This window comes from Malaclemys terrapin, chromosome 6, assembly GCF_027887155.1.
Source record: "Malaclemys terrapin pileata isolate rMalTer1 chromosome 6, rMalTer1.hap1, whole genome shotgun sequence".
Taxonomy (NCBI): Eukaryota; Metazoa; Chordata; order Testudines; family Emydidae; genus Malaclemys; species Malaclemys terrapin.
Genome location: NC_071510.1, coordinates 71,195,452 through 71,267,540, shown reverse-complemented (window position 1 = coordinate 71,267,540; position 72,089 = coordinate 71,195,452). Strand labels below are relative to the sequence as shown.

Genomic DNA, 72,089 nt, shown 5'->3' with positions numbered 1-72,089 from the left:
CCAGTCAGAGGAAACCAAGGTGGGGCTCACTCAGCAAGCCACATTAGGCTGCAAGTGTGTGTGTAGGGACTACCTGCATCTCTGCATGTACATATGATTAACCATTATGATATGTATACTGAATTGGTGGGACCCTATATTTAAAACCATGGCTTTTACAGTTCTCTGTGATGGTACAAGGCATTAAGAGTTGGTTATTGCAGTATCCTTTTGAAATTCTGGAATAGATATTGCTGGATAATTTACTTTAGTTTTCTCCTTGGTTTGAATTGCCTTATTTAGAGCTCCTTTACAGAGAATCCACTGCTGTTATGTAGCACATAGATAACCTTTTTTGGATCATTTTAAACTAGGTTGCAAAGACAGGCAACTTTTAGCATTTGTCCTTTTACCAACGTTCTTGGTTCCTGGGAGACATGAGATCTCCTTGGCAAAAGATCTGACTCGTATCTAATTTTTCCCCCAGTTTAGTAGCTTTAGGGAAATAAATATTTAAGCTACTAACATAACGGAAAACTTTGGACTCTGTATTCTCCATGGCACAAGCACTGCAGAGTAAAATGAGGCATGGGCTGGAGGAAAAAGAGACAGACCCCCAGGAGAAGCAGGGACATTAACAGCAGCAGTGGGGAAGGGAGAGGTTGAGCCAGGACCCCTGTTCTCCAGAACTTGACTAACAAACAACACTGCCTCAGGGGCCAAACTCCTCCAGTGACCATCTACCACCAACATTCTCTCTGGGGAGCAGAACAGGACTTCTCAGAAGTGGAGCCAGAGGGGGTAAGAGCAGCAATTTCCCACCGTGAAAAGCAGAAGTTGGAGTTGTGCAAGGAGAGGCCAATCAGGGACACCCTACTTTTGCTCCCCTCTTCCCCCCCCAAGCCATCACAGCCCCTGGATGCTGATAACAGTATGTTTTACAGTTGTGACATCATGGGAGACCAGTAGCAGCCCCATGAGGAAGGCCCTTCTTCCAGGAGACCTAGAATTTGTTTCATTTCTGTCAGAATTCTTGGCTTTCAGAGGGGTACAGAGGACCATGTCCTCTATTCCCTTTCCACTACCATAAACATGAATGTGTCTGATTTTCAGCAACATGACAGCCACAGAAATTTCAGGGTATTTTGAGCCCAAGTAAGAGGTAATAATCCCTAGAAAGAATTAGTTCATTCAAAGCTAAGCAGAGTCTTCCACTTGACAGCATAGAACAACTGACAGCCTTACTAGCAGAACTATTACTGCACTTGCCTGAAGAATTGCTACTTTTTAAATAAAATATTAAGGGTTGTTTTTTTTTTGTAGTCGTAGCCATGCTGGTCCCAGGTCATTAGAGAGACAACGTGGGTGAGGTAATATCTTTTATTGGACCAACTTATGTTGGTGAGAGAGAGAAGCTTACACAGAGTTCTTCCTCAGGGATCTTTATTTTTCTTGGTCTTGGAGGGGTTGTGCTGTCTAACACATACTGCAAAGCAGTTGTATTTGAAAGCAGTTATGAAAAGGCTGCTATTAAAATGAGATTTTACTTTGATACTCTTGATATCTAAAGAGTTCTTCCCTTGTGGGGCATGTGTAGCCCCATTCAGCCTTAATGGATTGGTATCCCAGGACTTTTGATTGACCACCCCTCCTGAAGAAGAGTTCTGTATAAGCTCGAAAGCTTCTCTTACCAACTGAAATTGGTCCAATAAAAAAATACTACTTCACCCACCTTGTCACTATAATAGCCTGGGACCAACATGGCTACGGCACCACTGTATATTGTCCTAGTAAGTGAAGAAAGTATCCTATCCTAAAGATTTAATGTACTAAGCTGCCCTTAAGTTGGCTCCCAATTCAATTATTAATGCATTATTTTCAGCTATGCTAATATTGTACGTACATGATTCCTTTAACAATGCTATGTTTACCCTCCACATTTTGTGCAACTAAATGTGGGGGTGCTTGGTAATTACCATTGATCTGTACCCCAAAAATGTATTTTATGGGTTTGCAAAGTCAGTCAAGGTACTGGGATACCAATCCATTAAGGCTGAATGGATCTAATTACTAAACAATGGTGCAATCATTATATCTTAATCATCTTATATGGCCTGGCAGGCTGAGCAAAACAAGTCAGAGGCACAAGGAAGGCTCTCTAACAAAAAGACACTAAGCAATACCATGATTGGACTCAGGCACAAGGAGGGAAGGTGGGGCTTTGAGAAGCAGTGGCTGGAGGAATGGACAGTGGTTGCTGGAGCACACTCTCTCTGGAAGGTAAACTGAGTATAGCCTGAGTCCCAAGACGGCCAGGGCTTACTAAAAGAATGTCAATAGAGTCTGTTAAAACTGCTTAACTCATTTTGTTTTTTTAAACCAACTAGGTCTTAAATTGTGTCCTTTTAAAGTCATTGTTTAGTTTAGGATTACTGGGATTATAACTATATTTAAACGAATGATATCGTCTTGATTAATTTTAGATCCAGATTTTCAAAGGTATTTTTAGGTATAGATGCAGACTGAGGATAGGTACCTAGCCACATCTTTAGACACCTAAATACCCTTGAAAATCTGGCCCCTAGGGACTTCGCTTGCTTTTACTGAACAGTCCACATTTAAGCATGCACAATCTAGGCATCATAGCATAATATCAAGACACAGTATCTAAAAGAGAGAGAGAGCGTGGATTTTTGTAGCTGCTTGCATTCTTACTAACAGTCCCTGCTAGCAGTAATACTATTTGCAATAAAGTAGATACCATGGATATCTTATTTTTGTTTGGTTTGATCATTTGACAATGTAAATCACTTTTTAGGAATGCAGTAACACACTACACTATACATTTTTCCATTTCAACCAACATATTGAATTCTTGACACTTCAGCAGGGAAGAATGCAAAAAAAAATCAAGTTTCAGAAGAAGACTTGCATTATTATATTTGTTTTGCAAGTTGTTTGTAAGTCAAGATCTACATCTGTATGGAATTTACTGAGGAGATGCTGGCGCCTAATGAGTCATAAACATAACTTTCAGTACAACAGAAGTGCTAATTTTAACCAGACATCCCCAGGATAGGCAGTTCCATACTTTTTATGAAGTGCCCAAAACTCTCAGCTGCTTCCTAAATGTTTATAAATGTGGGTTGTTGCTTTCTGGGTATGCAGTGTGTATCAGAGGTCATACATGATATTGCATACCAAGGAACCCAATTAGATTTATCTTCCTGCTGCTGGACTTTGGTTAAAAGTGTGAGGTTGTCTTCATGTTTGGTGAATGCTCCATTAGACGTCAGTCTGACTCCAATGTAAGTCAACGGCAAAAATCAGTTGCTAAATTATTCCAGATTCTTCTCCTGCCAAATGTGCAGGGGAAATCAGTAGAAGTTAATACATACTGATGGGCCAGCTCTTTAGTTAGCATAAACAAACATAGCTCCACTGAAGGTTTACATACATTTGCTTAGGAACTCACCTTTTAGGCCTATTCCAGGGGCAGCCAAAATAAGGGAGTCTTAGAAATGTAGCTCCCCTAGCAGCAAGCTGTCCATGGGTTGATGAGAGCCAGTGGAGATGGGCAGCAGAACAGAGAAAAAGAGAATCCACTTAGGTACTGTTGCCTTCTCCAGATTCCACAAGATCTGTGTAGAACTTCAGGGGATCCCATTGATTCAAGGACTGAAAACAAAAGCTTCTTCCCCTCAGTAGCAAATCACATCCCAATCCCCAATGAAATAATTCAAAGTACTCTGGTTGAAACTTTTCCTCTTCCCCATGCCAGCTGTGACTCCACAGGGGACAATGTGGCTCTGAATTATTTAAATTGCTCAAGTCCAGAGAGGAATCTGAAAAACTTTGGAGGGATCTAACACTAAGGCCTGGTCCCCACTTAGTCCGGACTTCGGACTAAGGTACGCAAATTCAGCTACGTTAATAACGTAGCTGAATTTGAAGTACCTTAGTCCGAACTTACCGCGGTCCAGACGCAGCCGGAAGTCAAACCCCACCCCCCCCCTCGACGCCGCGTACTCCTCTCGGCGAGCTGGAGTACCGGCACCGCCTGTGAGCACTTCCGGGATCGATTTATCACATCTTAACCAGACGTGATAAATCGATCCCAGAACATCGATGGCGTGCCGCCGGACCAGCTGGTAAGTGAAGACTAGGCCTAACTGAGTGGTTAACATGATAAATAAAATTCAATTCAGATAAAGCACAGTGGAAGAAATTGTTGAACTACTTATATATACACTGTAGGTTCTAAATGGGTGGTAATAACTCAAAAAGACGACTTGTGAGGCATTTGCACAACACAGTTAAGTCTCTGTTCAGTGACCACCAGCAGTAATATATATGGAATTAATGGTATTACAGTATTATTTATCAGTGGTAAACCCCAGGAGCTCTGTCATTGGAAGTAAGCCATAAAATGTGGTTGTGGTCCCATGAGAGGCCTCTTTAGTGGAACATACCCAGAAGATGTACTGAATCAGCACTCTTTCTTGCTCAGTCCTGCCCACTTTTAGGGTTGTGTAGTCTGCTCCAGATCCCTAGGGAAACAGGAACATGGGCAGCTTGTGTCACTGTGGCCCAATTCCAAGTAAGCTTACCCTCTCAAAAGGCTATAGCCTGGGGTGAATTAAACCCTAGGACAATTTTGCTCAGAAAGGAGGCAAATGGGGTGCATAAAAGAGGTATACTATACCAAACAATGAATGGTACAGAGGGGGTAAATTGGAGCTTCCTATTTACACTCTAAGAATAAAAGGACAAGGGGCCATTAAAGTTAAAAGGTAACACATTAAAACAGCATAAAAAGAAATGCTTTTTCACACAGTGCAATGTTGTGGCAGTGAATTTCACAGGTTAAGATTATTATTGATGCAAAACATTCAGTAGATTCAGGAAAGAATTAGACATTTAATGACTAAGAAAACTATCAACCACAGCTATACTAAGATAAAAATGTATAAGAATACCAACTTTCATGCTTCAGGAAAAAGATAACCGCTAACAGCTAGGGTTAGAAAGAAACTTCATCATAGTCATATGATGAGCATTTGAAGAAGAGGGGGGAATTATGCCTTCTCTTGAAGCACCTACTGCTGGGCTCCACTGGAGACAGGATGGCAATCTAGATGGATCAGTGGTGTGATTTGACATGTCAGTTTCTTCCTACATTCCTAAACATAAATTGACTCAGAATGCAACAGCATGATCGCTTTAAAATACTTTTAAAAAACAATTTCCATATAATGACTTTTTAGAATACTTCCTTGTCTTCCACTGCCCCTCATTTTCACATGATTGAGGGATAAAAAAATCATTATAAAAGCAGGAAAATATAGGCCTCCTAATGCCTTTCTTTTACAGTTTCTGGGCAAGATCCCTGGGTCACGTATGATTGCTCTATATTGCTCTGATAGCACAAAGGGACCATAAAATTGCCCTAGTCAGGCAATTATGGATTCCCTGGCTCTACACATTCCCTCTTTGGACCTCTGGTATAGAGAATGTGTCAGCGATGTGGCCAGAGCAGGAGAGATGCCGTAGCTCCGGTGATCCCCAGCTACCATAATGGCCCCTCAGGATAGTATCACTACCCCAAAGACTGCTCTGACTTGCACTGGTGATCAAAGGGTTGCAAAGATGGTATACTGACACCTTGTTTTGTCCCTCTTCCTTCAGCTCAGTACAGCTTGGTCAAATCCAAGGATTTGAATCTATATCTGAGGTTCATGTGAGAATATTGCAAGATTAGGTAATGCTGACTGTAGAACTAGAAGAAACTGTGTTATCTGAAAACTTTACAAAGCAACATTTGTTCAGACCAATAATAAGAATTCATTTTTACAATCCTTAAGCCAATTTATGGGTACTATAAACTATTATAGTAGTAATGCATGGCATTTTTTATAGTTGTATATAAAATGTTTTCTTTTCTGCAACAAATAAAACTAACTTGCCTACCTTCAGCAATATGCCATTACACTAAAAGTAGACTGCATTCAGCAACCCAATTCTACAAAATTGCTGTAACAGAGCAACATTATTGTTAACTCTCTCTATAGATACTTAAGACAAAAAGCAAAACGCAGACAATGCATAATATGCTGCAATTTAATAGAAAAAAATCTCTCAAAACCACTCATCTGAAAAACACTTTAAAATATTATGGGGTGCTCTTAAGAGTATAACAATTCCTTACAAAAAAAGTCACAAGAAGCAGACCTTGTCTACTTGATGTCTACATGATATTTTGGAGCGAGCCCCCTAATATGGGTTGATAGACTAGGGCTAGTGAAGCTTGTGCTAGTGCTCTAAAAAATAGGTATATAGACAGTGCTTTGAAGTTGCAGCTCAGGCTGGAAACCTAGAAAGGGGAAAAATGCTGTCAACACAGCTATTTTTAGAGTGCTAGTGTGAGCTGTGCCAGCCCAGGTCAGTGAGTCTCACTCCAAAATGCTGAGTAGACGTACCCTTAGTGATACTGTCCAGAGTGCCTGACCCCTCACCCCTTCCTGCACCCAAACTCCTTTCCAAGACCTGCACCCAAACTCCCTCCCAGAGCCTGCACCCTGCACCACCTCCCTCACCCCAACTCCTTGCCCCAGCCTGATGAAAGTGAGTGAGGGTGGGGGAAGAGTGAGCAACAGAGGGAGCAGGGGGTGGGACCTCAGAGAAGGGGCAGGACTGGGGCATGGCCTCAGGGAAGAGGTGGGATAGGGGGCAGGGCAAAGGTCTTTGAGTTTGCACGATTAGACAGGTAGAAGCCCTGGATATGCCGGAAGAGTGCGCCCAGCAGCGCAGCCGGCAGCTCGTTGGGCACCAGCCAGCGCAGGCACAGCCCCGCCCAAATGTCAGGCGGACTGTGCCTGCGTGGGCGCGCCTTGTGCGTGTGTGTAGGCCCATTGACTGTTCTGCCCTGGGGTCCGGAATTGCTGTCGTCAGGCCTGTCTCTGGGGCAGGACCATGTCTTATTTTTTGTATGTTGCTGAGCACAATGGGAAGCTGATCCTGGCCAGAACATTGAGGCACTATGGTAATACAGATAATACACATGATAATGTGATGCTAAAATTTTTAGCGGAACCAACTGCTTGAAGGCAGCTGGTCCCGAACTTCTAAGGGAAAGCAATGGACTATTTAAATATTATTTTCTAAAGCGGAGGAAAGATTCCTCACCTCACCTTGTCTATACCTATTTTTTACTGCCATTTTGCCTTCCTTACATTTTAATAACATCATTAGTCTGAAAAGTAGCTTTGCAGACTTTAAAAATAAAATAATAATTTAGTCATTAGGGAAAGATTTTCAAAGGTATTTAGGCACAAAAAGATGCAGATAGGCACCTTCTGGGAATTTCAAAGGTGCCTATATGCCTAACTCCCATTTATTTTAATGGGAGTTAGGGGCCTATGTGCTTATAAAAATCCCACTAAGCTCCTATCTGCATCTTTAGGCACCTCAATCACTTTAAAAGTCTGAACCCTGAATCCCTTTAAAAATCTGGCCCATAGTTCCTTCCATTAATCAGGATCCTACAGATTTGCTTCAAAGATTTGACATACCAATTACATGAAGGAAGGGATCACTCTACCCACTACGAAAATGCAGTCATATCTGAATGAAAGATGACAGCTGTTTAACAGCACAGTCAAATGTTTGAGAGAAAGTGCATGTTTTAATCAACATATTCATTTGGATAATTAGATAAATGCATTAATATAACACCAGGGAGTAAGCAGAAGGGCTACAGCATTAAGAAAGCCATGCATTAACCCCTTATGTATTTATGTACTGTAGCTCACAATATATTTAACATCATCTTGTGTTTCAATTTCTGATAGAACTTATGTGCTATGATCCACATGTGTGTCCAGCTGCAATTTGAAATACAATATATTTCCATTGAAGGTACTTTGTCTACTTTAACTTAATATACTGTGTGTATAGAATCCAAACATTATTTTAACTTTTTTAAATGCAGAAATATTTTTGGAGGTGGTGATAGTGGAGAGGAACTTTCACTGGTATTCATTTGTTTATGCTGTATTCTTTTCTACATAGTTTTGCCAACACTAGATATTCTACTGGAATCCTGAATAGGTCCATTGATAATTTCACATCACAATGGGACTGAAGTAAGGTCAACTGTAAACCATTGTAATAGCAAAAAGTTTACAAGATGCAATGCTTTGTATCTACAGTAGTCTTTTAAAAAAAAACACAGCTATTATGTAGGCAAAATAGATTGTTTCCTTCTTTGTAAAGAATTGTTAATTACATTGCCTATTGTTCCTCTCTTTGGCAAAAATGCCCTCAAGTGTATAATGCAGTCAGATGAAAAACATATACTGGATTCTCATAATGCAGCTTATGTACCTGAAACCATGTCAACTTAGAGCGATATTATAAAATAATCATGGTTAAAACTTGGATGAGATACCTGTAGAATTTCATGCTGTTATTTCACAGCCTAATATTTCTTCCTATGAGGGGAGCCTGCATCTGCAAATCCTAACTGAAGGTAGGGGCACGGATTAGAGGAGTGCCATCTCCACAGTACACTTCCTTATTTTGCATGGTCCCATGTAAGTCACTTCGTAGGGACTTCATTCTCCTTTTTCGTTCATTTGGCAACTTGAAAAGCAAATTCAGGGTTGACGCCCAAGTTTGTCGTCCATTCTATCGCTTCCAGTGACATGGAATGAATCAAGGTTGTCCCTCCAAAGAAGGATCTTAGCGAGCAGTGGTTTGCTAGGCATTTCATGGTTTGAATGTCTTCTCCACATTCACATATTGGGCTGTCCTTCATTTTTCCATTTGTGTAGTAGGCAATTACAACACCCATATGAGGTTCTGATGCAGTTTGCTGTGATCCATATTTGACGTAAAGCCAGGTAGTGGGTCTGTAGGATCTGCAATCAGGTCTTGATTCTTATCCCCACTATTTTCCCACAGCCTCTTCCACATGTCTTTTGGTGACAGTCCAGAGGTTTTGAGAGCTTTGGCTGCTAAGCAGAAGGGGTTCTTGGACTTAAGGAGGCATCTCAGGTGATTCTGGTGGTCTTCATAGATGGGCAAGTCTGGGTTCATTATTGTGCAGTCATATTCTTGTATTACTGCCGCTTCTCTTTGGACAGATAGTGGTAAGATATGCACAAGGATGGGGAGCCACACTGTCAGTGTTGACTTCATATGAGTCCAGCTCCACAGACTGACAGGGCAGGGGCAAGAACAAATGTCTTCCTCATAATGCCCTCTGTATCTGCTAGTATCTAAAAAGCACACAGTGAAGTTGTAGCTAAACTAGCAGAAATGGTGAAAAGAGTTGGAACATACATCATTTCAGATTTCCTAAGTGTCTTGCTCTGAGTTATCACTTCATTTCCTCATGAAAGGCCCCCCTGCCCAGACATCCTTGACCGACACATAATGATCTGCAATCTAATTTCTCAGTTCTTACAATTCCTCTGTAAGACCTACTTTGCAGATTTAAAAAAAAAAAAAAAAAAAAAAGGCCTAATTTTGCTTTTTCCCCCAAAGGTAAAAGTCAAGAAAGTTCCATTAATTTTAATGGATAATTTAGCAGTCTCAAGGTCTTTTACTGGCACTCAAGATCTGTCACTCTTTGGAGTTAAGACATGTGAAAGTTCTGTTTCTATTGTAGGCAAGATGAGTTCTACAATTTACACAGGGACCAGAGGAATATAAACCCAGGACATTCCTTTCAAAAACTGTATATGCTAGAATAATTGCAGAATGTCACCATTTTGTTTACTGCTCATTTTCTTTCTTCAGCTCCCAAACAATAAATCAGTATTTCTAACAAGCTTACAAACTTGGCTTACTTTATATTTAGCTCTCAGTCCTTCCTCCAACTCTCATACATTTCAGCTTTAAACCAGTTTTATCTCAATTTGGCAATGAAGGAATTTGCCATGTGTTTCAGTGAGACATTAAAACTTTCATGTTTAAGTTTCTTAAATCTCATTCAAATATACTGTGACCATGTGTCAGCCCTGCACGCTCCAGATATCTGAATGTTAAAAATGTCAAGACTGTTCATTTTTGGGGGGTAGGGGGGGCAAATATGCAAAGATTTCATTATCAATTTAACAGTTTTGCAATTATTTTTAATTATTAACCTAGTTTACTGTAACATTGCCAGATTTGTCATCTATAAGTTCAAGGACCATTCCAGTTATTCAACACTGGTCCTGCTGGAGCTTAAGTTGTATTGTTTCAGTTAGTGAAATAGCTATGGTAGACGTCCTTGTCTTCTTTCTAAGCTCCAGTGTTCTTGTTTGAATTCACAACTGCAATTCAGTTATACTTTAACTAACTACTTGAAAGGTGGTTATAAGTGCCTGAAACAGACTACCCTTGTGACACATAGAGAAGAATTTACTTACAAATTACAATTCTTACTTTTGTGAGACTTTAAATATGAGTTCTTCCCACCCAGTTATCATCTCTCTGCTACCTCAGAGCTAGACAACATTACCTTTGGTGGTGTCACTCCATAAATTTAATAATGATTTCAAACAGTGCATGTGTGACACAGAGGCCCATTTATGGCTCACTACTCTGTGTATGAAACTCATGTCAGACCTGACATGCTTACTATACCTAGCACACTGATATATACCCAAAAGGTGGTATATAATATATTACTGGAAAACTACCAATTCACTGGTCATTAATATTCTTGCATGATGTATGTATGCTGTCTGAACAAAGAATTATCAATACGTATTAGAATTACATTCTTAATGTGGGTTTGGTAAGCAATGTGTAAGCCCAATCTGCCTTAGACAATGGAATGTGTATTTGTTTGTCTGACCAACGTGGTAGTCAGGCAGAGAAAATTAAGGCACATTTACATAAGAGGTAAACAAAGCCATCAACCTACTGAGGGGGGAGACAGCCTCTTAACTACAAAAACTGGGGGTAAACCTCAAATAATAAGTAATTGAATCAACTGAGTGTATACAATAGTACTGTATTATAAAAGTGTATCAAGTAAGGGCTTTTATGAAAGCTAGTGACACAATGGTCATTAATATAATTTGAAAGGCATGTATTAACCCTATCAAAGGAATTGTGGCTGATCACTAATATTATGCTTTAAAGTCTGTGACCAAACAAAGGGAGAGAAACAGTTCTCTCCAGACAAGAGGGAAGACAGATATCTACTTTTCTCCCAATGAAAATAAGCAAAGTATGACCTCAAACAATGGTAACCCCATTTACATATGAATAAGCAGGGGGATGGGCATTCCACAGGAGAGGAAGAACAGCATGAGATCATCCTGTGTTTGGGGACCAAAACAGTGAGCTTGCTAAGATATAAGATGAGAGAGGCAGCCATCTTAGCATCCATCACTGGACAGACAAGGGGCCAGAGCTCTTGCAAGCTGAGAAAAATGCATCTTTTGACCAAGGGGGTGGAAGTCTCTGGGAACTGAATATAGGTGAGAAACATGCTTAGGCAAAGATCTTTCACCTAAGTAAACAAGGGAAACCAGAACCTTGTACTTCTGTAGAAGATCCTGACAGAGAGTCAGTTGTGGCTGGAAAGAAAAAGATCAGTACGAAATCTACCTTGAACAAGGTTGTAGCTTGTTAAGTCTTAGCCACTAGAAAGCTGGTAACCATTTTGTCTTTGTCCTTTGTACTAGAACTCACTGAAAATCTCTTTTTGTTAAGAAACTTGTTTTACTGTTAATCTAAACCAAGCCAATGCTGTGTTTGGACTGAAATTATTGTTAAAAGCACAGCTTACTACTTTAACTGGAGTTGTCTCTTTAAAGAAGCAATAAACCTTATTACTTCTCTGAGTGTTCCAGAAGAGGGCTGTACACTTCAGGGCTGAGGGTTTTGGGTAAATGTTGGACAAGGAGTTTATTGGGGTTGCCCTGCATATAGTAATTACAGCAGGTGAAGACCAGGGTGGGGCTGTTGTGTTGCTGGCAGACTGCTGGGGTCAGAGTGCTGAACCAGGGTTGCACAGCACAGAGAGGCTCAGGAAACTGCATGCTTGTCTGTGGGCTGTTGGTGTCTGGGCTGTGAGCCACCACAGCAGAGCACTGAAGGCACCCAGGGTTACAAGGCAGGCAGTAACACAACTTTTCACTGGTCTGAATTGCATCCCAAAATGTGACAGCATAATATTTAGAATCAGCAGGATTGATTTACTCGGACTGGCATGGTAAATTACATGTCTCGTCACCAGTTACATGCCTTGGGGGATTCACCCTGAGGAAAGACAGGCAGTATTTCCACCTTCTCTCCCTCAGGGTTTCTGTTTAGGAAAGCATCTCAAAATTGTGGCTGTCAAAAAAGCCCTAGTGGCAGAGATGTCTAAGATACATTAAAATAGCATATACCCTGTCCTCCCTGGCTGTGAACTATTTGTTTTTAAGTCTGTGTTGCACACTACTGGGCCTCCCAATGAGGAGAAAGTATTGGCTGCTTTCTGTCACTGCAAACTCTCCACCTCAAAAGTCTTTCTGTCAATAGGGGCCTTGCCATAATCCACACTGAGTCCCTGGCAGTGAACCTGGGACAGTCATTTTGTATCTATAAAAATATTAAATCATACTTGACTACAATTAATAGTCTTAAATAGAAATGTAAATTTCCTTCCCCAATCCCTCCAGATCAAAATAATTAATTATAAATTATCTTAATTTGATTAGATAATTTTAATCTAGTTTGAAAACTAGTCATCTCAGCCTCTATCATACACAGTATAAACAATTTAATCAAGTGCTTCCCTTTACCCACTATCATCATCTACACCTTTCTCAGGTTTTGCTTCATCCAATTATTCTTTATTCAGCCACTGTATAGAATCATAGAATATTAGAATTGAAAGAGACCTCAGGAGGTCATCTAGTCCAATCCCTTGCTCAAAGCAGGAGCAACACCAACTAAATCATCCCAGCCAGGGCTTTGTCAAGCTGGGCCTTAAAAACCTCTAAGGATGGAGATTCCACCACCTCCCTAGAGAACCCATTCCAGTGCTTCACCACCCTCCTAGTGAAAAAGCTTTTCCTAATATCCAACCTAGACCTCCCCCACTGCAACTTGAGACCATTGCTTCTTGTTCTGTCATCTGCCACCACTGAGAACAGCCTAGCTCCATCCTCTTTAGAACCCCCCCTTCATGTAGTTGAAGGCTGCTATCAAATCCCCCCTCACTCTTCTCTTCTGCAGACTAAATAATCCCAGTTACCTCAGCCTCTCCTCGTAAATCATGTGCCCCAGCCCCCCTAATCATTTTTGTTGTTCTCTGCTGAACTCTCTCCAATTTGTCCACATCCCTTCTGTAGTGGGGGGACCAAAACTGATACAATACTCCAGGTATGGCCTCACCAGTGCTGAATAGAGGAGAATAATCACTTCCCTCGATCTGCCGGCAATGCTCCTACTAATATAGCCCAATTTGCCATTGGCCTTCTTGGCAACAAGGGCACACTGCTGAGTCATATCCAGCTTCTCGTCCAGTGTAATCCCCAGGTCCTTTTCTGCAGAACTGCTGCTTAGACAGTCAGTCCCCAGCCTGTAGCAGTGCATGGGATTCTTCCTTCCTAAGTGCAGGACTCTGCACTTGTCCTTGTTGAACCTCATCAGATTTCTTTTGGCCCAATCCTCCAATTTGTCTAGGTTACTCTGGACCCTGTTCCTACCCTCCAGTGTATCTACCAGCTTAGTGTCATCTGTGAACTTGCTGACGGTGCAATTCATCCCATTATCCAGATCATTAATAAAGATGTTGAACAAAACTGGCCCCAGGACCGACCCCTGGGGCACTACGCTTAATACCGGCTGCCAACTAGACATCAAGCCATCGATCACTACTTGTTGAGCCCGACAATCTTGCCAGCTTTCTATCCACCTTATAGTCCATTCATCCAATCCATACTACTTTAACTTGCTGGCAAGAATACTATGGGAGACAGTATCAAAAGCTTTGCTAAAGTCAAAGATATATCACATCCACCGCTTTCCCCATATCCACAAAGCCCGTTATCTTATCATAGAAGGCAATCAGGTTGGCCAGGCATGACTTGCCCTTGGTGAATCCATGTTGACTGTTCCTGATCACCTATATTGGAGATGCATCTCAACATTTAATACAAGGGATAATTGGGGTTGCTTCATCAGCATGTTACTGGCATAGCCACATTTATACTCTAGCAGTTTGGTATAGGTGTTAAATAAGATGGGAAGAAAGGATTGAGCCTTTTAGAACTCTGGAGGCAAAGGGGCAGTTCCCCATGCTGACCCTCTAGAACACTGATGGGCAACCTGCCAGGGTAATCTGTTGGTGGGCCACGAGACAGTTTGTTTACATTGCGCATCCGCAAGCACGGCCACGGTTTGCTGTTTCCAGCCAATGGGAGCTGCGAGAAGTGGTGTGGGTGGCTGTGCCTACGGACGGTCAATATAAACAAACTGTCTCGCGGCCCGCCAGCAGATTACCCTGATGGGCTGCAGGTTGCCCACCACTGCTCTAGAATCAATCTGTGATGTACGATCAAAACCATTTTGGATTATTTCCATTAAACTCTGGTACATCCCTATGTTATTGGAGAGCAGTATTCTACACTGAAAGGAATACTATGGAGAGATCCAATAATGTGAGTATAGTTGTATGCTTCTTGCTCATACTGGTGGATTATCTCCTTTATGGCCAAGACTGTCTGTATGCCATATGCTACCTGAAACTTGCCTGAGAGTGGTCTGTGAGCGGGTTCCTGGAAGGGTCACAGAGAATGCCATACTCAGGGCAGACTTCAAGAAATATGGCAGACAATCCCCCCAAACTGGTGGTTTATTCTATAATTAGATTCACCAAGCCTGTAGCAAAAGAGCTTCTGCAGAACCACACTGGCTAACCAGAAGCCAAACACAGTCCCTTTTAGGCTTTCCAGCCCTTGGCTCCCATCCAGATAAACAGGTCTAAGAGGGGTTATTGGAAACCTAATTCACCATACATGATGTTCTACCAATCCCAAAGGATTAGATGCTTACCCTCATATCAGTATGTATTTCAGATCTTACCCAAATACCATGCTGTCAGCCAATCCTTAGTAAACTAAAGATTTATTAATAAAAGGGAAGAGTTATAAATGGTTATTGATAATATACAACTATACAAATTATTGTAAAGTCCTTATATCAGATTTTTAACAATGGAATAGACTACTGGCTTCTAAAGTCTCTCTGGTAACTTCCAAAAGATTGGAAGGTTCTCAGCCCAGAGTTCAAGATGCTCCTTTTAGTTGTAAATCCACAGTCCAGTGAATTAGAGCAAAAAGAGGCAAAATGGAGGAGTCTCAGAGGACTTTTGTATCCTTTGTCATGTTCATGGAAGTTTACTGTCCCAACAAAGCCCACAGCCAGTCTGTGGAAAATTAGTGGCCCAAGATGGACTCGTAACTAGTGGGGTGCAGGGGAAGCAGCCGCTTCCCCGCAGCACATTTTCCAAAAGCGGAGCGCCTTAGTTAGGGGTTACCATGGCACCAGCGGGCGGGGCCCACACTCTGCTCTGCTTGGCCTGCCAGCCGGTGCTGAACTCCTATGGGCAAGGGGGGTGGGTGGGAAGGGGCTGGTCCCTGTGGTGGGGCGGGGCGGCACCGGGCACAGGAAGCAGAAAACAGCAGGGCTGGTACCAGGAGCAACATGGAGCGGCCACGAGAGGTGGGTGCGGGTGGCCTAGCTCCCCCTGCCTGGGGCTCCCCTCGCCCGCTACGGGCTCTTCTGCAGCACTGCCCTCCACGGGGCTGGAGCTCTCCCAGGGCTCTGCCCTGCACGCGCCCAGCACCCCTGGGGCTGCTCCTGCCTCTCCGGGCTGGCCCCAGATCCCCTCCCCTGGGGGCCTGGGGTCCTGCTGCGGCTTGCGCCCCTCTGCCTCCTCTGTGGGGCAGGCAGCCCGCCCCAGGGGGTTGAGGCCGTGCCACTCCTTCCCAGCTTCTCCCTCCAGCAGCCCCCGCACCGCCCTGCCTGTTCAGCCCTCGGCACCATCGGGTCCTGCCCTGCCTCATGCAACCGGTCCCTACCGTGGGGCAGCCCGGCCCGGGGGAGCTGCAGCAAAGCCCCACCCATAGCTGGTGCAGGAGACGAGCCTGGCTCTCAGCCCAGGCTCCGGCATCAGCCTGCAGCGGGGAGTGGAGCCACCCCCCGCCGGCTCGGCTCAGCCCAGCCCCGCTCTTAAAGGGACATGGACCCCACTGCATCTCGGCCCGGGGCACTTGGGGGTGTCACCTCACCCCCCACCTGGGGGGGCCCAGCGAGGGGGGTGCTCAGCACCGTAGCAACACAGAGGGGACCCCATGGCGGGGGGGTGCAGAGCAGCCAGGGAAGGAGCCAAGGGTGGGGACCTTTTTTATGTTTGCTCCCCCTGCTCTTAGAACCTGGCTATGCACTGAAATGGAGTCCAGGGTTACAAGAGCATATCACATGTCCTTGCATGGTTTGCTGAATCACAGGGGGCAGCCATTGGATCCTCATTGTCTGAAGCATCTTCAGTAAGAGCCAACTGGGTGAGAGGAGTTTTTTTCAATGGCCCATTGTGGGAGCTGAGAGTCCTTGATGGGCTATCAATACACTGCTGTCTAGCCTTGATGTAATTGTATCTGGAGGGTGTCACCTAGGAACAAAACACAGGTTTAAGATACAAGCACATAGCCAATATTCATAACATCAGATACAAAGATGATACATGTGTATATTGTGACGAAGTTCTGTCCTTGACTCCGTGGGTCCTGCGTTTCCTGACAGATTTTTGCTAGCCTCAGAGGCTCACTGTGACCCTCCACATAGCCCTTCTCTCTCTCTAGAGGCAAGGGTCACAGTCTACTGAGCCATTTTCATCATAAACCAGCAAGGGAGGTGAGGAGAAACAACCCTCCCTCACACAGTCTCTATTGTCTCCCAGTATCAGTGATTAATCAGGGAGGGGTGGGGGGAGCCCAGGCCTGCTCTCTACTCCAGGCTCCAGCCCAGGGACCCTAAACTTGGCAGCTATGAAAGCTGACTTTTTGGAAATAGGGCATGTACAATTCCCTGGGCTACTTCCCCACAGCAGCCCCCATTCAATATCTTCTTCACAATTACCTCAGGGCCTCCTTCCTTGCACCTGATATGGATTCATACCTCCTATAGCTCCTGACACCCACACCACACTGATTAACTGAGAGGCTTTTAACTAGTTCCAGCCTGTCCTTGATTGGCTTCAGGTGTCCCAATCAATCTAGCTGTCTCTTCTGCCTTCTAGAAGGATCTTAATTGGCCCCAGGTGTCTTGATTATTCCACCTGGACTTCAACAATTTCCACCCCACCATCAACTTCAGCCTGGACCAGTCCACACAAGAGATCCACTTCCTGGACACTACAGTACAAATAATTGATGGTCACATAAACACCACCCTATACCGGAAACCTACTGACCGCTATACGTACTTACATGCCTCCAGCTTCCATCCAAGACACATCACACGATCCATTGTCTACAGCCAAGCCCTAAGATACAACCGAATTTGCTCCAACCCCTCAGACAGAGACAAACACCTACAAGATCTTTATCATGCATTCGTAAAACTACAATACCCACCTGGGGAAGTGAGGAAACAGATTGACAGAGCAAGACGGGTACCCAGAAATCACTTACTGCAGGACAGGCCCAACAAGGACAATAACAGAACACCACTGGCCATCACATACAGCCCCCAGCTAAAACCTCTCCAGCGCATTATCCACGATCTACAACCTATCCTGGAAAATGATCCCTCACTCTCACAGACCTTGGGAGGCGGGCCGGTCCTCGCTTACAGACAACCCCCCAACCTGAAGCAAATACTCACCAGCAACTACACACCACACCACAGAAACACCAACCCAGGAACCTATCCCTGTAGCAAACCTCGTTGCCTACTCTGTCCCCATATCTACTCTGGCAACAGCATCAGAGGACCCAACCACATCAGCCACACCATCAGGGGCTCATTCACCTGCACATCCTCTAATGTCATATATGCCATCATGTGCCAGCAATGCCCCTCTGCCATGTACATTGGCCAAACGGGACAGTCCCTCTGCAAAAGAATAAATGGACACAAATCGGACATCAGGAATGGTAACATACATAAGCCAGTAAGTGAACACTTCAATCTCCCTGGTCATTCTATTACAGATTTAAAAGTCACTATCATTGAACAAAAAAACTTCAGAAACAGACTTCAAAGAGAAACAGCAGAACTAAAATTCATTTGCAAATTCAACACCATTAATCTGGGCTTGAATAGGGACTGGGAGTGGCTGGCTCACTACAGAAGCAGCTTTTCCTCTCCTGGAATTGACACCTCCTCATCTATTATTGGGAGTGGACTACATCCACCCTGATTGAATTGGCCCTGTCAACACTGGTTCTCCACTTGTGAAGTAACTCCCTGCTCTCCATGTGTCTGTATATAATGCCTGCATCTGTAACTTTCACTCTATGCATCCGAAGAAGTGAGGTTTTTACTCACGAAAGCTTATGCCCAAATAAATCTGTTAGTCTTTAAGGTGCCACCAGACTCCTTGTTGTTTTTGTAGATACAGACTAACACGGCTACCCCCTGATACTTGATTAACCTGGAGCAACTGCCATTTGGTTACTATGGTACCAGGGATTTGTTTAGCCTGGGGCTAACATACCTGTTCCTCACTACTTTATTGTAGCCATCTGGCCTTGCCCCATTACAATATATAAACAGGATAATAGTACTTAGCAAATAAATTTACCATTGACACTTTACATCAGTGGGTCTTAACCTGGAGTGCCCCTTAACCTGCGAGATGCCCTTTCTGGGGGTGCGAGACATGCCAAATTTTTTTAGAAGGTAAATCATCAAAAACACAAATTAAGCACAGGCACGTAAGTATAACTACTTTGTTTCATCAGACCTATGTATTTATTAACATTATACATTTTTTAACGATTACTGTAATATACAAACAAAAATATATCTCGGTTTAAGGGGTGTGAGAACATATTTTTTAGGTTGAAGGGGTGCAAGAACATATTTTGATTTTTGATAAGGGGTGCGAGAACATATTTTGAGAACCAAAGGGGTGCAGACTGCAGTAAAGGTTAAGAACCACTGCTTTACATGATACACTTTGTATAAGATTTATGGTAATTGTGTAACAGTGGTAACAGCAGTAACACAAATCATCACCTTTTTTGTACACAGGGTCCAAGATTAGAGGTGATCAAAATCAAAATTTACATCCAATAGGAAATTCCAATATTTCTACATTTCTGTACATCTTTAAACCAGGATGAAATGTTGAAATATTAACTTTGGGTGGAATTAAAAATCTCAAAAAATTTCAGGGATACACTGCAGTCATGGACACCCATGATGCACTATGGCAATTCAGTCAGAAGAGAGACCATAATGCATCTACACTGCATCATGGGAGATGTAGTCTGGTAAGGGAGCCCAGACGGTAGGGGAAAATGAGTGCATGGGGCACCTGAACTACAGCTCCGGTGAGCTGCCACAACAGTTCAGGCAGACAGTTTAATGTCAAATTGGTCTGAAAGTAAATGTTTCTCTTTGTCTGAACAAACCAAAATGTTTCAATATGGGACAATATTAGCTGAAATTAAATAATTAGTTTCATTTTTCTCAACATAAAAGAAACTTGGAAAAATCAAAAAAACTGGAAAATTTTGATTTTGTGGAAGCCACATATTTAAAAAACAAACAAACAAAAACCCAATAGCACCACAAAGATATTTCCAGTTCCTGAAACCTGCTGGAGTTTAGATTATTTTGGCTCATAGTCTCCAAATTGTACTGTCAAAATAGAAATACATGTTCATGCTCCTGCTTGACCAGAAAAATCCAGACTGACTACACGCTCCATCCAGATTTTGTCACAGAAAGTGTAATGTACAGAAATAAAAGCCACTAAATGAGACTGATTCATGAAATCTGTGGCTGTTGGGGAAAAAAAGTAGAGAGTATATGGGAACCCTATTGATAGAGGTTGTCAATATTTCCTTTGAAGAGGGGAATCTACTGTCCATCAGAAAGTACTCAATAGTGTAGTCAGGACTCAAAAAACTATTACTCGTTGCCTAATTTCTCATTTCTGAAAAGTTAGAATTAACTTTTCAATTATCTTCACTTCTCCACTGCAAATATCTTGGATAGAGAAGCTGGAAATTTTCCATCTGTGTTTTTTCAGCAGAAAATGGGGCTCTCCTGAAATCAAAATTGTAATTGCTGTATTGAGGTCTGGATTTTTCCAACAGAACTGAAAAAAATGCTCTTCTTGATTTAGCTGGTAGGATTTGGGGGATTGGGATAAAAGAAGTCGCTGGAATCAGCTTGTTTTTGCAATTCTGCTGTACTTTTTGCAACAGGCATTTAAGGTCATCAGGATTTGGTACATTACTTTTTATTCAGATACTAGAATTCAGAAGATTGGGATTAAAACCTGGCATGATCCAGCATGAGCTAGGTACCAGCTGGTAATTTTTCCAGTGCTATTGGACCAAGATGTGTCAGAGGTAGGGTTGCCAGGTGTCTGGTCAGCGGCATCCGGTTGAGGTTGCCAGGTGTCTGGTCAGTGGCGCAGCGGGACTAAGGCAGGCTCCCTGCCTGTCCTAGCTCTGCATGGCTCCCGGAAGCGGCCGACATGTCTGGTTCCTAGGTGCAGGAGTGGGCACAGGGGCTCCACGCACTGCCCCTGCCCCGAGTGCTGACTCCACAGCTCCCATTGGCTGGTAATTGGGAGCTGCGGGAGTGGCACCTGCAGGTGCGGGCAGCCCACAGAGCCACCTGGCCCCTCCTCCTCAGAGTCGGACATGCTAGCCGCTTCCGGAAGCTGCCTGAGGTAAGCATCGCTCGGCTGGAGCCTACACCCCAAATCCCCTCCTGCACCCCAACCTCCTGTCCCAAGTTGGAACCCCCTCCTGCACCCTAACTTCCTCCCAGAGTCTGTACCCCAACCCCCTAACCCATCCCTGATCCCCCTCCTGCACCCAAACAACCTCCCGCAGCCTGCACCCCCTCCCATGCCCCAACCCCCTGTCCCAGCCCTGAGCTCCCTTCCACACCCAAACTCCCTCCCAGAGCCTGCACTCCACACCCTCTCCCGTGCCCAGCTCCCCTGCCCCAGCCCTGAGCCCCCTCCTGACCCCAAACCTCTCACCCCAGAGCCCACACCCCCTCCCACATCCCAACCCCCTGCCCTATCCCAGAGCTCCCACCTGCATCCTGCACCCCTCATTACTGGCCCCAACCCAGCGCTCACAGCCCCAGCAGGAGCACTCACCCCCTCCCACACTCCAACCCCCTGCCCAGAGCCCCCTCCAGCACCCTGAGCCGCTCATTTCTAGCCCCCATGGAGCCCACACACCCAGCCAGAGCCCTCACGCCATCCTACACTCCAACCCCCGGGGGGGACGCCGGTACAAATTACCGGGGCCGGCGGTCCGGAAGGGGGCCCGGGTTCTTATCAGCCCTGTTTAGCCGGTCCACCCTTGCTGGGGGGGCCCGAAAAAATTCCGGGGCCGGCTTCCCCCTGCAAGTGGGGGAGGAGGTGAGAGCCAAAGACAGCCAGGCGGGATCCGGGTACCTCCGGCTCTTGCCTTATCCCGGAGCACAGAGTTTGGGGTGGGTCACCCCTATTGCATCCCCCTTTTTGCTCACACTCTCGTCCCTGCGTCCGCAGAGCCCGGCGTGGCGCCTTATACCCGCCTGCAGTCGGCCTCTGCCCAGCCCTGCAGCCAGCAGCAACCACCCTGCCCAAGTCCCCACGCAGGCGCCCTGCGCGCGCCCTCAGACTTGAACTGCAATCGCGCATGCGCCGACCCCGGTTTAGTTTTGGAGCGCCGCGCCTCGGTCACCTGATAGCAACAGCGGCGGCCGGGGAGCGTCCATAGCAGCGGCGGCCCTGCCGGACTCGGAGCCATGATGAGAACTTCCGCTTCCTCTGCCGCCGCTGCAGGGCCCGGCCGCGCCTAGGCCGCGGCGGCTCCCCCTGGAGGCCGAGGCCGTGGCCGTGCCCCAGCCGGGCAGGGAGGGGGCGCGATGCGGCCGCCGCTGCGCTGGCTCCTGACCGGGCTGCTGCTGGGAGCGCTATGCGAGGAGGCTGCCGGGGGAAACAGCGACCCGCCGGCCCGCTCGACGCCCCCGCAAGGCAGCACCCCCGGGGAGGCGACGCGGAGCAGCAATGGCAGCAGCAGGGCCCCGCCCGAGCGGGACCAGCCCATGACCCAGCGCGCCCTGGCTGTGCTCGTGGTGGCCAGCGGCGCCCTCATCGTCTACTTCGTGATCCGGACCGTGCGGTGAGGGGCCAGGCGGGCGGGGGATATAAGCCCTGTCGGGCTCTGCCGGGCGCGGGGGGTCGGTGCTTCCCCTGCAGTGTCCCACCTCCGGGCCCGGGTGCAGCGGGGCTGGCCGTGGGGTGCGAGGGTTTCTCGCTGCACACGCCGGGGGATTTGCTAATGAGCGCTCAGGTGAGGTGTACGGAGCCAAACACTGCGTGCAGCCTGTCCCGGGGCCATCCCATAGGGTACGACACGGACATCTCGCGCTGTGCATCCTCTGCGGGAGAAACTGCACTGGCATTAGTCTTGCACCCTCCTGTGCCCATCACCTTCAGTTCCTTAGCTGTTTTGCCTTCTTACTGATGGCAGGTACTTCGGGCTGCGCTTTCTAGGGAGGAGCAGTTCTTTGCCATCTGCCTTGGACTGAATGTCACAGGTCAAGTACCATTCTAAAATGTTGACAGCATAGTTATAGATGTCTAAATATAAATACAATGTCACACGTTAATCCCAAGCACCTGTGTCACATTTTACACCCATTCAGTCTTGCTGTAAGAATCCTCATTGTTTTGACCACGTTACCCCCTCTCCTTGCCCCTCTGCATGTCTACTCAAGCACATGTCTACTTGTCTTCACTTTTAATGTCCTTGTGGAGAAACATTGATTTAAAAGTCCTCTGTGACTTATCCTTGGCTACCTTTTGAGACTTGGGGCTGGTCTACACTACCATTTAAGTCAATGTAACTTACATCACTCAGGGGTATGAAAAAGACAAGTTACAGCGACCTAAGCACTGCCCACTCTGGAGGTGGAGTATTGGCATATCCTGTTGGTATAGTGTGTCTGGTGAAGACACGCTATGCCAACGGGAGAGCACTCTCCCCTCGGCACAAATACTACAGTGGCGCAGCTGCATTGGTGCAACTGTGCCGATGTAGCGCTGTAGTGTAGACTTGCCCTTATATGTTGTCAAATCAATAATGCTGCTCTTCATTGCTCACTTGTCGTTATTTTTCAAATTCTTTTTACATTAAATTGAAGATGATCTGTATCATAAAACCAGAAAGGGTAGTTAACTGTTGGAACAATTTACCAAGGGTTGTAATAGATTCTCTATCATTGGCTGTTTTTGTGGAAGCTCTATGGCCTGTGTTTGGCAGGAGATAATCAGTAGTCCCTTCTGACCTTAGAATCTATGAATCTAAACCAGAAAAATGACCAAGTTTAGTGCTGGAGCAACACCTTCTTACTCTATTTTGCAAGTTCAGCATATTTCTTTAAAATAGGGTTACCAGTTTTCATTCAAGATAACGTGCATATGAGAGCAAGAGAGACATAAATACAATCTGACATGTTTAATAGCTTCTAAGGCTGGAAAGGGCCATTGTGATCATTTAGTCTTACCTCCTGTATAGCACAGGCCATAGAACTTCCCCCAAATTATTCCTAGAGTGTATCTTTTAGACAAACATCCAGTCTTGATTTTAAAATTGCCAGTGATGAAGAATCCACCACAACCTCCTGGGAAATTGTTCCAGTGGTTAATTACTTTCATAGTTAAAAATGTAAGCCTTATTTCCTGTCTGAATTTGTCTAGCTTCAGTGACTAGCCATTGGATCATGTTATATCTTTCTCTGCTAGACTGAAGAACCCATATTTCAATTTGGTTTGTCTTGCTTCACCAAAGAGTGAATCTTGCATAAATGATCCAATGCAGAGATGCACTGTGTGATTGCCAAGCTTTAACTTGCAAATGTCTTAAAGATTCAACATATACCCCAAGTTGATTCACTTTTGTGATACATCTTTTAATGAAAAATTATCAATTTAAGCTTCAAAGTTAATATTTGAGCCCTTCAGCAGTATGCTAACCAATATATTGCATTATGTAACATCTCTTCTAAAAAGGAATATTATCATTTTTTGACAAGTAAGATCCAGAACACTCAGGTACATTAAGATGAGTGACCTAATTCCTTAAGTAGTCATAAAACTTTCTTTCAGCTGTAGTCTGGCACAACTGGTATTTTGCATCTTGGATTGTTTTCTCTGACATTAGTTTTCCCTATCCACGCTTTTTGATAGCTTGGAGTCTGTGCTGATTTTCCTCTCATTAATAAAATAGCAAGCATATATACTTGCATATGTGGAAAATATGCACTTATCGCTTGTTGGAAAACTTGGAGATACATGGAGAATGAAAGCACTATATAGTGTGAAATTACTTTATTTTTAAATCCAGTTACTTTTATATGTTGGCAGAAATTTTGCATGGATGGTTATTGTTTTGTTTTGGGGGAGAGGCATATTTTCATGCACCAAGTACCATCAAGCTTCAGATGTGATTCTTTAAGGAGACCTGTCAATTTTAAATTGACTTCACTCTTATTTACTTTTGTTACAAGTAATTCTTGTTATTGGGATATTTAGTGCAATGGATTAGGTACACCACGTGTCTTGAAAGGTATGTTTGGGTGGTTATTAATCATTGTAGCAGTGGAGATATGTCTGCAAGTTTTGCATCTGTTGTTCTGTCAGCGTCTGGTGCTGCTTCGAGTTTGTGTTTGTCTTGGACTGTGGGAAACTTGCTTCTGTTAATGAATTTGCCAGAGTTGGGGGGTTGTTGAAGGCCAGAAGAGGGAGTTTGGGAAAGACTTCTTTCAGGACGTGGTCCCTGTCAAGCAAAGATTCTAATTGTTTAATGATACCCTGTATGGTTTCTAGCATAGGGTGGTAGGTGACAACTAGGGGTGTGCGATTGCAGAGTTTTTTTCCATAATGAAGTAGGTTCTTTTGATACAGGTACTGATACAGGTACTGATACAGCTGTGCCCTGCAGCACATTTAGTGAAGACACTCTACGCTGACGGGAGAGAGAGCTCTCCCGTCTGCTTAAAATAACCACCTCTGCAAGCAGCATAAGTGATATTGGCGGGAGAAGCTCTCACATGAATATATATGTCAGTTTAATTTATGTTGCTCAGAGGGGTGAAATAAATTTTGCCAACATAGCCTAAAACTCATGGATTCAAAGACACTGGATTTATGGCTTAGTTAGAACAATCTATAACTCACTAACCCTCCTTTGCCCTAGAACTGCAGAGATGTTAAACTGCCCACTTCACCTTGTATGGTTTTTTATAGCATGTTAATTCCTTATACTAAACAATCCACCCTCTATTAGCTGTGACACTCTGAGTAGCTTTTCAGACCTGAAGAAGAGTTCTGTGTAAACCCAAAAGCTTGTCACTTTCACCAGCAGAATGTTGTATGTCTGAGTTAGTGATGACTCAAGATTGTTGAAAAATAGGCTCAATTGGAATTATTTAATCAAAGATTATCAACCAGAGATTAGTACAGGACTATATAGAGTATAGAAAGAAAAGATACATTGCCACTTTGTTGTCAGATCTAAGGTGGCTCTGTCTCTTTCCTTCACTGTATCTGGAGGGGTATGCAGTTTCATTCCCCAACTTAACTTCTCATACCAGTGTTGTCATATAGGGTTTTTGCCAAAGAAATGTTCTGATGTCAATTCTGTACATTCTCGGTTTACCTGATTTTTATGTGAAGGCATAATTTATTTACAGCTGAAAGGACCAACAATTCTTTAAGATAGTATCTCTCAGTGGGTCCTTCTTAGCCCATGATTATTCTTCTCTGTTGATTCCCCAACAGAAAACATCTGCTGTAACAATCATCCCTTATTAGTTTCCCAAGTCTTTATATATGCTTATGTAAGGCTATATTTTAACGATGGGGAGAGGGTTTCCTAGAATATCTGAAGTTTTATAGACATGAAGATGCCATGAATTATTAAATACAGCCTAATTCAGGGGTGGGCAAACTACTGCCCGCGGGCCGGATCCGGCTCGCCAGCCATTTTAATCGGTCCCTCTAGTTCACGCTGAGGAGCAGGATCTGGGGCTTGCCCCGCTCCGGTGCTCCAGTGGGGGAGCCAGTTCGGAGGCCGCTCCACGTGGCACCCAGAAGCAGCAGCATGGTCCCCCTCCGGCTCCTACACTGCTGCTGCCCCAAGTGCTGCCCCTGCAGCTCCCATTGGCCTAGAACCGCAGCCAATGGGAGCTACAGGGGTGGTGCCTGCGGATGGGGCAGCGTGCAGAGCTGCCTGGCCTGCGTCTCTGCATAGGAGCCAGAGAAGGGACATGCTGCTGCTTCCGGGAGATGCTTGAGGTAAGCGCTGCCTGGAGCCTGCACACCTGAGCCTCTCCCTGTACCCCAAACCCCTGCCCGAGCCCTGATCCCCCTCCCACCCTCCGAACCCCTCGGTCCCAGCCTGGAGCCACCTCCTGCACCCCAAATCCCTAGCCCAACGCCAGAGCCCTCACTCCTCCTCCCCGGACCTCACTCCCCTGCCCCATCCTGGAGCCCCCTCCCGCACCCTGAACTCATTTCTGGCCCCACCCTGGAGCCCTCACACTCTCCTGCACCCCAACCCCAATTTTGTGAGCATTCATGGCCCGCCAAACAATTTCTATTCCCAGATGTGGCCCTCAGGCCAAAAAGATTGCCCACCGCTGGCCTAATGCATAAAATTCCTGAGTAGGGTTACTTGTTGGTCAGTGTTCTGGGCCTTAGAATTCAATTTATTCTTTGTTAATATTATAAAGATTCTGAAGAATAGTTGATATATAAATAATCAAATATACAGAAAGAAAGGACTAGAAGGATGAATATTTACTAATAGATACTAACAAGAAGTTGGTCCAATAAAGGTTATACCTCTCCCACCTTGCTCTGATATCCTTGTACCAACCAGTAAGTCATGTATTTTAAATATATCCTTCTTCCATAAGAGAAGAAGTGAAAGTGCAAAACTGGTTTTGGACAGCCCAGAAGAGTCAGAATGCTGCCTTTAAACTACATACATACACTTCTGTTGACCTTAGTGTAAAATCAGTCATTGAAGAAGGCAATATACAATTCTTCCAACCCCTCCTTGAGCTAAGATGGTCTTGACCTATCTGTATGGGTTCTTATAATAGTGCCTATCACTATAGCACCTTGAACAATGAACGTGGACAATTCATGCATTGTATCCAACTGAAAAATAACTTCAAAAAGCAAAGGCTTTACAAGCGGAAACAAAATTAGATTACAGAATAGATGTTCACTGTCCTAATATGGGGTAAAAGTTCCTTAATGTTATGTACTGCATGTTCTGTCAAGTATGAATAAAACTGGCACATGAGTGATAGTTTCATATTATAGCCTCACTTTTTAATGCTGAATTTAAGAAACCTTCTTTCATCACTTCTTGTAAACTGCTTCTGGTAAACAAATTTCTAAACCAACATCTTGCAGATCATGTCGTAGAATAAATGCATTCTAGCAAAGATGAAGAAGGGTTTTCAAGGTCAAAGTTACATGTGTAGCATAAAAAATACATAACATTGGCGCTGCCAGCAGAATGGATGGCTCTTGAAGTGGTAGAGGATATAAGTGATTTCATGTCAAGGTCGCAGGTTTAAATTTGATCTACTTTGGTAGTTACTGAAAGTCATTATCTTCTGAAATATGATTGGCTGGTCTACGGCATATGAAATAAGTTGACCAAATTATGTCAAATTCATGGTAAATATTGGTCCATTTCTGGTTCCCTTAGTGAAAAGGATCGACAGATTACCTTTCACTCCTAGAGAATCTTCCATGACAGGGGCTAGCCATTGTGTTGGTTCCCATATTGTCTTAGTCCATAATTGAAGAACTTTAGCCTCCATTATAGTCCGTTTTACACCAGTCGTGATCAAGGACATTCACTTTTAAATGAGATTTTAAGAAGCAAATGTATGCAATTAAGTGTTATCAATTCATTAGATGGAGGAATGTGCAGATAAATTCTTAAGGAATGAAGATCTGTTTCCAAGCAAATCTCCACTTGCAAAACTGAACCAGTAGAAACAGATGCCATGATTTAAATAAACCTTCCCCTGCAGTTCTTGCAAAAAAAAAATTGCACAACTACACTGAGAACCTCCAAACTAAAGACGGGAATCTAACTAGGCTAATTTTCATTTTTTTTAGATTAGAAAAATTCAAAAGTAAACAGCATGAACAGTGGAAAGAAAACTATATTTCAAAAATTCTATCTTTAGTTATCCAAGACTATACTTTTACTATAAAGAATCTCTTTTCTGAAGAATATCACTCTTTATCCCTGGATATTTAGAGGGATATTCTTAGATTGATATCTGGAAATTTGCCAAACTGTTACAGTGGTTAATACATCTCTCAGAGCAAATTAAACAAATATAGATTGACAGATTTACAGGGCCCAATACTCCAAGCCCTTACTTATGAGAGTAACCTTATTGAGCTGACTAGGATTCTTTCATGTGAATAATGGAAATTTGTGGATTAGGCTCCAATGCTGTAAACAGACGTATGCTTAACCTTAAGCATGTGCATAACCCGTCTGATTTCATTAGTTAAGTATGTGTGTGTTTGTAGGACTGAGGCCTTATGTGCCATTTTGGAATGCAAGCTTGAGCATTTCCCCCTTGGATCCATTAAAGTCAGTGGGATTGAGGGCCCTTGGCATCTCATTCAATTGACTGTATAATAAGTAGAGCTGCCCAAATGGTTGGGGTGAGGAGGGGGGATTTGGTGGGTTTTTTTGTTTGTTTGGTGGTGGTTGTTTTATTTTGGTGTGTGGTGATGGGATTTTTTGTTTGTTTTCATTTTACCAGCAAACCAAAAAACAATTGCCTTGCATTCACCCCAAATAATTTTTTGTATTGCTTTCTCTGTAACATTATACCCTATACCCTTGTGGTTAGAGGACTCACCTGGGATGTTGGAGACTTGCATTCAAGTCCCCATTCTTTAACCAATAGTCTCTAGGGTGGAGCTCTCTATTGAAGCTGTTCCACTTACTGTAAATATTCATACAGAATGACTCTGTATTAGCCTGGTGGTTAGAGTACTCATCCTGGGGAGTAGAGGGTTGGTCACCTCGGTTTCAGTCCCTGCTCCAATGGATATTTAATTATTTATCCAACATGGCATAGCTTCAACCGCAGAGATTGTAACCCACCCCCGCATACTCTGTAGTCTAGTTGTTAGGGTCATCACCTGCAATGTGGGAGACCGAAGTTCAAAATTTTGTTGTGACTCAAGAAGAATGGGGACTTGAACCCAAGTTTCCTGTATCCCAGGTAAGTTCCCCAACCATGGTGCTATAAAGGTGGCAATGCCTCCACCTTCTCTGGTGATTTTGTGAATAGCACCTAAGTTGCCTTGTGACTCTAGGCTGGAAAAGAAAATTGGTTGGAACTATTCAGTGAATTTGAGTCAAATTCATGAATACTTTTGGTCAACCTGAAACTTCATTTTTCCACAGATAAAGTATTAATCTTAAAAAAATTCACTCAGCTCTAATAAATAAAATGGTGTCTTCCACCAGCTCTTGATTTGTTTGGAGAGTTTTTCAATAAAACACTTCAGTTTGCAAGCATTTGATGAAGTTTAATAAAGGGGCTGCCTAGTCAAGGCTGCTTAACTGCTTCAAAGTACTGTCTGTGAGGTAATGAAAGATTATTTGATTTATTAGTCTCTTTTTCCCCTCTATTGGTGACTCATTGAGAAAGTGGACTTGATCTGCAAAAGACATGAGTCCCTTTTTAAAAAAAAAAAAAAATGTCTTCCAAACAATAGTTGCCCAGAGTATACTCACCAGTACCCCTCTTGGCATTCTGATTAAAGCTAGTTTTGTGGTGAGTGAAATGTACAACAGCAAATGTGCCCTTAAATTTAAAAAATGCTATTACAAAAATGCATTGCTGTTAATCTTGGATAGTGTGTGTCCATTTGTATGTGTAGATTCTAGTTTGCTCTTCTCTAGTTCTGAGAGCTTATTATGGGTTTATTTTTCAGTCATTATTATTCACTGCTACAATGAAGATTGTGATTGGATCATAAACCACTATTTTCAGTAATTTGTAAGTGCTGTAAAAGATGGTACAGTAAAAATGTAACATTGCGAAGGATTTTTTTTGCTTTTTTAATTTCATTGTAAACTACCCATAACTCATATTATTACTCTTTAAACAATTCCAGAAACATGGAATTCATGTAATACAAGTGAACCAGCTCATTGTAGGGACCAGACTAGTCTTTTTATTCCATCATCAGACCCATGGCTAACCTTGCTTCCTCTGAGGATGATACTTTTGAGAATGCCTTTTAAAGATGGAGTCTCCTTTTTCTGAGAGCTGCTATAGCATCACTAGCAATTCTGGCAACAGTACGTAGGTTGTAATGCTTGTTCTCGTAACAGAAACAGACCTCCAACGTGCAGGAATGATGATGTATATTGCAGATTCATGAATGGTGAAATTGCTTATTATGACTTTCAGCATTTCCATCCAAAAAGATAGTCATTATATTCCTGAAAGGCTTCCGGTCTAGCACTGTTCATAGCCCTTTGTTCCTTCTGTCTACCAATATTAGACTGAAACTTACTCTTTTGCTGTCCTTTGTATAGTAGAGAGCTGTCTAGATTCCTGTTTGTTTTTTACTGGCTGTTTGCAAGTTGGCTAGAGTAAAAATGATAGATGGCGAGTGGCAACATATTCCTACAAAGTAATTAAATATTAGTTTGTTTTTGGTCATAGCTTGATTGGAAAGTCGTTCATTAATTATGGTAGTGGTCTTGGGAATGCAGAACATGCATCCATGCCAAGGTTCTTAAGGTCTGACCAGACCACAGTTTTAATTCTCAGTCTCCTCTGCTTGATCCATTTTTTTTTTTTCTTTTATAACCCTAAAACTTCCTCTCTGGAGTCCCTGAGAACTGAGGCCTTGTGTACACGGGAGGGTTTGGCACCAATGTAAAAAGTGAATGACTTGCACTGATGCTGCATTCTCTGGCTGGAAGCCAAGGTAACCCATCTCATTGCAGTGAATATACATTTAGAGGCTCACTGTTCCTGCTACATTGGTGTAACTACGCAGGTGCCACACACTCCTTCGCCGCTGTAGACCTGAAAGCATACTTTTTTCCCCTCCCCCACACATTCCCCAACAGCCTTCTCCAAAGTCTCTTCAAACATCTTCCTTCTGGCATTTTAACTGCAGCAATAATTTGCCAAAATTACAGTAAAATATACTTGGTTTGTTTAATGCCTGTCTCCTGTAGATCTCAAACTGCTTTACACAGGTGGATAGGTATAACTGTCCTTGCTACAGGTGGGGGAACTGAGGCCCTAGGTCACAGCAAGTCAGTGACAGAATCGGGAGTAATAGAACCCAGGTGACATGACTTTAATTCTGGCACCCTACCAATTTGGTGTTATCTATTTTGACTTTCTTATTTTGGTTTATACATAAAAAAAGGCTAAAGGAACACCTATGTGTGGCTATAGGTGACTTTGGCGGTATTTAGAATTACAAATGTTGTAACTTGCATGTCCCTGAGTTACTCCCCTAATAATCTGGTAAATAAAGAAAATAAACTTTGATTCAACCCTCCCACTTTAACCAAAAGCCTGTCTTAGGGCTTGGCTACACTTGCGAGTTAGAGTGCATAAAAGCAGCCCCGGGTGCCTTGGCTCACTACCTGTCCACACTGGCAAGGCATGTAGAGCGCTCTGACTCCACGGCTACAGTGCTGCTGGTACTCCACCTCGACGAGAAGATTAACACTTGGTGCGCCTTGGCTGAAACACCCAGGTGTCCGTGTGAACGAGGTGTTGCATTACTGTGCTCTGATCAGCCTCCAGAAACGTCCCATAATCCCCTTAAGTCAAGTGGTCACTCTTGTCATTGTTTTGGAATTGCTGCAGGAATGCAGATATGCCCTTTGAAAGCTCCGTTTCTAACAGCCGGTATGCTTATCTGCTCCAAGACAAAGCAACCATTACTGTGGAATGCTGTGTGTGTGAGAGAGAGGTGGGGAGGAGGAGGAGTCTGCTGCTCTCTGAACTTACAAGACATCATGCGGACATGCTCTCAGCCCCCCAAAAACCCACTCTCTCTCCCCCCCCACATACGGGGAGTGTGTTGTGTGTCACACTCCATCCCACCCCCATTTGAAAAGCACGTTGCAGCCACTTGCATGCTGCAATAGCTACCACAATGCACTGTTCTCTGTGGCCGTTGCAAAAGCTGCTAATGTAGGGTTACCATACATCCGGATTTCCCCGGACATGTCCAGCTTTTTGGTCCTCAAATCCCCATCCGGGAGGAATTTCCAAAAAGCGGGACATGTCTGGGAAAATAGGGAGGCATGGTAAGGGGACCGCTTCCTCCACGGGCTCCAACTTTCCTGGCTCCCGCCACTCTCCCCAGCACAGCAGCAGCCGGAGCCCGGGAGGAGGCGGCTGTGAGCTCGGATGCCGCCGCTTGGCCGGAACCAGGGCCCGAGTCGGGCCGGGCTGGAGCCGCTGGGACCGGGGCCGGCACTGCTCGCCCGCCAGCCGGCAGGGCCGGGGGTGCTCAGCCAGTGGCTGGGCCAGAGCTGCTTGGCCAGAACCAGGGCCGGAGGCGAGCTGGGCCGGAGCGACCAGGGCTGGGGGTGCTCGGCGCCACTCGGCCAGGGCCAGTGCCCTGGGGCCCGAGCTGAGCTGGAGTCGCTAGGGCCAGGGCCGGGGGTGCTCGGCCGGGGCCGGTGCCCCAGGGCCCGAGCCGGGCCGGAGCCGCCAGGGCCAGAGCCTCTTAGCTGGCCGCCAAAGGGAGCCGCTCGGCTGCGGGGGGAGGGGCGGACTGGGCCGCGCCTCCTCACACCCTCCCGCCACCCCAGCTTACCTGCTGCCTGCCTGCCTGTTTCAGGCTTCCTGCGAACATTTGATTCGTGGGAAGCAGGGGAGGGGGAGGAGCAGGGGGGTGGAGCGTTCAGGGGAGGAGGCAGAGTTGGGGCGGGGGTGGAGTTGGGGCAGTGCCAGGGTCCCTTGGAGTGTGCTCTTTTTCTAGGACTGCAATATGGTAACCCTAGCTAATGTGGCTATGCCAGCGCGCTTGCAGCTGTCAGTGTGGACAGATTGCAGCGCTTTCCCTACTGTGCTCTATAAAGGCTGGTTTAACTCAAAGCACTCTACATCTGCAAGTGTAGCCATGCCCTTAGAAAGTGACCTCCTCAGTCTTACCAGGTTTCTTTGCCACTTTTAATAAGCTTCCCTGAAGAGAGGCACGGTAAACCCTTAATTCAGGGATAAGCTATGGAAGGTGCAATATCTACACATTCTTAGCCAAATTCTAAAGTGTCTGTTTTTTATTTATAAAAAGAAAATCTCACTCAATAGTGGTGAAGAGACCAATGTTTGCCTACTTAACACAAATAAATAGGGCAGAATTACTAGTCTTGCCAGCATTTTACACTGAAACCTCATTAGTTAGGGTGACTAGCCTTGCACTTGCCAGAAAACTAAACTACTTTTCAGTCAGCATTTGCAGTAACTATTTCAAGCAATAATAAAAATTAATCCTCTCATATCAAGGTAATTTTAATAAATACAAGGCTTTAAAGCTGCTGTGGCCCTTAATTTTTTTTATTATTATTTCCTTTATGAGAACTTGTTCTCATATTAGGCCCCTTCTAATATTGTCTACCATGCAACAAATCCGTCTGCTCCCTAGTTGTTAACCCTGATATCAGTCAAAGTAATCAGCCAAAAACAAAACCATACAAATGAGGTGCCATAGGACAACCAGTAATGGGCAAGCTTTTGTGGTTAGTTTACTGGTGAAGAGGAAAAATTACTGATACTTTTGGTCCTATTTGTGAGAAATAAAAACTCTCCTAGTGCTTAAAATAGGTTTTCTAAAGTTGGTGAGAAAATAAAATCGTAGCAAATGAAATGAATAGAGCTTTTGATTCTTATTTTTTTAGATGTTTTCAGTGTGCAGTACTTAATTTGGCATACTGAGTAAAACAGAGCATAGCATGCAAAATGTATGTCAACATTAAACTGCTTATCATGGACTTAATTTCAAATGAAATTTCTAGGAAACTCTTTAAAATCTCTTTTGAAGGGTGATTATTAAATTTCTCTCAAGGGTATAAAACCTGCACCTCGTGAATGCCCTTCATGGAAGCGAGATTCTGCTCACTTTCAAGGAATAACTTTTATTTTATAGAATAGGGTTTTTTAATTAAGATGACAACTTTTTTGAGGTAAATTGAATTTTTTTCTGCATAGTGAACTATTCAATTTAGTTAAAAATATGCATTAGTGAAGAATTCAAATTAGCTGTAGTTGATATTTTGTAGTGTGTTCTGTCGGAACATTAAACTGTATTGCATATAAGTTGCTTTACACTGAGTTATTTTACAAGACAGTTAAACTAGGGTTACCATACGTCCGGATTTTCCCGGACATGTCCGGCTTTTGGGGGCTCAAATCCCCGTCCGGGGGGAAATCCCCAAAAGCCGGGCATGTCCGGGAAAATCAGGAGGGCTCTTTGGCCGGGGCCGCGGGGCCGGGGGCATGGTGCCGAGCCCGGCCAGGCGCGCGGTGCCGGGCCGGGGTCGCAGTGCCGGTCCGGGGTGGGCGCGGGGCCGGGCGGGGAGCCGGGGGGTCCGGGGGGGCCGCGAGGGCCGGGGGGTCTGCGGGGCTGCGAGCCGGGGCGTCCGCTGGGCCGGGAGCCGCGGGGTCCGCTGGGCCGGCGGGTCCGCTGGGCCGGCGGGTCCGCTGGGCCGCGAGCCGGGGGGGGTCCGCTGGGCCGCGGGGTCCGCTGGGCCGGGGGGTCCGCGGGGTCCGCTGGGCCGGCGGGTCCGCTGGGCCGCGAGCCGGGGGGGGGTCCGCTGGGCCGCGGGGCCGGGGGGGTCCGCTGGGCCGGGAGGTCCGCGGGGCCGCGAGCCGGAGGGGCCGTGGGGTCCGCTGGGCTGGGGGGGCCGCTGGGCTGCGGGCCGGGGGTTCCGCTGGGCCGCGGGGCCAGGAGCCGGGGGGTCCGCTGGGCCGCGGGGCCGCGAGCCGGAGGGGTCCGCGGGGCCGCGGGCCGGGGGGTCTGGGGGGCCGGGGGGTCCGGGGGGCCGGCAGTGCTGGGCGGGCCAGGGGTGGTGGGCCGGGGCCGGCACCCCAGGGCTCGAGCCGACCCAGGCTGGAGCCGCCGGGGGGCCAGCCTGGGCCGCGCCTCCTCCCCCCACACCGCCCCTTACCTGCTACAGGCTTCCCGCGACTCAAATGTTCGCGGGAAGCAGGGGAGGGGGCGGAGACTTTGGGAGGGGGCGGAGTTGGGGCGGGGGCGTGGGCGGGGCTGGGGGCGGGGCCGGGGTCCCTGGGGGTGTCCTCCATTTGGAGGCACAAAATATGGTAACCCTAGTTAAACTGCTGTTCTCCCTTATGGATGATCACCAAACATTTAAATGATGCAGTTACTTAACTACAATATCTCCCACAAGTCATCTTACTACTTGTAAGGAGCATATCTAAAGATTTGTTGATCAAATCCTGTTAAGAGTTTCATGTTAGAAGACACATGTGGTCTTAATCTATAGCTATCAAATATCTTCAGCCTGTGGGAATGTCTGCACTTGAAGCTGAGGTGTGATTCCCAACTCAAGGAGAAGCAACTTGTGCTAGCTTCATCAAGCAAGCATGATAATAATAGTTGTGCAGATGCAATAGCATGGGCAACAGCTCAGGCTGGGCATCTGAATATGTACCTACTGGGTATGTACTGGTTAGCCTCTCACACTGCTTCCCACTGCCTGACTACCTTGGATGTGCTACCGTGGCTACACTACTGTTTTTAGCATGCTAGTTTGATGAGAACTGTCATAAGTGTCTCAAGCTGGGATTTGCACGTTGAATCCTATAAGTCATCTTAATAAGCAGCTCTCCGGATTATCTAAAATGATTGTCTTAAAATGAAAATTAATGAAGTGGGGCGGTATGTGTTATTCTGTGTTGGGTATATAACGAAAAATATTTGTTTTCCAATAGACAGTTATTTCAGGACTGCTCATCAGACAGAACTGTCTTCTATACAAATTAGTTACCAGTTTACTCTGACTTCTAAGGATAGGGAGGAATTGGTGTTCCTGAAGTGTGGTGTTTAAAGAAGGCAAACTTTAAATTCAACTCTGTAGATTTAATTCTGTTGCTCTGCATCAAGGATAGCCATTTAGACATGGGCAAAGGGAATGTAAAATGCAACCAAGCTGGAATAGTAGTGTGTTACACCCATTTTTCCCATATGTAAATGACTACACAAGATACAGAGTACCAGGGAATGTCCGTTCACTGTGCAGAATCAGTATGTTATGCATTGCATATCTGTAATTGTCGTCATACCAGGATTTGTCTCACACTCACAAAACTACAATCTATTTTATTTACACAAGATAAATAAAACTGGATGGGGAAATGCTATAGCTCAGACTATAGCAGCCCAACAGTCTGTCCCATTTAAGAAAGGCCGCTGCAGATAATCTTCCTGGAAGCAGGCCTTATCAATTGGGCCCTACCAAATTCATGGTCCATTTTGGTCAACTTCACGGTCATAGGATTTTAAAAATTGTAAATTTCATGATTTCAGATATTTAAATCTGAAATGTCAGTGTTGTAACTGTAGAGGTCCTGACCCAAAAGCGAGTTGGGGGGGGGGGGGAGAGAAGGGGAGTCGCAAGGTTATTTTGTGGGGGGTGGGGGTGGGTGTCAGTATTTCCACCCTTACGTGTGCACTGCTGCTGGCGGTGGTGCTGCCTTCAGAGCTGGGTGGCCAGAAAGTGGTGGCTGCTGGCTGGAAGCCCAGCTCTGAAGGCAGTGCCACCTCCAGCAGCAGTGCACAAGTAAGGATGGCATAATATGGTATTACCATGCTTGTGCGCTGCTGCTGGAGGGGGGGCTGGGTGCCTAGCCAGCAGTTGCTACTCTCTGGCTGCCCAGCTCTGTAGACCGCACAGAAGTAAGGGTTGCAGTACGATCCCCCTACAACCTCATGACTCCCCATTTGGGTTGCGACCTCCAGTTTGGAAACACTGGTCTCCCCTGTGAAATCTGTATGGTATAAGGTAAAAGTACACAGAAGACCAGATTTCACAAGGGAGAGCAGATTTCACAGACCGTGATGCATTTTTCATGGCCGTGAATTTATTAGGGCCTTACCTCTCAACGCTAATGAAACCTGTCTTTGTCCTAGCCCTGTTAACAAGTACATTTATTGGATTTCCGTGTTTATCCAGGGAAGAAGGGGTAAATGGCAGAAGGTCCTAGTTCTGAGACTAGTTAGAGCCACTCAGTTTTTAAAAAGTAGTTATTCTCTAAAACCAGATAAATGGAGCTGATTTCAACAAGGGACAATAGGGGTCACAGATGGATCCATCAGGCTGGGGGAAGGCTGCTCAGAAAGCCCACTCGAGCTCTGATGGGCTTTGATCCTGTAGTTTAAACATATATGTGCCCAGTGTTCTTCCATAGGGGTTGTTCTACAGTGCAGTCAGTTTTCAGTCAGTCATTCACTCCCAACCATTTGAGAAGCGTTTATATGAAAACTACTTAGATCCATTCCCCTCCTCCAGAACAGTGTTCACTTGAACTAATCCTTCCTTTAATTTCTAAGGATCTGAGGTCTGCTTAGCCCTGTCTCCTGGCTTTAGCATCCTCTTCTAATGCCGTAAAGGGGATAACAGATTTATAAATCCTGTCCAGAAGAGGAGCCGTCTCAGAATTCCAGAGTTGCATATACTAAAGTTTCCTGCTCTCTAATTAGAGGTATCTCTGATTCTCTTTCTTAGATAAACTTTTCATACAACTTTTTCCTGCAGTGCTGTGGGGTTCTGGCATGATTTTAGGTAAGACTCTGGGGCTCTATGAAGCTTCTGGCCAATAACTGAAGAGGCAGACTTTACAATGTTATACCAGGTAGCCACAAGAAAAGTGATCAACTTCCCTCAAATGTCCTTCCCCTAAATGTCGTTCTAAGCTAGAATCTTACATTAAAAAAATAAAATAACAAAAAAACACAATCCCCTTGAATCCATTATCTTGTGGATGACTTCTCCTCTGATGGGAATGAGAAAAAGCAGAGACCTGGGGTAGTGGAATCTACTTCTAGTTCTCTTAGGGTAGGGTTACCATTCGTCCGGATTTACCCGGACATGTCCTCCTTTTTGTGCTAAAAATAGCGTCCGGGGGGAATTTGTAAAGCACTCACAATGTCCGGGATTTCCCCCCTCCCCTGGAGCGGCTGGGAGGGCTGCAGGAAAGTCCCGGGCTGGACTCCGGAGCAGCTGGAGAGGAGCTCCGCCCTGCATTCTGAGCAAGTGTCTCAGCACAAAGTGCAGCCCTCCCCTTTTGCAACTGGGAGCGGTTACTGCCATGCAGCGTAGCAAAACGGGAGCGAGAGCACTTTGTGCTGATACAAGGGCAGCTCTCCCCTGCAACCCGGTCCGGGCCAGGGACCGGGTTTTGTTGTGCTGGGGAGCTTAGCCACGTGTCCGGCTCGCACAGAGCCCAACACCCTGTTCTGAGCAGCAGGGTAAGGGGGGCAGGAGAAGGGGCAGGGAGGTTCTGGAGGGGGCAGTCAAGAAACGGGGGGGGGGGGCTTTTTGGGGGGAGTGGAGAAAGTTTTGGGCAGTCAGGGTACAGGTAGGGGGTAGGGTCCTGGTGGGCAGTTGGGGGGGGGGTCTTAGGAGGGGGCAGTTAGGGGACAAGGAACAGGGAGTCTTAGGTAGGGGGTGGGGTTCTGGAGGGAAGTTAGGAGCAGGGGTCCCAGGAGGGGGCAGTCAGGGGACAAGGAGCGGGGGGGTAGGGGGCTGGGAGTTCTGGGGGGGAGCTGTCAGGGGGCAGGAGTGCGGAGAGGGATCGGAGCAGTCAGGGGACAGGGAGCAGAGGGGTTTAGATGGGTTGGGAGTTCTGGGGGGGCTGTCAGAGGGCAGGAGTGGGGAGAGGGATCGGAGCAGTCGGGACAGGGAGCAGAGGGGTTTAGATGGGTTGGGAGTTCTGGGGGGGGCTGTCAGGGGGTGGGGAGTGGTTGGATGGGGCGTGGGAGTCCCAGGGGTCTATCTGGGGGTGGGGGTGTGGATAAAGGTTGGGGCAGTCAGGGGACAAGAGGCAGGGAGGCTTAGATAGTCCTGGGGGGCAGTTAGGGGCAGGGGTCCCAGGAGGGGGTAGTCAGGGGACAAGGAACGGGGGGAGGGTTGGGAGGTCAGGGGGGGCAGGAAGTGGGAGGGGCAGGGGCGGGGCTAAGGCGGGGCTTCTCCCGTCCTCTTTTTTGCTCGCTGAAATATGGTAACCCTATTTTAGGGTGACCAGACAGCAAGTGTGAAAAATCAGGACAGTGGGTGGGGGGTAATAGGAGCCTATATAAGAAAAAGACCCAAAAAACGGGACTGTCCCTATAAAATTGGGACATCTGGTCACCCTAAGTTCTCTAAAAAAAGAACAGGAGTACTTGTGGCACCTTAGAGACTAACAAATTTATTAGAGCATAAGCTTTCGTGGACTACAGCCCACTTCACAGTCCACGAAAGCTTATGCTCTAATAAATTTGTTAGTCTCTAAGGTGCCACAAGTACTCCTGTTCTTTTTGCGGATACAGACTAACATGGCTGCTACTCTGAAACCTAAGTTCTCTGTATGACTCTGATTACTTTTCATGATGTGTATGGGATTTGAGGCCTCTAGCAGCAAGGTTTCTGGCTAAACTAACCAGGTTTTTGGCACTTAACATGTTATCTAGCTGTAATAATTGTCAGGAACATACTTGTGAGAGAGCACAGAGTGCCAGGGATAAAAGGACAAAGTTCATATTCTTTGTGTGCTTTTTGGGGGAGGGCTAGGTGCTGTCTTAATTTTGAATTTCTTGACCTCCCGATTTTAGGTGTGTGTTTGTTTGTAAAAGTATTTGGTATATGCACTTGAAAAATCAGGCACATTAATTGTACTCATCTAAGCTATTTAGTTAAACCTGTGATCAGAAGGTCCTGGAAAAATTACTAGTTGAAGTTAATTGTAAAGACCTGTTCAGCTTTTCTCAATCACAGCAAGGTATCCCTCTCCTTTTACCAAGAAGTTATGTGAAATATGATTCATACACTGATGTATAAAATACTTTCATCCTCCTCTTAAAACATTTTAACACACTGGCTTTAGTGATTTTATCTACTTTGACAATGGAGCTTACATGTATTGATGAGTAGTAATAAATATCTAGCTGATAGGAATGTTACTCATTTTTATCTTAGTGGAAAAATGGATAATCTGAATGAATCCAAGAGGTGAGAGATTCTGTGCTGCTAGTTTTAACTGCAGCATGGAACTTGCAGTCCAGAGAGAATGGGATTTAGGGCTTGGCTACACTTGCAGATGTAGAGCACTGGGAGTTAAACCAGCCTTCCGCGACTGCAGAAGGGAAAACACTGCCGTTTGTTTACACTGTCAGCTGCAAGTGCACTGAAGTGGCCACATTAGCAACTCGTGCAACGCCACAAAGAGCAGTGCATTGTGGTAGCTATCCCAGTGTGCAAGTGGCTGCAAGGTGCTTTTCGAATGGGGGTGAGACAGGGAGTGTGTTGTGTGGTATGTGAGGGGAGAGACAGTGTGTTTTGGGGGGCTGAGAGCATGTCAGCATGCTGTCTTGTAAGTTCAGACAGCAGCAGACTCCCCCTTATGCTTCCCTCCCCCAGACTCACAACAGCAGCATTCCATACTAATGGTTTGCTTTGTCCTGGAGCAGATAAGCATGCCGGCTGTCAGAAACAGCTTTGAAAGGGGATATCCGCATGCCTGCAGCCGATTTCAAAACAATGAGAAGAGTGGCCACTTGACGTCATTGGATTATGGGCTGTTTCCGAAGGTCAACCATAGCATGGTAATGCAACACGTCGTCCACACTGACATCCGGGCATTTCAGCCGGGGTGCAGCAAGCTTTATGCTTCTCGTGGAGGTGGATTACTAGGAGCGCTCCAGCTGCAGAGTCCAGGTGCTCTACATGCCTTGCCAGTGTGGACACCTCAGGAGTTAGGGCTCCCGGAGCTGCTTTAATGCGCTCTAACTTGCAAGTGTAGCCAAGCTCTAAGGGGGCCTCAAGCCACCTTTGTGCCCACCCAGTTCAGGATTGCTATGTGAGGGAAAACAGCCCTGATGTAACTTGTACATTCTTGACAGGCTGCCTAAGCTATATCAACCTGTTTCCGGTTGCTCATGGTACGGGCAGCAGTGCTACTCAGTCCCAGTGCTGCAGCCCTGCCACCAACATGCTGTCTTCAGTTTCTACCCCAAGTGAATTCTCTCCAGTTGGATCAGGATTTTTCAGAGCCCGTTTATGCTCCTGCAGTCTCTTGACTTAGTGGACAGGGGTGAAAGAGGGTGTAAGACTCTTGGCCAAGCTGTCTAATTGTTTGAACAAGGTATGTCTCTGCTAGTAAAACAGTACTAGGCTCATAGCCTAAACTCTTTAATATGTGATATTGACATGTTGTTCTTTCAGTAGTTGTGTGTGGTTTTTGTTTTAGAAAACACCTCATGTAACTATAGAAGTTGTTGTCACCCATGTAAAGTCTAATCCTTTTTTGTACTCTGTGTTGTCCTCAGTGTCTTGGGATGGTGACTTCCACAGGCTGAATATACATTTTTTCTTTTTAAAAAACAAACAAACAACCTTTTCAGTTTTAAATGTCTTTACATTGGATGCTAACTTGTATTTGAAAAGGGTAAATAGAAACTCCCAACTTACCTTCTGTATGCCATTCATTGTTATATACTTTTGTCATGTTCTCTCTTTTAGCTCCTCCCTAAACTTAACGGTCCCAGTATTTTCAGTGTCTCGTATGTCAGTCTTTCTATATATCTAATCCTTTGTCACTAATATTTGGTCCCCTTCTACTTGTGTTATATCTACTTTGAGGCAGGGTGATCAGAGTTAATCATGGTATTAAAGATGAGGTCCATTTACTTATATGATAGTATAACATTTTTAGTATCATTTTTCTATCCCATTCTTTTACAATTTTATCCTCTTGCTTACTTATTTGACCAGTGGTGCATATTGCACTATCCACAGTAATGTCCAGAGGTAAAATCTTGACCCCATTAAATCAGTGAGTGTTTTGTTGTGGACTTCAGTGAAGCCAGGATTTTATCCTGTTTTTTTTTTTCCCCCTGAGTGATCACAGTTAACTTGCAACCCAACAATGTGCATGAGTACTTAATTTTTTTCCCTTCCAGTATGTATTATCTAGTGTTTAGTAAGACTGAATTTCATCTCCTAATAATGACCATTCACCATTCAAGCGGCTTGCACACCCCTGAACAGGAGACACACACCACTGCATGGAAGGGACTCTTGTCCGGAAGTGTGTGAGCTGCTTGCATACAGTAGTGCAACCAGGGACAGCTGCCAATGAATTTGGTGCCCGTCCCAGTGGGCAGGACGGTACAGCCACACTGGAGTAGCTGCCCACACGAGGCTCTGGCTCCTGTGAGTGGTGGCCCGACATGCTGCTGCTTTTGCCACTAACGTTCCCGGTAGAGCCCTGCAGCTCCGCGGATATCCAATTTATGTCTGTGGATATAAATTTTGTATCTCCAGAGGGCTCTACCCATGAATAGTTAGTTTCCCTAATAGATTTTTAGAAGGAACTTTGTTGGAGGCATTTTAAAACCACAAATAAATTGTATCAACCACTTCTCCTTTATCCATTGTTTTATTGACCGTCTCAAAAAATTCCAGTAGACTAATTTGTAAACCCTTCAGAAGAAGAACAGTTTGTGTGTGTCCTGGGGCTTATAGGTGCTACTGCAGTACAGATACTAATAATGGATTTGAGAGGCACAATTTTCTTTATCTCTGTTTGATCACATGTTGATCCTGGTGTTCTATAACTCTGTTTCTACCAATTTACTTGGCACTTTTTGGAAAGGGGGACAATATGTAACAATGAGGACTAAATGCCTATCAAATAATAGGTTTTGTTTGTTTGTTTGTTTTTAAAGGAAGTCATTATTGGAGTTAAAAATAGAAAAAGTCATCAAAAATTGCAGTTCTTTTACGGCATTATTATTTATGAATCCAGCATCTCACAGAACAGTAGAGATGTGTACCATGCTCCAAAGAGCTCACTGTTAAAGGTCCCGATACTGCAAAGATTTGTGCAGGGGGGAACTTCACGTAGGTAGATGAGTGGTTCCCCACTAAGTTAAATGAGCCTATTCATGTGCATAAAATTAAGCACATGTAAATTTTTGCAGGACCACAGCCTAAATAGGTAATGTGAGAGAAGGGTCAAAACACAAACTATTTTGATGTGATGATAGGCATAAGTCTTGTCAATTTCTTGACTTTATTTCAATATAACTGACTTAATTCCTTTTTCCCATGTGTGCGAGTGCCTCAAAATATGTACTCCATCAGCCTTGCTGCCTGTTGTTCCTCCTAAATACTCAGCCCTACATCTCTGTTTTAAAGGAGGACTTTCTGTATGACAGACAAACAAAAAGAACAAATAGCCAAGTAGCAGGTGTTGGTGTTCAGAGGTAGGATCCTGTTTCCTGGATATGGGACCAGTAGTCTTGTCATCTTGCCATCCCTCAACATGAACTTTGACTGAACAGTTTATTTGTTTTATTACATGTTTAAAGTTTCAGTCTGAAATGTATGTTTACCCTAATGTGCTAAACTCCTAGAAAAAGGGACCTGTAATGCAAATTGTGGAATAATCTGAATGATGCCATTGATATAAAGTATCTGATCATGAGTCATTATTTCTATAAAGCAGTGTTTCCCAAACTTGGGACGCCGCTTGTGTAGGGAAAGCCCCTGGCCGGCTGGGCTGGTTTGTTTACCTGCCCCATCCACAGGTTTGTACAATCGCGGCTCCCACTGGCTGCGGTTCACTGCTCCAGGCCAATGGGAGCCGCTGGAAGCAGCGGCTAGTACGTCCCCTGGCCCGTGCCCCTTCCAGCAGTTTGGGAAATACTGCCATAAAGAATAGATTGCTATACTTTGCAGGTGTTCAGCTACATGCTCTTGTCTGGCATTTAGCTTAGTAATAGTGATAGTTTGGCTCAGTAACAAATAGTTGCCTAATAAGAGTTGTAGTAGTCTAGATACACACCCTGATTGTGGGAGCCCTGGGCTCGTGGGACCCCCACAACGAGCCGGTACTGAGAGCATGTGAAGTCGGGCGACACTACGCCCAGCTCATGAGACAGCTCATGGTGTCCAGCACCATCAGGTGGTCCAGAGACATCTATACGGAACACATCACGGGACACCATCAATACTACGTTGAGTACTCAAGAACACCGACCAGGGAAATAACCCACTTCCTTCCCTGATGAGCCAAGGGATGCACCACACCCATGTACTTATTTGCGACACTGATACTGACTTGGACTCTTTATACATTCTATTGGTGGCGTACCCAAGCCCACTTATCCACTGACACTTTAAAAACCCCAGCTCCCCAATCTGGGTCTATGCTGGTTATGTGATATGTAATCCCTCATAACTCAAGACAGACCCCAGATGTACAGTACCTTCCCTCTTAACTTGTGTATATTTAATTTTAAACATTAACTTTAATAAAAATTTTAAATCTTTACTACTAGTCTAGTTGCAGATAGTGAGTGAAAACACTACAGCATCCACAGTTCTGCTCCTTTTGCATTTTTTTTTAAAGCTATGATTTCATTAGACCCTTTTTTTGTCAGACACCTTGTCTCTGTGTTGTGCATCTGTTCTTCAGTATAGAAGTGTACAGCATGTGACGTAAAGATTAACAGAATTTTCCACTTTGACCATTATTACCAGTTTAGAGAGAGTTTTCAGAACCAGAGGTCCATACTTAATTGCATACCTACATTTGTATGTATGGCTATGTCTACACAACAACGTAAGTTGACCTACGCTACACAACTCCAGCTACGTGAATAATGTAGCTGGAGTCGACATACCATAGGTCGAGTTACCGGTGGGGTCGATGGGAGAAAATCTCCCGTTGACTTATCTTACTCTTCTCGTTGGAGGTGGAGTACAGGGGTTGACTGGAAAGCGATCTGCAGTTGATTTGGCGGGTCTTTATTAGACCCACTAAATCGACCGCCAGTGGATTGATCTTAGAGCATCAGTCCCTGCCATAGTGTAGACCTGCCCTGAAATTACTACAAATCATGGATGGCATTTGCACACAGCTAGGTAGGTGCCTCAAAAAACATGTGGGTCTGCGACTACCTGTCTTTGATCCACTGTTACAGTAACTATTCACAAAAATGTAGGTGCACAATCTTATACACATTTTTATGTCATTTTAGGCTTCCTGTTTTGAGAACTTGGCTCTCAGGAGAATGTTACTCTTTGATATTTCACTTGTACTCCATTGAGATAAAGAAAATATTTTAAATTATTAGCATATATTAAATAACATGCAAATATGAAGAATTTATATACAGATCTATAATTTAAGGAACTAAAACTGTTCTCTTTAATACAATGCATCTGAAGAAGTGAAGTTTTTTTTAACCTACGAAAGCTTATGCCCAAATAAATCTGTTAGTCTTTAAGGTGCCACCGGACTCATTGGTGCTCTTTAATATAGTAATCTCAGTTATAACTTTCTATTTCAGCAATTTTAAAGATTAAAACTTTAAAAACATTCTATTTCAGCCTCAGAAAAAGAAACAAAAAGACCCGAAGGTATGGAGTTTTGGACACCAACATAGAAAATATGGAGTTGACGCCATTAGAACAAGATGATGATGATGATGATACAACATTGTTTGATGCCAATCATCCTCGAAGGTTAGTGTTTAGAAGTTCAATGTACTCTTATAGGAGTGGAGGAATGATGATGGTCAAGCAACTTTACTACATGTTCAAAAGCACAGCACGCATTGTACGTACTAATTTTCAGATGAAGTAGTTAGGCCCGGAGCATCACGCTTATTCGACAAAGGGACAAATTACAATTTTATATGGGGTCAGTGGCTTTTACATGTGGTTACTTTATCTGGACTCTCAGTTTATATTCTGAAAATCTGATGGGCCACGTAAATGCAATAAATGTGAGCCTAAATGTAGGGACTCTTTAAAGTGGCTTAGTTTTCAGAAGTTGTGTACATCCACAATCTTGGCTTCAATGTGAGTTGGAGATGCTAAACACAGGCACTTTAATCTACATATAGGAACCTAACTGTTTCGAATTCAGACTTCACTGGGGTAGATAGCAGGGGAAACTGGCATAATTATTAAAAATCTAACTTTGTTGCCTTTGGGTGTATGTGCCACTATCTTCCTCACTTCTACGTAGAAAAAATGTGTGGTTCGCAATTCTGTGCCTAAATCCAGTGCTTGGGGTTATGTGAAGATTTTATTTTCTCTCTTGTAGCTAGAGATAGGGAAGGTACTTCAATAGGCTTTCCAATAAATGCCAACGAGGTGGCATGATTTAAATTTTTTCAAGTGTACAAGGAGTCTAAGCTGCGCTTAGATACAAATACCCATTCTTGGCATCTGCGGCTGTAAAGTTACTTTGTACTCCTGTAAATGAGTCTTGTGTAAAGCAAGGAGGAATCTGAGATGCTTTCAAGTTCTGCTTCATGAAGAGATTAAATGTTATCTTACATGCCGAGAAGTAGAGTATCTGATCTAAAAGAAATGTGTAGCTGGTGCAGGACAGCTTAAAATACTAAGCTCAACATATAAGAAAGAACTGTGTAAGCTCAAAAACTTCTCTCCCACCAACAGAAGTAGGTCCTATAAAAAGATATTACCTTGTCTCTCACATAGTGGTGAGGCAGATTAATGTTTGTCGAACGTAATGCTGTCGACCACTCCAATCTGTCACATGCAGGAATTACCTTTGGAAAACAAAAGTACAGATACACATCTATTTCCTGTATATATTTTTCTTTGTTTTGGCATGACTGTCTAATTTTTTTCCTCTGAGAAATCTTTTGCAGATTATATTAGATTTTGATACCGCAGTGTATGTATCAAATGTTCTCCCTATCACACTTTTTCTACCTTTGTAGGTCATTCTCTAAACTTAATTTACGTTCTACAAATATGCCAAAAATCAAATCCATAACTTGAAGCTTACTGTGCACTAAGAGAAACCATCTTCTGTGCCCTATTTTTTAAAAACCTTTACTTTTCTTGTCTTTTTGGTAGTTATTAGGTTGGTTTCAAAGTCATTGTAACTATTCAATATTTGTTTTTGTTTTTTTATTTTGGTGCTTTGAATTTAGAAAGGCCTCTATTTTTATGACTGTTCCGTATATTTTTCTATATTTATGGATCAAATTGCCCAATGTTAACACTTAGACCGTAAGTCTTTTAAACCAGTATGTTTATATTTAGTAAATTATTCCATTATATGAGAGCTAATTAATTTAATACTACTGTATCTCATTTTGCATAGTATTCCTGTCATTTCATTCTAGACTTAGACATTTCTGAGATTGCTCACATCCTATAATTCGGTGGTCTTCAGCAAAGCATCTTCATTAAAAACAGTTAAATTGCCACAAATCCTCTTAGCTATACAACCTGTCATGAAGTACCTAAATCTAAGTGCAAAGCAGATTGCAGTATCTGCAGTAGAGCAGTGTATCTTTCTCCCTTGACAGAATAAATGAGGAGGAAACGGAGAAGAGAACTGCTGACACAAGTGTGTTGGAAAATCAAGGCTGCCTTCATTTTTCCATTTTGCCAGCCAAAAAGGTGTGATGTAAAGGGTGTATATGGGCGTCCTTAGCAGCCTGAGAGCTAAATATATTGCTGTACAGTGCAAAAACCAAAGGGACAAATTTGACAGTTGATTAAATCTGAATGGGATTGTACCAAATATCTAGTCAGTTTTAATGAGATGTTCAGTACTGTAAATAATATTTGTTCCCCTTCAAAATAGACCTCTGGAACTTAGGTTGCCAGGGCAGTGGCTAGAAGCTGGAACCTTCCTTCCAACAGTTCAGAGATAATAAACTATTAAATTCATAAAATAAATAATTAAAATTGCTCATTTGAAAAATGTTTTGTTGTCTTTAGAATGACAGCTGTTACCCACATTTAATTTATCTGCTTATACAGCTATATATTCTGGCAGCTATTAATGTAAATAAGTAACACAATGGGGCACATATCTTGCTGCTGAAGATTTTAATAAGATGCTTCAACCACAAAATAGATCCAGCTATTTTGTTCTGAATCTAAGAAAACTAAAGAAAATAGTGATGGTTATGGGAACCAACCATATCCTGAATCTGCAAGTAAGAATTGTCCCTTGATGCAGTTCTTTGATACAAAGAGACTATCCATTGTAAAATTCACACTACTACTTTGAGGTGGCATTTTTATAAGAAAATTTAACAAAATGTGACTTCTCCATGGTAAAACAGTGGTTATAGCACCATACTAGCAGTGCAATGGAAAGTGTTACACATTTAGAAATCAGTTATATACTTCACAGTTTGAAGTGCTTTAGGTGCCACAGTGATTGGAACAGTATCAGAACCTAGATAGAAAAGCATTATTAAAAATCTGTGTTACTAATGACTTCCTTGCAAAGCCCAAAGCAAAATTTATTTTCAGTTTTGTCTGTCTTCAGTCTTCATTCAGTCTTTTTTAAATACTCTTATTCTTACGTGGATTAAGGGATTTTTGACCCCATCCTATACTTGCTGTATTATATACCAGCAAGGTGGTGATATCATGCTCATGCTCTATTTTGCAATCACAGGTGCTTGCTTCCATTTTTGTAAGAGGAGACTGTAGCTCACTGTCTGCTCTGTAGAGTTGCTATACTGCACAAGGCTGAAACCTCAAGAGCTTACTAGGTTGCAGAGTCTGAGTTCTGCAAGAATAGTGATTTGAGACAGAGTAACTCTGGACAACCTAACCAAACTTAAGTTAACATAGAGCAGTGATACTCCGACCTAAGAGCCAAATTAGCTATCAACATTACCCAAAAGAGCCACCATAGTATGAATTGTTTCATTTACTAGATCTGTCTATATATTACTCGTACAGCACAATGACTGACCAAGTATTATTATTTTATCAACTATACTTGGTTAATAACATAGTAGAAGCATACCAATTGGTTAATAATTAAATCACAGATTGTTTTAATATCATGTATCTTTTGCATTTTTCTTCAGCACATTAAAGAGCCACTTGCGGCTCACAAGCCTCAGTCTGAGTATCACTTAACTAGAGTTTCAGTTAACCAACTTAGAAAATCATAGTTGTACTATGTACACAACACAGACATAGCATAAATAATATCTCCGGAAGAGAATAGCCTGCTAAACATTCATATTTAAGGTAAAAGTGTTGCAGAGAACTGAACTTGTTCTTTTATGTGTCTTGCAAAGGAGCTACAAAGTCCTAATTCATTATTCAAGTGCCTTGAGCCACCATCTCTGGATGAAAAGCTAGGGCAAGTGGCTTCCAGGGTCTTCCAATTTCATCCAGTCAATAATATAAGAAAAGATTAATCTTGAAAATCTACGTTACTCAGAGGTTTGCTACATTCTCTCATATTGCACAATTTATTTAACCTGGTAGAGAAACTCTCAACCTTTGCAAGAGGTTGATTCAGCAGCTTATTAGGATCCCTCTTTCTCCTCTTCCTTCTTTCCCCCCAACCCCCCCCCCCCTTTTTTTTTTTTGTCTTGCAGTGTTTTCCTACATTGTTTGTTCAGGTAAACCATTTGAGTTATCTGTATAGAATAAGAAGAACAGGAGTACTTGTGGCACCTTAGAGACTAACAAATTTACAAGTACTCCTGTTCTTCTTTTTGCGGATACAGACTAACACGGCTGCTACTCTGAAACCTGTATAGAATAAAATTTCAAATAGTTGCTGCTAAATTAGCATTGCCATTTACACACAGCATTTTACTGAGTATTGCTGCTCAGTGGCATTGTTTGGAGGGTTAGTGCAGAAATTTGAAACCTGGGTGTAGGATACTTAAAAAGTGCATCTTCATGATTAAGAGCATGTTGACTCTGGTTAGACTTTTGGTAGGTTTGTGGCAAGCACTGGTGTAATTAATTAAATCTTTTGAAACTCATCACTTTTCAAACAGCATGTTTTAATGATTATCAGGATCTGTATTATTCTTAAAGGAATGACAGGTAAAGATTTAAAGGCCTAGAGAGTTGATTTAGGGAGGGAGGAGAATCTTGCAGATGCCTGTTCAGAAGGCACCTGGTGCATCTGAACATCTGGCTTACTGATGTAATTTTACTTCCAATGTTTTTTTTAATCATTGGTGCTGTTGATGTGCACAAAATCTTTATCATAGAGATCTGCTGCAACTCCAACCTCGATTGTACAGGAAAACTTTTTTTTTTTTTTTTTTTTTTAATGGATAAACCCTTTTCTGTTCTACAGACTGATTCATTTATTTTTTTATTGTTTAGATAAAAACAAATTGCCACATGCTACAGTAAAATTAAAATTGTAACACAAGAAAATTTCATATTTAAGGATAATTCTCTGGCTATAATGTATGTAGGGTATACTTCAGTATTGCAAGAATCTAGTGACTGATATATGATTTCATTTTGTATAGCATCTGTTAACTCCAATTTGTTTTTGGATAGTTAAGTAGTTGCCTAATTTAAAATAAAAAAAATGGACGTGAACAAGAGAAATAAGAAAGAATAACTTTTTGAAAATAAATGATGTTTCTGAGGCTAAGATTGACTACAAGTTTTTCTAGCTGGGAGGAGCTACAAAGGTTTAGGTGCTTGTACTATGTCAAGTTTGGGTGAAATAACTGTGGGGAGGCTGGTGCTAGGTAGAAGGGGACTAAAGAAAAGGTATGTGAGGTAGGCTGGAGTTTGTCCATTGAGGGCTTTCTGAACAAGGAGGGAATTTGGAACTGTGTCCTGAAACAAATGATTGAGCCAGTAGAGTTAGTTGAGGTTGATTTGGAACTGCAATTTGACATACATATAAGTAGCCAGCCAGCAGTACTGAAAACTGAAACCATGTTCCCGATAACAATCAGTTGTGGGATACTTTGATAGCTGTAGGCAAATGTCATGGAGAAATAGGTGTTTTTATCTTATTTTACAGAACAGATAAAATACAAAGCTGTAAATTGCTCCTTCAGAAAGACTTGCCACACTGGTTCTCTAAAATAACAGAACACAGTGTAAAACAAACACCTGACAACTTGTGTTAGAGAATACTTGTTGGCATTCATATTACTTACAAAAGTCCCAGAGGTTAGATATGGCCCTCAGAGTATCCTCCTCAACAAGATTTACAAGAGCAAGCATCTGCTTTGTGCAGCTGAAACTTCCTGATGTGAGCCAGCCATGAAGTTTACTGCTGAAGTTGTGAATCCAAAACAAACAAAAAAAGCCTTTGTTACTTAGAAATAGGGCATTTCAGTAGATCATAAGTAAACATGTTTTGGATTGAAAGGAATCAGACTTGGTGTATTTGAATCTTGTGGAAACCCAATATTAGAGTTTAAAATAAATCAGATTGACAAATCCTTGGTTCTTAAATACAATACAATACATACTGTGCAGTACATACTATAGAATCTTAAGTCTTTAAACTATTCTTTTTGTAAAGATAAACCTAGCATGGAGAAATAATCATACTTCAAAATGCACTATTTCATCATTCCAGGTTTCATTATACAGTATAACAGATCTAGGGAAGGATATTTTATGTATGATTCAGACTTCTTTTATCAGTATCAATATTTTGTCAGGTTTTTGGACAAGTTTAACTAGTCAGAGCAAAAATATTTTAATTTCTTTTGTTTTTAAAGGTGTTTAAAAATGTATGTGTTTAAAGATTACCACCTCTGTTTCTTCTGTTGCAGATAAGTATGTGCCTTTCATTGAGAGAAATCAACAGAAAGAGGAGGTTATGCAGGAGGAATAAGAAGCCAATATATCAACAGGGTTGGGGGGGTATTTAAATTGTGTATATTATGGTATGCTTAGTTTGTTGCAATAAATACTATAAAAAATTGTTGTACCTCTTTGTATATACAGAAATACTCTACATTCAGAGGGGTGTACACTAAAAGTCAAAACTATTTGGAAAAGAGATTCCCTTTTAAAACAGGGTATTTTCTGCTTATTTTAATTCCCTATTTGTGTATATGTATGGTATACTTTTCTATACCAATCTGGAATATGTTCACTTATTTTTGCCAATGTAATATTTTAAGTCCGTATCAACAACATCATCTTATGTATGTGTGAATTCTGTAGTACGGCTAGATTTTCTGTAGTTTAGTTGAGATTCTTTCCCTATCTTGAAAAAGCTCTGTGCCAAACTACTGCCTTTTTTTTTGTTTGAAATTTTTAACTAAATGAATGTGAGTTGCTGTACGTAAACATTATTTAAAACTGCCAAGTGCACCAATAAAATGTTTACAGTATTCCTAACATTTTGTATGACACTTTATTTATTCAGGTTTTAGAGTTGCCTTTGATAGGATCCTGAGAAATATGGTAATGTTATGACCATTCTAGTCAACCAGTTATGACTGATAATGGTTCCATTGGCTTCTCTAACAAATGCAGTCACACTGACATAAAGCTGGTGTATCAGAGTGGAGACTCTGGCTCCTGGGGCCACTTTCTCAGTTAATGTAAATCAGTATAGCTACATTGACATCAGTGAAGCTACTCTGACTTCCACCCGCTGAAGATCTGGTCCTTGGTAGTCAAAGCCACTCAACAAAGGTAGAGCAAGAAGCCTTCATTTAAGCCTGTAATCCTTTCTTTAAGATATTCCAAGATAATGGAGTGGCTGATATAGGACTCAGTAAATAAAGAGTTAAAGGAGAGTCATATAACTAATGTCAATCAACATGAGTTTATGGAAAAAAGATTCTGTCAAACTAAATTGATGATGTTTTTTCAATGAGATTACAAGTTTGGTTGATAAAGGTAATAGTGTTTATGTAGACCCTTACAGAAATCTAAGTACGTTTGACTTGGTACTTCATTACATTTTGATTAAAAAAAAAATTAGAATGATAGAAAATGAATATGGCTCACATTACATGGATTAAAAGATGGTTAACTGATAAGTCTTGAAATGTAATTGTAAACTGGTAATCAGCATTGAAAGGGCCTGTTTCTAGTAGGGTCCCACGGGGATCGGTTCTTGGCCTTATGCCATTTATGTTTTCTTCGGGTCATTGAAAAAATTTTAATTATCACTGAAAGTTTGCAGATGACACAGATTGGGGGAGAGGTAAATAATGAAGAAGGTAAATCGTTGATACAGAGCGATCTGGATTACTTGGTAAGCTGGACACAAGCAAACCATATGCATTTTAATGATTAATATAAATGTATACATCTAAGAACAAAGAATGTAGGCCATACTTACAAGATGTGGGACTGGATCCTGGGAAGAAGTGACTCCGGGGTTTGTGGTGATAATCAGCTGAACATGAACTGCGCTGTGGCCAAAAGGGCTAATACGATTCCTATGTTAATGCATCGAAGGATCATAAGTAGGAGTAGTGTGTGAGACGGGTTGGATCACAGAAACCCCCCTGAGAGCTGCCACCTGATGTGCCAAGACTACCTCTGCTCCTGTTTTCCCTGCCAGCTCAGGACTCCAGACACTCCCGTCTGCTCCAACAAAGACCCAGGGTCTGAATTACTTGCCCCAAAGCTGTAGGTTTACCTGAAAACAGCTCACAGAAATGTACTTGTCTTTAGCATTCAGATGCCCAACTCCCAATGGGGTCTAAACCCAAATAAATCCATTTAACCCTGTATAAAGCTAACGCAGGGTAAACTCATAAATTGTTCGCCCTCTATAACACTGATAGAGACATTTGCACAGTTATTTGTTCCCCCAGGAGTAATTAATACACATTGAGTTAATTAATAAGTAAAAAGTGATTTTATTAAATAAAGGAAGTAGGATTTAAGTGGTTCCAGATAGTCACCAAGCAAAATAAAATAAAATGTGCAAATCTGTGTAATCAAACTGAATACAGATAATCTCACCCTCAGAGATGCTTCAGTAAGTTTTTTTCCTCAGACTGGGCACCTTCCAGGCCTGGGCACAATTCTTTCCCCTGGTACAGCCCTTGTTCCAGCTCAGGTGGTAGCTAGGGGATTCTTCATGATGTTTCTCCCACTTTGTTCTGTTCCACCCCTTTATATATCTTTTGTATAAGGCGGGAATCCTTTGAGTCTCTCTGGGTTTTCACCCCTTCCCTCTCCCCCCCCCCCCCCACTGGAAAAGCACCATGTTAAAGATGGATTCCAGTTCATGTGACATGATCGCATGTCACTGTAAGACCCCCAAGCCTTCATTCCTCCCAGCCTGACTCACAGGAAGAGAAGGCTTGCTTGCAAACAGAGCCCCAGTCAATTGTCCTGGTGATGGGAGCCATTAAGATTCCAAACCACCATTAATGGCCCACACTTTGCATAATTACAATAGGCCCTCAGAGTTATAGTTCATATTTCTAGTCCCAGATACAAGAGTGGTACATTTATACAAATAGGATGATTGCACTCAGTAGATTATAAGCTTTGTAATGATACCTTACAAGAGACCTTTTGCACGAAGCATATTCTAGTTACATTATATTTACTCATTACCATATTTTTATAAAACCATATAGACTGCACAACATTACAGAGAGGTTATTTTATTTCTGTATTTGTCACTAGTGTGACTGCTGCTGGAATACTGTGTGCAATTCTGATGCCCACAATTCAAGAAAGATGTTAATAAATTGAAGGGTGTTCAGAGAAGAGCCATGAGAATGAATAAAGGATTAGAACACATGCCTTGTAGTGAAAGACTGAGCTTCTTCTTGAGTCTATTTAGCTTAACAAAGAAAAGGTTAAGAGTTGACTTGATTACAAGCTGTAAGTCTCTTCATGTGAGCAAATATTTAATAATGGGCTGTGCAGTCTAGCAGAGAAAGGTATAATATGATCCAATGGCTGGAAGCTGAAGCAAGACAAATAAGGTGTAAACATTTAACAATGAGAGTAAGTAACTGTTAGAATTTACCAATGGTCATGATAGATGCTCCATCAGTGACAATTTTTAAATCAAGATTGGATGTTAGTCTAGAACATCTTGTTTAGGAATGATCAGAGGTCAGACTACATCGGGGATGGGGGACCTACAGCCCCTGTGCCAGGTTTGGCCCGTTGATTAATTTTATCTGGCCTACAGAGTGGGGTGGGGGGCTTGTCCCACTCCACCTGCCCACCTGGCACTCCAGCCGAGGAGCGGGGTGGAGGAGTGGGGGCTTGCCAGCCTGCAAGTCCCCTACCCCACTGCCTGGCTGGTGCACCGGGTGGACAGAGAGGGGCGAGCCCCCCATCCTGACCCCATTCCCCAGCAGGAGCGCTGGGCAGGGGGTCGGAGCAGGTGGGGGCACAGGATTGCCCATTTTTCTAGGGTCCCCCAATTGGCAGGAGCTCCTGTGTACGCCCCCTTGGCCCAGTGGCTAAATTAGCATGGGGAGGAGGATGGCAGGCGAGTGAGTGGCAGCCCAGCGGCGGCAGACGAATGCTCAAAAAAGGTAGGCCTGTTGCTTGGGGAGCCAGGCCCAACGTGGGACACTGGGATGGGAGCCGTTGCCACTGGAGAGCGTTTCCTCTCGGAGCTGGGTGTGCACCTGGCGCCCCAGAGGGCCCCTGTCCAGAGTGTCAATCTTCCTCCCCAAGACCAGCTGGAGGGGGTGGGAGGGAGGCGGCCCCAATCCATCTGTCCCCTCCCCCATCATTGCCCACCCACCTGAAGACAGGGCCCACCCAAGTGTCCCGTCCTTGCTACACCATTGCTTTCCTTTGTGACATCTGCTTGATTGCTCTTATGGTCTTTCATAAGATGGTGCTACTGCAAATTCTTCTTTTTAATAGGTGTTGTGGAAGAAATGTTGGAATTGTGATTAAGAAGTTAACTGAAATGTTTCATCATTGGGAAAGTATTTCTTTTTTGTCAGTTAAGAGTTGACTGTTGTCCAGTGTGCCTATAGGGGTTATCCCATTGAACCTGTGGCCATAGATAGCACAAAGACCAGCAAAAAAGCTTTCGGTGTCTGGTCTGCTTCCAGTTGTAACTCCACCACTTTCTTTTCCTAGCGCAAGATTTTCATTTTCCAAAGTCTGGGCTGGATCATCTGTTTTGCTCAGTGGATATGTAGCCTTCCTAGCTCCCGGGCATCCTTGTATGCTCGATGGGTAGCATGCAATGAGTTCAAGAGTTGACATATTTCTGGTCATTCTCATCAAATGAGTCCTGATGTTTCCTCTTAACGAAGCTGAGAACTTCAGCAGCCATAATGTAGGTCGTATCTTGAAAATGTTTCCAGGCTGTCTCAACTTCCACTGAGGCTTCTATAGCTAAGGGAAATACTTCCATGAGTTTCTGTTGGAGTTCGGTCTGTTTGTCTGAATTTGTTATTTGTTGATGTTAGTGCACTGGTTGCCCACATGATTGATGACATTCAGTTTTTAACTGATCACTTTACTTGTGCAGTAAATTCCTTTGGTTTCACAATTAGCCTAAAGGAAATGGAAGTACTGGACCAACCTATTCTGAGGGACGTACATGTTGATCTTAATAATTAGATAGACAACTGTCCTCTGAAGTCCATGGGGAAGTTTTGCTACCTAGGGAGTATGCTGTCACAGAACACCACAACTGATTATGAGATTACCCATTGCATGGCCAAGGCCAGCTCTGCATTTGGAATGCTGTCTCACCACCTATGGAATGATAGCGGTGTTAAAACAAGCACTAAGCTAAATGTCTATGGGAGAGTTGTGTTCCCAATGCTTCTATAGGGTTGTGAGATCCATACCTACTGCCTTCAGTCTGTTTGCAGGGTAAAATGGTGGGACAAGAGTCCCAATATCAAAATCCTTAATCATTGTTGGATCTCTGGCTCAGCTGTGTTGGCCTGTGCATCTTTTTCACAAGGCCAACTCGAGAATACTCAAAGCCCTATTTTATGGTCAGCTATAGCAAGACATTCATTCTCAAGGTGGCCAGTACAAATAATATAAAGATACACTGAAGTCAAGCTTGAAAGTATGTCAGGTTGGACCCAGCAACTCAGAAGCAACCCCCCACAACAGAGTATGGTGGCAGCAGATTTGTCATGTCTCTATTAACCACTTTGAAGCAAGTCACGTTAACATTTATGCAAAAAACATGAAGAGTGCAAAGCAAGGACACAACAGCCTGTAATGGTCCTGGACAATCTTGTCTGTCCCACATGTAACTTTTTGTGATTCTTGCATGTTTCTGACTTCGCATATACCTATAGTGTTTTTGAAATACTCGTACGTTGACAGTTGACAAACTCTATACACAATGTATGTTCAGTAGGATGGGTGCTCTTGTATGCACTTCTAGCAAAGTAAAATAAGTGTCATTCTCTTAACTTAAAAATGGCAGCTGCGTATTTAATTTCCCACATACTACGCTGAAAATTAAGGAAATGAAGTGTTTGGCCTTATTGTCTCCTGTGCCAAGAGTACAGCGAAATTTTAACCAGCTTCTGTTTGCTGGTAAGGACGTTACTTGATTTCTTCAAATAGAAATTAGTTTATTAGGGAGCTTTTGTTTGTTTTGAGTTTGTAATTAATATAAACTGAAAAGGAAGGGTCAGCATACTTGCTGGATCAGTAAGAATCCATAGTGTCCAAAAGATTTGATAGGGAACAAACTCTGGGTTTTGCTGGAATTTTTTTTTGCGGGGGGGGGGGTAGAGGTTGGTGGGCTAGGAACTTCTCTGAGTGTGTGAGAGTATGTCTCTGTGTGTTCTCATTGTTCCTCATAGTTATTAGTCATGATGTTCTCTGGTCCTATTTTATGGGGATTTGTATTAGGGTTTTTTCTGCTTCTTTACATTTGCTTTGAATAACAATATTTTGTTCTTCCAAAACTGAAGATGTTTCTCAGTTTGTACTCATTTCTGATCTGGAATAAAAACTTCTCATACACAAGCAGTCCTTCCACCTGAAACTAACTATTGGGTACCCACACCATAGGCTCGTATGGAAGCAGCACAGAGACAATCAGGTGTTCACTCTCTGTACTAACAATATAAAGACACATTGAAGTCAAACCTGAAAGCATGTCAGTGTATGTATGTAAACCTCTCTCTCTCTCACACACACACACCCATACACACACAAAAGTTAGAACATGCCAAATTAAGATTGTCTATGTAATGTTCAATGATCAGGTGGTGCTGTGTGTAAAATACCTTATTGAACCTAACCTTACCCATACCTAAGAAAGCATTAAAAAATCTTATGGAAGACACATCTCATGTATCTCTTTCTGAAAACTAAGCTCTGTAGTCAGTCTATATCTATATACTGAAGCCTGACCTGCTAGTAGCAGCCCTGCAACCTTCTGTGTACAAGAAGTAAATGACATGATGTCCGAAGTAAACTAGTGCCAGGGAAGAACAAATAGAAAGAACAAAGCAACAACAATTGCAAAGAGAAGGAACAAAGCAACAAAGTTTGCAGGATCTCATCAGCATGCCCCAGAGAACATAAACTTTGATAAACCTTCACAATGGACAGACTGGAAGCCGTATTTTTGCAATATTTCAAATTGCTACAAAGCTCCACCAGGAAACTGGAGATATTCAGGAATCTAATTTATGCTACAGGGAAAGCAGGAGGAGCATCTTTCTGAATCCTTTAACTTTACTGAAGACAGTCACAAAAATGCCTATGAAAGTGTTCTGCCTATGTTTGATGCATATTTTATACCAGAGAAATGAGGTTTATGAAAGTGCATTTTTTTCACCAGACCTTGGGAGAGACTAGCTGCAGATGTGTATGAATTCAGAGGACAGCATTCCCTGATTGCTGTCAACTAGTTTTCCTGGTATATAGAAATAATATACTTGAAAGACATAATATTTCACAGTGTTATTGAGAAACCAAAGTGCACTTTTGGTCATTTCGGTATTCCATAACAATTAGTGATGGGCAATGGGCCATAATTCATTGCAGCAGAATTTGTCATTGGGAACGAAATATTATTTTGTTCAAACTACTTTTTGTTTATTGTACTGGCAGCCATTCACTGTACAGACAGTGAAGGAAATCCTACAGCAGGAAGAACTATTTCTTCCTCTTCTGAATTTCAGATCATCACCATTAGCAACACAACTCCTGATAGGAATGCATTGAAACTCATTACAACTAATGGACAGCCAGATGACCAAGTTGTTACACATTTGAACTGTGTAATTAGAAATACAGCATGATTCAGAGATACTTAACAGACTGATATGTACTGGACTTCAAAGTTGACGTGATAGTGTATATTTTGTAAATGGTAGGAACGTAGAACTTAAAGAGGCAGATGCAATGGAATGCTAAAGTGTATTATACTGTTCAGCCAGTAGGTGGTGCTGTATGTAAAATAGCTTATTTAAGCTAACCTTAGCCACACCTGGTAGATCATTAAAGGATTTAATAGTGAACCCATCTGGTGCATATCTCTTTGAAAAGTAAGCTCTGTAATTAGTTTATATCTGATGCAGAAGCCTGACCTGCTAGTAGCAACCCTGCAATCTACCACGTGCAAGAAGTACATGACAGTCTGTGCAACCTTAACTTAGCCCCCTTGTACATATGCATTATGATGCAGCATAATAGAGCAGTTGGAGTGGAAGGTTTTGGAGTTGGATCCATGCCCCCGCAAAGAGTTTCAGGAGAAGCAGGACAAGGTCCTGGCCCTCATCTCCTGATCTCTGGTTTCTGACTCCATCCTGACTTTGACCCTCATTCCTGCCTCTTAATTCTAACCCGGTACTGCCTCTGATCTCTGATCTCTGACCACGATCTCAGTCTGACTCTGACCATGACTCTTGTTTACAGGACCTGGCTTTGTGATTCCTTTAACTCTGGCCTGGTGACCACCACAACCAGACCTAAACCATCCCAGTCAGGACCATCTTCAACAATATCTGTACATGCTCATGCTTCATACCATTCACTTCCTTGCCCTCATGTCTTGCCCCGACACCAACGGGTAGTATTGTTACCACCTGCAGAGGGCAGGGAGCCCTAGTGGTCCAGTCTGTACTCCACTCTAGTTCCACCTCCCACCAGGAATAGTAGTTGTATCTGGCATGGTTCATGGAGTTCCCTGATACCTGTCCCTTCTGCAGCAAGAGTGAGACCCTGGTGCACATTGAAGTAGTGTGCGTAAGGCTGCAGCCCCTCTTCTATCTCCTTCTGACACTCTCTTACTGAGGTTCTGACTGCACTTTACCCCTCTTGTTTTTATCCCAGCACACCCCATCCACGGTCCCACAAAATCATAAACCTCCTCCTGGCACTGGCCAAGATGGCCATCCATCACACAACAAGGGAAGCTAGAGTGGGGGGGAGTGGTACTCTGTGACTGTGGTGCGTATTTCTAGTCTCTTGTTAAATCATGTCACCAAGTGCAGTTTTTGTGTGCAGTGTCCACTGCCGCCTTAGACACTTCAGAGGAGGGGCAGGCACTGCCTGGAGTGTCCCATTCTAGTTCCCTAATTTTCAACCTTTGACCTCCACTCCCATTCCTTGTTTTTCATTGTTGCCCTAAGTAATCATTTGGTGCCTGAGCTCAGTAGTTCCTCTCCCTTGGTTTAGGGTGGGTGGGCCTTATGTTTTGGGAGGGTCTTGGCCCACATGTTCCCACATACTCCATAGGTACACACTTTCCAACCCCTACAACAAATAAGGCAGAGGTCTTATAGACAACAGCCTAATTCACTACACAACACTGATTTATTCCCAGAGCACTACACCTCCATTCCACTGATTTGCTTGAGTGTATTTCTTCCATATTTGAACATATTAACCCCCATTCTGCCCTCAGGTACTTCTAAAGAACCCCTCTACCCCAGAATTTGATTTCTTCTGCATAACCTGTTACAAAAATCTTGTCTGTGCTTGAGAGGCATAAAGAGCCTGAAGGTGCTGGACGGGAAGTCGGGCATATGAGTGCACATGGCTAGGCTGCCCCAAAATGCAAATTGAGCCTAAACAGACTCCCTGTTTGTGAGGAATAGCTAATGGACCAGAGAGCAAGTGACAAGCCCACGTGACCAAACTACAGGCCTTTGACAGCCTGCACATGGCTGTGCCTGCCCCACCAGGTAAGCTGAGTCTGGAGTGGAGAGGGACAGTGTTTGCGGGGACAGAGCTGTTGGGGTTGGATTGCAGCAGCCAGAGGAGAAGCAGCCCAGGTGTTGCTCCCTGCAGCAGAAAGGGAGGTGCTATTTTGTCTCTCTCTCAGCCACAGGGCTTGAGACTGATTCAGAGCCCCCAGCTGCACAAACGAGAAAATGAACTTCAAGACTCAGCCACACCTGGAAGGACTGATTGCCAACTGTGCCTGTTAGCAGGGGCAGCGAGTTATATGGGCCTGTGGTACCCATGCTTCTGCAATATTCATGGCCCAGGGGCCTGACTCCACCAATGTTCGGGGCGAGGTCTCTCCCCCGGCCCCACCTGCCGCCCCCGTGCACCTCCCCTGGAGCATCTCTGCCTTCGCCCTGGGCAATGGGCAGCTGCCTTGCTGCTCCGCACTGCGCTCCCTCGCTGGCCACTGCTGGCTTCAGCAACGGGAGCAGGCTGAGGTGGCTGCTGTGCCTGTGGAGGGAGGAGGGGAGAAGACGCACACGTGATGGCAGCCCCCCTCTCCTGTATCACCCACCAGTAGATGACTCCAACTCCGAGGGGGCTCCTGGCGTCTGGACCTAAGCAGCTGGGGCTTGGGTGAGTGTTGAACTTGTGACACCCTGCCCCTCCCCTCCCCCGCCCACAGTCACCACTCCTGCCCTACACTGGGGAAGGGGCAGCCCCATCCCCCACCAAACAACGATGAAAAATGTTTGCTGTCTCCTGAAGAACATCGCAAAAGAAGGGGCTACATTTTGTTTTAATTTTAGAAAATATTTGCTTTTGAGGGTTATTGATCCAAGCATGCTTGGCTTTTTCCTTATTCAAAAAAGTATTAATAAAGTTGAAATTCTTAGTTAAATAAAATTTTCTTATGATAGTGATATTGTGCAATATAGGGAAACTGTTAAACGCTTACTGTTTCCAGTCCATTTTTACATTATTTTAAAAAATATATATCGGCTTACAAGGCAGATGTGTGTGGGGGGGTGGGACTCAGACCCATTCTGGGCACCACCAAAAATGATACAAACCTGCCACCCCTTCCTGTTAGGCCTCTCCTGTACCAAGGGACAGCCAGGGCTTAATGCAGCTGGGGAAGCCCTTCATCTGAAAGGGCGACTTGTCAGTTTCCCAGCAAGAGATGCCAGCCTTTCTCATTTTGCTCCAGCTCCATCAACCAGCAAGTCCTGTGGGGACACTTTAGGGGCATTTTAGTTATTTTTTACTTAACTTGGGAGTAGTTCACATTTATTGCTGTGCAACTGGTTGATAGCCTGAAGTCCCTTGTCTGTTCCCTTTCCTTTTTTTTAGTTTTCCCTTATCCTTTCTGGGAATAAAACGTTTGTTTAGCTTTATAATCTGTCAGCCCTTGATTTTTTTCCTTCATTATGAGTAATGTCTTACAGATCATAGGCAACGTCTGTTAGTTTATGTACCTGGTTGCTTGGTGGAGGCACTGAGTGAGAAGAATATCTAACAATTAGATAACTGGGGGAAAACAATGTGAGGAACTCAGAATGGGACTGCGCTACTTCTCATAAAAAAAGTCAAGTAATTTATACTATAAATTTTCACTTTTATCCTATGTTATGCAGAGTGCCTGCACTAAGATCTATACATGACCTCTAAAGAAACAAGATGAATGCACCTCATTAAAAGCACAAAAAGCCACAACTCCACTACTCTGGAAATTCCCAGAAGCATATTCTGTATATAACATTACTACACCTCAGATACACAGAGAGCCCTTCTTTTAAGAGGACTCTCAAATTGCTACACAATGAATTATAAACGATACAATTAACTCAGGAAAGAAAGCAATTTTCACAGAAGATCAATGGATTTTCTTAGGTATGATTGCAAATGGCAGATTAGGAATTTACAAAGCAACCATGCTGTCATCAATTATTTAAGTACTATCACCATGACTTTTACTACCAAATAAGCTGTGCTGGTACTCATGTTATCCTGAACGTAGAAGCTGCAAATTTATCAACTTTCCATCCATGAATGTCACCTTTTTAATTTGGCCCATGAATCACCTGATTTGATTCATATTATTTATTCTAAGCAAACTTCATATTCAGCAGGAAGAGTCTTCAATGCTGAATCACGCAGCCCTCACTGAATAGATTGTGGAAGCAGTTAGGGCATACAACATGCAGAGATGTGTCTCTCAGAGAAACCTAATTGTGTATGTTTTCAGTGCATGATTGATTTAATTCTGTTTGTATGACACGTTTAAAATGTGTAACAGTTCCTTTAATATCTCACACAATGGGCTCTGAAATAGGAAGGAAGAACTCTTAATTAGAGTTAAAATAGTTAGACAATGGTTTAATTAAAACAATTTAATAAAGAGTGTGAGTCTACAAAAACATTTACTAATGTCAATGTTTTACAGACACAACTCTGCTGTGGACGAGATGGACTGCTGATCTGTACTGGCATGAAAATGCATATATTCCTCATGTTATGAGTTTTCAGTTTTGGTATACAAGTTCCGTGTGGAAAGACAACATTAAGCCCAGTAGTCTAAAATCCAGTTTTGGATTAGGAGAATGGAGAGGAGGGAAAAACTAAACAAGTGTGGGCCAGCACATCCCTCGGCCCGCGCCGCTTCCTGCAGCCCTCATTGGCCTGGGACGGCAAACTGCAGCCAGTGGGAGCCGCGATCGGCCGAACCTGCAGATGCAGCAGGTAAACAAACTTGGCCCACCCACCAGGGTGCTTACCCTGGGGGGCCATGTGCCAAAGGTTGCGGATCCCTGGTCTAGAATATCCTCAACCTGTGTAAATCAGGGTAGCTCAATTGACTATAATGTAGCTATGCTGATTTACACCAGATAGGGACCTGGCCCATAATGTTTATGTGAGTGATATGGACAAGCCTCAGTAATGGGCTAAGTTATAAGGAACTTTTTATAGATGGGACTTGCCATTTGTGGTACTCAGTCTCCAGCTGATGGGGCCAGGGGTCACTGATGTGTCTTACAGTAGTATAGGTAGGGAGAGGCCAGTTTTCTATCAGGCTAAGTTAAACCTCTAATAAAGTTGCAGTGGGTGTCTTTAATCCACTTATCTGTGTAGCTTTTATTTATTTGCCCAGGCTGTGAGACTCAACAATGTGTTTTGTGTGCTTCTGCAATTGTTAACTTTATAACATACACATGTGAAATCCAACCAAGCAGATCCATCACAAGCAGTGCCATTGAGATCCAGACCTTTCCCTTCAATTTGCCTCCCCACTGTGTTTTGCTGCTTTATAAAGCATTCCTATTCCTCTGTGTTGTGACTCCTTATCATATGATAATATGAAATGTTACTTTTCCTTTGTATGTGCTGCTGCTTCGTGACCTAAATATCATCAGTATTTTAGATATCTTGAATAAGGCATATTGATTCCTCTAGTTTTCATTGTGATGGATAACTGAATTAACAGCCAACTCTGCCTGTCTGGAGTTTAGATGTATTCTGGGTGAGTTGCTGTAGGACTGTACACAAGTGCAGAAAAGCCGCCTTGCTTTGATGTAATTATTATTGCTTTGGAGGAGGTTACTTTTTTGTGTCTCTTAAAAAACTTTTCTAACTTGTTCTGGGACACAGGCCTGTGCTTTAAGCCTAAGACTATTCTTCTTCCCCTAGAAGGTGGGTTTAAGGAATTGATATCCTGGAGACACTCAAAATCAGTTGTGGTACTCATGTATCATTAGGATGTCAGCAAATCCAGAGGTTAGGAGCTTGGGCCACAATGAGAGTGGGTCTTATGGTAAGAAAAAATAAATAGTAAACATATTACAGGAACCTGGTTTGGGAAGAAATACTCATGTAATTTTATATCACCCTGATCTTTTTTTTTAACACTCTTTATTGCAAACATTACAAGAATAGACATGTTCATAATGCTTTTCTTTGTTTTCAACGACATCTAAATCTACATTATACTTATATTGTGATTGCCAAAGGATACAAAACTGTATGGAAAGGGTAAGTCATATGTATTTTTAAATAATTGACTGTTTCCTTTTTCCTTTCAAACTCCTCTGAGTTCTGTGTTGTCCTCACTGAGTCTTGTTCCATTATAATGTTTACTCTAATCAGTTTTACCTCTGGGGCCCATCCATCTTCCCACCCAGAGCAAGCTGCTATGTTCTTGTTGGAGCCTGTAACCACATGTGAACAGCCTGCTTTGGGAGGTCTCCTTAATCGGCTTGAAAAGATCCTTTCTTTTACTTTCACAGAGGCCCTTTCTCAGTCGCTGGTAGTTAGCTTGTGGGTTATTACAGAGTGCTTCCTCTCCTAGTCTGAGCTTGAAAGGAGAGCTATCCTTCAGAAAAGTTGCAGAGTATGGGGCACTGGCTCTTTTAAAGTTGTGTCCTGACTAACTTTGCATCAGTTGGCCAAGGATGAACCCTTTAAGTTGGGCAAAAGCTGAGACATCCAAAAGTCACTAGTCACTGAAAATCCTGGTCACCTATCTCTGTCTATATCTGTGTGGTTAGCAAAAAGGGGGAATGTCTTATCAAAACTAGGAGGATCTCCAGTGGCTATGCAACCCAGGAAGATGGCAGAACCTCATTTTTTGTAGCAGTGCCCTCAGTAATTTAATAAATAAACACAACAGAATGTTACACTCTTATTTAATGCACTACAGGAAACATACGCTATTGATACCTGCAGGTGTAGTGAGCAATTAGTTCTACATGCTTGGTTTTACTTCAGATGTAATTGCTAAACAGGTAGTTTTGATTCGCATGGCGTGATTCCTTCTTGTGCCTTATATTGCAGTCTCAAAATGACATCGCTGCATTCTTTCATGCCTAAAAAGACAGTGAAGGGGAAAATGAACAGAACACATTTAAAATACTAGAATGGGAAAGAGAAAGATGACAAAAGAAAAACTGCAAGACAATAATAAAATGATTGAATGCAGCATAAACAATGACTGTACACTGCATTTTTAAAGCATCAAAAAGATGTTTAGCTGTTTATAGTGTTACTGCTATCAGGAGCTGCTCTATATATTTTGCCGCCCCAAGCAGGTCAGTGAAGCAGCCTTTGCAGGAGGTCCGCTAGTAATGTGGATTCAGTGGCATGCCTGCGGGAGGTCTGCTGGTCCCGCGCTTTCGGCGTACCTGCCGCCGAATTGCTGCTGAAGCCGCAGGATTGGTGGACCTCCTGCAGGCATGTCTCTGAAGGCAGCCTGACTTGCGCCCTCACGGCAACCAGCAGGCCGCCCCCCGCTGCTTGCCGCCCCAGGCACGCGCTTGCTGCGCTGGTGCCTTGAGCCGCCCCGACTGCTATGAATACTTAGATCATTAAAGCTGAGTCTTGTAATACTGTTTCCAGGAGGATTGGCACTGACCTTTCGTCTCTAATTCTCCCCCACAGCAGGAATCCTGCTTCCTTCTTCTCCTCTGCTGTCTTCCTTCTTCTCCTATCTCACCATTTAGCCACCCACTAAGCCCTTCCTCTTTCTGCCACACATGTACTGATACATCTAGTAGGCCTTCCACTCCCCATGCACTTCCTCTCAGCTGCTTCCCTCATATGTTTCTGTATCCCATGTGATTTATTCACTGGCCCCAAGCTAACATCCTGATGTGACATTCTTCCTTTTGCTGAAGCCTAAGAAACTAGCCAGACCCTCCAAGTAATATTCAGTCTCCTCCCTGTAAGTCAATGTGTATTAAACAATTAAATTTCTGATCTGCTTTGAATATATACTCTAGCCAGATTCCCTAAGGTATTAAACTGCCATGTAATATTCAATCTCCTCCCTGTGTAAGTCAATGTGTATTAAACAATTAAATTTCTGACCTGCTTTAATATATACCCTATCGTCTAAATCTGAACTGGAACGGTAAACATTCAGAACAAGAATTCTTCCCACCTCTCCCTAGAAATACTAAGCTAATTACTGTACATATTCCCTCTAGAGCTCCTGTATTTGAACCTTGATCTTACATTTAATTTTAAAAGTTTTGCTTCAGGAAAGAAACAACTGATATCAGAGCTGGTCAAACATTGTAAGAGTAGTAACAAAAATCATTCAGATCATAAACAGCTGTTCGGTTGATTATGTTCATGTCTTTTTATTCACTATAAACAAACATTCACACGAATATGGTTCATTTCACCCAAATGTTTAGGTCATGGCTGTTCTTTGTAAAAATTCCTGTAGTTTAATGTAACCAGAAATAATAGCACATGAGTAGGAGTATGTGCTATTCATGGTTTGTCACTCAATATTTTGTATTCTTGGGTTTAAATAGTTTCAGTCATCAATCAGGCAACAGAAACAATATCATCCAATCACATATCATTCATTAATAGTAGATAATCAAAATGAAGGTTGCAGTCCATAGACTGATGACTGTTCATCAGTATGCAGTAAATCAGGATCAGTTCACAAATCATTTGCTAACAGGAAAAAAGGGCTAAACTAATGACATATAGGGGAATAGATCATAAGCTGCAGCCAAGGAGCACAAAGGAAGAGGGTCACAAAGTTGTCCTTTCAGCTTCCCCAGTACTGATGCCGAAGAAGCACCTCTCCTTCTAAGACTGCTCTAAACTGTGCCAACTGCCAACCACATAAAAGACTGCTACAGCAGCTAGGGATTGCTGGGGAGAAAGGAGCTCCACCCATACACTGCCAACAGCAGGGCGTGTGGGGTAGAGGCTGTAGAGAGCATGTAAGAATTCCCCTATAAAAGGAGCTGAAATTTAGGGCTTCGTGCGAACACGGTACAGCTCAGCATAAAGGCTATTATTTGAAACAAATACTTCTGGCAGCTCTAATATATCTAAAGAATATTGCAATTGAAAACTATGTATTGTATTGTTAAGTACATTGTTCACTTCTATTATTTTAAGACCAGACTAGAAGCTGTAGAGATGACCCAAACTACAAAATTCACATGTGGATTTTGAGCTTGCCAAAGTTTGAGGTGTTTGCAGTCTGGGCTTCTGGTTTGATCCGTTATAAGGACCAGGAACAATTGAAATAATTGGATCTGGAGTAACATAAAGTTTTCAGTTCCCTCAGTGCCAGAAGTGTGTTATCTCTTTTGTTTTGCTTCAGGCCCATCTTTAAAAGTGGTACGTTTTAATGGCTAAGATTTGGGGCCAAAATATTGTTTCCTTAGGAAACATGCTTTGATTGCTGTATGAATAAATGGGGACATATAGTTCCACATGAATCCGAATGGAAGGTTTTGAAATAATTTCTGTAAGAGTATGAGTATAGCTAGCCTTTTGGGGCTGGCATGTGAAGTTTGAGTTGGAGTGTCATTTTAATTCCTCCAGCCTCCAGTCAAAATGTAACAGCAGAGTAACAAGACAAAATAATGATGGCAGGTGAAAGATTGGTGATATGGGGTTGAGAGAAAAAATTCCTGAGTTGCACCAAGTTCCTTGAGACAGAGGCCAGAGGGAAGGGGAGCCGGAGGAGAGTGAAGAGAACTGACTGAGGATATGATACTAAAGGCAGAAAGCCTGGAATGGAAAGGAAGAAAACCAGTAGGAGATATTGAATGAAAGCATGAAAACTCAAAGCAATAATCGGCACATATCTTTTCTCGGTTTTATTTCTGTTAGGATAAAACTCAGCCTGTTCAATATCCAAGTAAGTAGAAAGCAGGCCAGGATGCTTGCAGCCACTTCATACTGTGCTTTCAAAGTCCAGGCATAAAGCAGACATAAAAAAGCATACTGCACCACCTGGATAGCTTTCACATTTATGCTTAACATTAGAGTCATTTTCTAGTTGCTGCACTGCTGATTATAAACCCTGCCATTAGACATGGTACAGACATACTTCAGTAGGACGGCCTGGCTGGTAGAGGAGGGGGTGTTCCTTTTCACTGGGAAGATGGAGAGGTTTGATGGGGTTTTTTTAGAAAAAGAAATACACTGACTGTCAAAATGAATTTGAAAAGCTAAAAGGTTAAATACAAGGAAAGGAGATTGAAAGAGATCAAGACAGTCATTTTCCACATTTCCTTAAACTCTATTTAGTCTTTCTTCCTCTCTTTCCCACTGTGCTGCTGAGTTCTAACACTTTGTTTGTTTCACTTTATTTTCTCCTTTTCTTCAAATTGCATTTTTGTGTGTGTGTGACACTTGGGAATCCTTTCCCGCTAGTACTAAATCTTGTACAAATTATTTAGAATGTCATTTAGAAGCACCAAAGTGGGGGCATGGTCAGAGAGGTACTGTTCTGAACATGGCACATTCTTTACTTATCTGTGCCCCCAGGAGTCTTCTAAGCTCTATTCACTTAGTTTGCTCACAAAATCATGGTTTACTGTTATCAATTCAGAGTCACTATAGCTGCTGAAGAGCAAGCTGTACACTGTCCTTCCTTCTGCAGTGGCGAATAGTCAGCTAAAATTTTGATTCCAGAATTTTTCTCCTTATGATCACTGGTAGTGACATATGAAGCAGAAAGAACAGCTTGTTTTGTGGATGGGAAATTGAGCTTGCTGTAAAAAAAAAAAAAAAAATTTTTTTTTTTTACTTGTAACATGAGCAAATCTGTTGGTGAAGTTAGTGATGAAGAGAAACATGGGAAACTTAGGCTGCCATTTTTACAAAGTCACATCCCTGATCATAGCCATGCATTAAATCCCCTTGAGAGTAATTTGTACATAACTGTGCTATTTAATGTGAAATGTTAAGAGATGATTCTGGAGAAGCTCAACAGAAAAATGCAACTGAGATTTAATTGCTCATGTGTTTATTTCCCTTTAATAATATGTACCCATGCAGTGAGGATATGAAACCACAGAGACTTGAATACAAAACTGCAATCTTACTGCTTATCTTCCAGTGTTATGCCAGTTGGAGTTGTACGCAAGTGGGGTCACCTGAATTGATGATACAACTCCAAGTATTCCATTGATCTTTTTTAATGTGTGTTTTTAGCTGTAGAGCAATTCTGAACAATTAAATGTAACACAAAGATGGTTCTGTCTAGAATTGCTTCAGAGATTTACAGATTCATGGATAAGGCCAGAAGGAACCATTTTGATCCTCTGGTCTGATATCTGCATAACTCAAGCCATAGGACTTCTCTGAATTTATTCCTGTTTTAACCAGAGCATTTCTTTTAGAAAAACATCCAATCTTGATTTTAAAATGGTCAGTGATGGAGAATCTACCACAGATCTTCATAAGTTGTTCCAATAGTTAATTACTGCACTGTTAAAAAAATGTGCCTTATTTCTAGTCTAAAGTTCTCTAGCTTCAAGACATTGGATCTTGTTATATTTTTTCGGCTAGATAGGACAACCTCCCCTACTATCACATATCTGCTCCCCATGTAGTTACTTATAAGACTGATCAAGTCACCCCTCAGCCTTCTCTTTGATAAGGTAAATAGATTGAGTTCCTTAAATCATTCACTATAAGAAATGTTTTCCAGTCCTTTAATCATTCTTCTGGCTCTTCTCCAATTTTTCTAAAGCCTTCTTGAAGTATGGACACCAGAACTGGACACAGTATTCCAATAGTGGTCACTTCAGTGCCAAATACAGAAGTAATATAACCTTCATATTCCTAATTGATATTCCCTTGTTTAGACATTCAAGGATCACTTTAGCCCTTTTGGCCTCACAATTATACTGGGAGCTTATGTTCAGCTTGATTATTCACCAATTCTTTTTCAGATTCACTGCTTCCCAGACATAGATCCTCCATCCTGTAAGTCTGGCCTGTATTCTTTGTTCCTAGATGTAGGATTTTTGCATTTGACTGTATTGACATGCATATTGTTCGCTTGTTCATGGCTTACCAAACATTTTAGATTGCTCTGTACCAGTGACCTGTCCTCTCCATTATTTACTATTTCCCTAATCTTTGTGTCATCTGAAAACTTCATTAGCAATGATTTTATGTTTTCTTCCAGGTCATTGGTAAAAGTGCTTAATTCCATAGAGCAAAGAACTGATCCCTGCAGGACCCACACAAGAAACATACCCCTTTAATGGGTCAATTTATTGTGTGCCTTGTTTTACTTTTTTTAATCAATATGTGTGCTATCAGGTAAGTATCTTATAGAAGTCTACATCTTTTAGATCAACACTATTAATTTTATCAACAAAACCTGTAATCTCATGAAAAAAGATATCAAGTTAACTTGCCAAGTTAGATTTTCTATAAATCCATCTTGATTAGCATTATTTCTATTACCCACCTTTAATTCCTTATTAATTGACTCCACGAACAACTGTTCCATTATTTTGCCCAGGGTTGATGTCCAGTTGACAGGCCTATAATTAGCCAGATCATCCTGTTTATCCTTTTTAAATACTGACACAATATTAGCTTTCTTCCAATCCTCTGGAACTTCCCCAGTGTTCTAAGAATCATTGAAAATCAACATAAATGGTCTAGATTGCTCATCAGCCTGTTTTTAAAACTCTTGAATGCAAGATATTTAGACCTGCTGATTTTAAAATGTCTAACTTCAGTAGCTGCTGTTTAATCTCCACCTGAGTTACTATTGGCATGGAAAGTATTTCATCCTCATGATATGATATGATATGAATATATCACTTGACTTTTTCCCATTTAAAGAACAGAAATATTTATTGAATACTTCCGCCTTTTCTGCATTATTATTAATGATTGCATCATTTCCATCTAATAATG

At 43.1% G+C, this 72,089-nt stretch overlaps 1 protein-coding gene across 1 annotated transcript; it reads left to right on the top strand.

Moving 5' to 3' along the window:
* Positions 1-21,943: 21,943 nt before the first annotated feature.
* FAM174A (family with sequence similarity 174 member A) lies at positions 21,944-52,664 on the top strand. The gene is made up of 3 exons (XM_054032698.1): positions 21,944-22,346; positions 45,900-46,034; positions 52,091-52,664. Exons 1-3 carry the CDS (start codon positions 22,090-22,092, stop codon positions 52,092-52,094), a joined length of 396 nt encoding a protein of 131 aa, XP_053888673.1. The 5' UTR covers positions 21,944-22,089; the 3' UTR covers positions 52,095-52,664.
* The last annotated feature ends 19,425 nt before the right edge of the window (positions 52,665-72,089 follow it).

Coding starts and splice junctions, on each gene's coding strand:
- FAM174A (XM_054032698.1), top strand. CDS start 22,090: ATGCGGCCGCCGCTGCGCTGGCTCCTGACCGGGCTGCTGCTGGGAGCG. Junction 22,347..45,899: donor TTCGTGATCCGGACCGTGCG/GTGAGGGGCCAG, acceptor ATTCTATTTCAG/CCTCAGAAAAAGAAACAAAA.